The sequence below is a fragment of the Nelumbo nucifera genome, chromosome 7, assembly GCF_055504915.1.
Source record: "Nelumbo nucifera cultivar China Antique chromosome 7, China Antique-T2T, whole genome shotgun sequence".
NCBI lineage: Eukaryota > Viridiplantae > Streptophyta > Magnoliopsida > Proteales > Nelumbonaceae > Nelumbo > Nelumbo nucifera.
The window spans coordinates 17,375,406-17,446,734 of record NC_142655.1 but is presented as its reverse complement, the minus strand read 5'-3'; the positions used below and the strand labels follow the sequence as shown (position 1 = coordinate 17,446,734).

Genomic DNA, 71,329 nt, shown 5'->3' with positions numbered 1-71,329 from the left:
AACTAACTTGACCCAAGTTGTAACTCTAATTGAGTGGCTGACTTAGACAATCAAGAAGGAAGGTATAATAATACAGGGGAGGACGTAGTCCGCATTGCCCCAAAACCCAATAACATGCATAACCTACTTCCTTGGCCCCTCAAGTCTCAATCCAGCCCTTAAGCAATAAGGAAATAGAAAAAAGCTAAACATAATCAAGAAGAAAATACATCTGTCAATATGTAAAATAGAAATGGTGATACGATCTTCCCTCAACAAATTCTTAAGGTATTGAGGAATATCTTGAGTTGACCTAACAACCTAGAATCTCTTTCCAGTAATGTCCATGTTCACCACTCTGTACATTTGCTAGTATGAGAGGATTTAGTCCCCATAGAACTACACATATGTTTGACATTTCTTAAAAAATAAGTAATATTCCAATGATAAGAGGCCTTTTGAAGCAAAATCTCTACTAAAGTTTCTTTTTTGTTTTTATTTATTTATTTATTTTTTGGGTAGTCCATCCCCAACCTTGGTGGCAGCCAAGTCTCTACTACTATTAGCCAGAGAACTTACCAACTATTCAACTAAAGTCTTAATTATCAATCCCCACTTCAATCTCAATGATACCATTTTTATAGCGTACTTTATAACCTATCATAGAGAGCCAAGAATTCAACCATCATAATAGTTTCATTTCCATAAAAATTATAAAATCCAAAGACAAAAAATACCATTGATATCCCTTGCAATGCCTCCACTTGCACTCTCACCTAATTTTCCATGGCAAGCACCATCAACATTAAATTTTAAGTGGAACCCTATATAAAATTCTCAGTATATATACTGAATTTTTTCTTTTATAATAGGTTTAATGGGAATATTCAAAACGTGAGTCAAGGAAGTTTACCTTGGGAGCTGACACATTACCTTGAACCAAGTTAATTTTCAAAATCCATGGAAAATTTATGATATATTCCTCCTCTTGATTTTCTTAATGTATTGTCCTAAACCCTTACCTATTCTACATTACCCCTTGAATTGTAATGAATTAATTTTGGGGATTTTAGTGTTCAGTCCACCCTCAAAAATCCTAGCTCCACCATACAGTTGGGTGTAGGTGCCAGCTTGGAATTGATGCCAATTCATGGGTGGGTATGGGTGTTATAGGTGGAGGTGTTTGTAATTTTGAATTGTTGTAGGTCTGCAGTTTAATTCAAAATTCTGAGATGGAGTGTAGTTTACTTATCCCATGAATTTTTCGTAAGGCCCAGTTTGGAAGGAGTACAAATACAAATTTGTAGAGTGCAAAACCTTATATTTTGTATTATTTTATATGTATTTGTATTCCTTCCAAATTGAGCCTAAGGTTGTGTTTGGTTGCAGTGCAAATTTATTTGCACAAGTACGAATGCATGAGAGTGCAAATGTAAATGATGTATATTCTTGCTTACTTTTGTTTTGAATTTTACTTTATTTTGTTTCATCTTTCAATTTAATTCATTTATATTGTAATAAAGCAAAATAAGCTAAAATTTGAAACAAAAACATATCAGAATTTACACTCAAATTATTTGCACTGCTATGATTTTGCATCACTGTAAATTTATTTGCATTGCAACATAACCAAATACAACCTAATCGTACAAACTCGAATTGTAATGAATTTTTCCTAAGGCTGAATTTGAAAGGAGTATAAATAGTGCAAAACCTTGTATTTTATATTATTTTTTGTATGTATTTACGTTGTACATATTTTTACATTTAAGTCTTTCCAAACTGAGCCTAACTGTACAAACTCGTAAAAATTAATTAGATAAAATACCGACCTACTTTGGATTCTTAAAACCAATTAAACATGTTACAATGTCTTTTATTGATATGACAGTTTTCAATTTCTTTTATTCGTGCCGTGGAGCACACTGCACAGTGCACACCTCCTTGTGGGGCAAAAGTTAGGCCCACTTGATTACCAATTTGAACTAGGACAGAATGAGCCGTTGGTTTTGTCTAAATTTGAATTTGGCAAAACCGGCCGATAGAACTTTGACACACCACTTTTCCTTTGTCCTGGAACTCTCCTGGTGACTGGTGAGGAAGCCGCATCTCTGCTGCAGATCTTGAAGCACCAATTATTTATGATTGATAGATTAATTATGGAAATCCAATGGCTCGTTTGGTGGCTTTTAGAAGCTAGTGAACAAATATACACTGTAATGTCAACCTAAGTGAACAAATATACATATGGTAGCAGCAGTGCAGAAAATAATAGATGCCAGAAATTTGTGCATGCATCCCTATTATATACTGGATGGGTCCCCCTCTCTAAGCAAAACTGTTCATCTGGTGAGCATAGCTCTCGTTGTCTCTGGGAATATACATGGAAGACTAGTGGGGAATTAATTACATTTATGTCTTGAAGATTATTGATAATTACTACATGTTTTTAAAAAGTAATTTTAATGGTTATATTTTTTTTTTAAGTTTCAGTAGTTTAGCATATTTATTGGAAATCATGTTAATCCAGTTTTAGTAATTTCTTGGATAATTTTTGGTAATTAAGACAAAATTATCGATACTTAATTTTTTGTTATTTTCTTGGTTAATTTCTGTTCATTAAATGTAAATTTTTGCTATTTATAGCTTAAATTATATTTAAATAAATATTTTAAATATATTTACTTTTAATTACAGTTTAAAATTTAGTTTACTTATAGTTTCAAATAAAATTTAAATTATAACATACATTAATTAACAATTTAAAAACTATTACTTAATGAATTAATAAAAAATATTATTATTTTTTAATAAATACATCATTTTAATAAACACCGTTAATTAATAAATACCGTAATTAATAATACTGCATTTATTGACGATACTGTAAAATACGGCTAATTATTAATATTGTTAATAAAAATACATTATTTTTAATAAATAATGCTAATTAATTCAAATACTGTAATTATTAAATGTAATACATTAATTAAAAATACTATTAATTAATGAATTCAGTATTTTAACAAATACTTTTAATTAATTAATAATACTGTAATTATTTAATTACTGTTTTTTAATAAATTATAACTTACATTATATTAATTAATAAATACGATTAATGCTGTTAATTATTTAGAATATTATAATTATTATTACTACTCCCTCCCTCCTCCTCCACCTCTCTCTCTCTCTCTCTTAAATGTCTTTCTAAAATGTAATAATAAAATGCATTAAAATAAGAGGGCCTTGAAAAACCCAAAGGTCCCTTCCTAATAGTGTGCAACTTTATTAATCTAATCAATATAAGCAATGATTATTTTTTATATTTTAAAACAAAAGAGAATAGAAAAAATGCAAAATTTTGAGAAAATAGGTAAGTAGCTTCTCTCAAAAAGTAATTTTAATGGTTATATATTTAAATTTTTGACAATTTATCATATTTATTGGAAACCATGTTAACCCATTTTTGGTAATTTCTTAGATAATTTCCTTGGTTAGTTTATGTTCATTAAATGTAATTTTCTGCTACTTATATCTTAAATTATATTTCAATAAATATTTTAAATATAATTGCTTTTAATATTTAGTTTACTTTCAGTTTCAAATATAATTTAAATAATATTTAAAATACATTTTAAATTATAATTTACATTAATTAACAATTTAAAACTAATAATTAATGAATTAATAAAAAATATTAATATTTTTAATAAATACATTATTTGAACAAACACAATTAATTAATAAATATTGTAATTAATAATACTGCAATTATTGAAATTACTGTAAAATATGGCTAATTATTAATACTATAATTATTAAAAATACTACTAGTTAATGAATTTAGTATTTTAATAATTAATTTTAATTAATTAATAATACAGTAAATATTAAAAATACTGTATAAATTAAAAGTATATTTAATACTGTTAATTAATATAATGCTGTAATTATTTAATTACTATTTATTAATAAAGACTGTAATTGTTAATACTATTTTTTTAATAAATTATAGCTTACATTCTATTAATTAATAAATACATTGTTTAGTACTGTCTTTGAATAAAAATTGATAATTATATAAAAAAATAATATAATTATTAAAAATATTGCTAATTTATAAATTCATTATTTTTAATAAATATGGTTAATACTGTTAATTAATAAAAGGACTATTAATTAGCAATTTAAAAAACTATTAATTAATTATACAAAATAATTACTGTTAATTATAATTAAATACTGTAATTATTAAAAGTACTATATTAATTAAAAATACTATTAAATAATCAATTCAGTATTTTAATAATTAATAATACTGTCATTATGAACAATATTTTTTTAATTAAAAAGTATAGTTAATACTGTTAACTCAGTAATTATTAAAGATACTGTTAATTATAAAAAAAGTACTGTAATAATTAAATACAGTTAATTAAAAATATTGGTAATTACAAATTCTGTATTTATTGAAATACTGTAAAATAGTCTATTTACTATAATTATTAAAAATACTTAATTATAGATTTTATATATAGAAAATAAATATTTATTAAGACTTTAATTATATTAATAAATATTTATTTTATTTTATTGAAAACCGTGTGGTGCACGGTTTGGGTTGAACCGTGGCTACACGGTACACGTAACCCGTGTGTTGAAATTAGGTCATGAAGGACCCGTTTCAACCATCTTCTTCGCCAGGATGCTATTTTTTTGTTTTTTTCAATTTTTTTCTTTTTAATATACTTTTTTTACCTATTAGATAATTGTTTTGTTATCCTTTCCAACATATTTCAATGAAAAATCTAGAAATAAAAGAGATAAATGTGAAAAATCAATCTGTTATAAGTGGCAGGTGTAGAAGTTTTTTCACCATTTTTTTCATGGTTTCTTCACCAACCATCTACAGCAATCACCAATATGTTTTAAATGCAAAAAAATAAAAAAATCTAATGCATAACTTGAATGAGCAAGCAAACGGGAAGGAGTAAATTGACGCTGAGATGTTTCTTGAATGTTGGATACACTCTTAATGACGTCGGGGCAAGTAGAGGGCTGATTGAAATACATTGCACAACAATGGACGAATCCAAAAGTTTGGCACGTATGTAAGAAGGTAGTTAAAAGTAGGATAACTCAGTCTTTCAGAGAAAAAAAAATGAAACAAACCTGATGAGCAGGAGAGTCCAGAATACAAACTTGATAGAATGTCTGTAAGAATAGTTTGTTTTCTTGTAAAGAAGAGCTTTTTTGAAGTCTGTTGTAAAGATGTGGGCATGAGACACATTGGAAGTGTTTGGTTTGAAATGAAAGGAGAGGGCTACTGACATAGACCGTCTAATTTTATTATATATATATATATATATATAAATGTAAAATTTGGAAAAATCTATGATATGAGAAAGTTATGATATAAAAAGAGTTTTGACTAATCAAAGCCCACCCATGAATTTTAATAAATGACACTTGATTCGCTATCACGTTTTTGATTCCAATTTATTGGTCTATTGTTTTTTTGATACATATCTTTTCCATATCATAATCGAACCCGTAAAATTTTAAGCTGTATTTGCTTTGAAATAAAAGGTTGGGAAAGGAATATGCCTTTTATGCACTTTAGGATAAAGGAATGTAGGAAGAATCAAAGCCCTTCCAGTATCATGTCTTTCGGAAACCATAGATTTTCCCTTATAATAACATTCATAAAGTTAAATTTTGGTTGCATGCAAATGAAAATGGGATTTTACTTTGAACGTCCATTATGTCTCTTTATAGTTTAATAATAGTTACAGGTGGTTTTCTATAGAAAGAAATTTAAACCATAAATTGCAGTATTTTTTTGTCCATAAAACTTGGTTTGGAAGGAGTATAAATACAAATATATATAATACAAATACATACAAAATAACACAAAATACAAGGAGCTAAGTGAGAAGTCTGATGGAAGTGGGTAACTAACAAGGAAAAGTGTAAAACAGAATTCCTACAGGAGCTGGTGTTTAGTAAGGTGTCATATTCAAAGTATGGTAATCTATTGGATGGTGTAATTGTATGAAACTTAGGCCCGTTTGGTTCGGGGGAATTGGGGTCTGAAATCGGAATCGGAATGAGCTATTTCAATTCCAACTGTTTAATTGAACGAAATCGGAATCCCATTTCTATTTTTGCTAGAATGACATTCCCCCATTTGAGAGAATGGTCATTCCCTGCCCCTCCCTTGGGAATGAAATCTCATTCCATTCCTGTCTGAATCAAACAGACTATGAGAATTGAATATTCTGATTCCGGTTACAAACCAAATGGACCCTTAAAACCCTGTATATCCTTTTTTTTTCTTTGCGGACCATGTTCCTCAAAAGCCCCTTCTCTTAGGTACAATGATAAGCAGGCTTTGGCTCTTTGTTGCTTCTTCTCGGCAAACTTTGGCAATGCAGCCAAAGTCATCAATCTTTTCTTATGGACTGTTTGAAATGGTAGCACATGTCTACAAAAGAGTAGGACAAGCTTGTTTGATTTTGATGTGTCAGCTACTTTAAAATATGATTGTCACTATAAGGATATGCTAAACTAAATTTGAGACTCCAACAATTGGTCTAACATCTTTTCATCATATTGCTTAATGTTTTTAGGGTTCTCTTAATGGTTAAATTGGCAAAACTGAATTATTTATCAGTTTCTCTTTTGCTCAGTTTATTTGCAGTGCATATTTCATTTCATTTGCATTGGTGCAAAGGCATGAGAATGCAAATAAGTTGGGTGTAAATGTTCTGGTTTACTTTTGTTACAAATGGATGTGAAAATGAATTCGATTCAAAATTTGTATCAGGTTCAGATTTGCACTTTAAACAAACACAACTTTAGTGAATATGCAATTAAGTAGGAATTAGTTATTCAAATGCTTAATGACAAGAGTGAATGCCTACTTTACCCCTAAATATTCCATTTTATGGCTATTTTATTCATTTAACTACAACTAAATTAACAATTGAGTAAGTTATCAAGTGACCTCCTCTCTACCTTGCTCGGAAGTTTTCCCAGCAAAAAGAGATAGGAATAATGGGAAAAAAAATAACACATAAACCCAAAACTATCTTTCAACCCAAGATTTCTTAACCCTAATCGGCTAATCCAATGGTTGCATAGGCTATGTTTGGTTTGAAGGAAAAGGTAGGGAAAGGAAGGAAAAGGTAGGGAAACCCATACAAGGTTTGTAAAGGTTTCCCTACCTTTCACTACTTTTTCCTTCAAACCAAATACAGCCTAAAAATTTAGCTTCCAAGTTTAATACAGACATCCAATACGCATTATCATATTCAATCAACCTCATATATAGGATATAAATTAATAGGGAAAATTCCCGATAAGTACCCTGTACTTTAGGTCGAGTGCCAATTTAGTACCTGAACTTTAAAATGTGACAATCTAGTACTTGGCGTTAAATTACCGTTAAGTGTTATGGAAAAAGACATAAATGCCCCTTAAGTTTCATCTAATTTTTTACTGTTCATCGTTTCCTTCCTTAAACACCGCCATTGTTTCCAGCCATAGGAGAAAACCAAAGAAAGAAAACCAGTGTTCATAGAGTCAGAACTAAACAAAAGTTCACCGCCACTATTCCGATCTATGAACACTGTTCATCGCCATTGTTCACCATCATTGTTCGTAGACCTTGGCTTTCCACTCTCCAATGGTCTCTGTTCTCTCTTGCCTTCTCCAGTTCGTTTTCCCTACCAGCTCAACCTTGGTAAAGTCCATGCTAGAGCGGCAAACACTCGTCTACGAACATAATCTGCCAACATCGGCCTCTGACATTGGAGTACCAACATTTTCAAAGGCGTAGAATATCTTCCACTTATCGCGATTGAGTACTAGTAAAGAGCCAGAGGGGACACCAAAATCTCGGTCGCCATCTCCAAGGAACAAAAAGCTCTGATCAACCCGTTGTATCTTCAAACCATCGAATCCGATGAGAGAAGTGTCGGTACAAAGATTGCCATCACGCTTCCAAATCTTATAAGTGTTCAAAGGAGTGATCTTGCCGACGAAGGGGACAATGGGGCTCTTGAAGTGAAATGAGATCTCCATGTAAAAGTCTCGCATTTCTCAAGGAACGACAACGAGGTGAGGCGGTGAAGGCAGAACGGTGGTGGAGGCGGAGCAAAGTGAGAGCGATCTGGGAGCTACGGCTAAGGGTGGCAACAAGCCGAGCTTTTCACGAGTTGCTCGAGCTCAGCTCGTGAAAAGCTTAGCTCAGCTCGGTTTTAATCGAGCTTCGAGCCGAGCTTGAGCCCAATTCACTGGCTTGATTATGAAACGAGCCAAGCTCGAGCCTATTAGAGCTCAGCTTGTAAAGCTCGCGAGCTGGCTTGAATATATATAATAAAATTATAGAAAATAATATATATATGCAATAAAATATTCTAATTATTAATCACTATAATTGTTAATTTTAAATACCAAATAAAAAATATTTTATATATAATTTTTTATTTTTGTAAAACATTTTTTCTCAAAATCGAGCTCGAGCCGGGCTGAGCTTGAGCTTATGAATTTTTGACTCAAGCCAAGCTCGAGCTCAAGGTTCTGGCTCGAACCAAGCTCGAGATCAAGCTTGAGCCTAATAGAACAGTCTCAAGCCGCTTGAGCCTCGTACTATTTGGCTTGGCTCGGCACGAATCCACCCCTAGCTATAGAGACACACCGCTTCCTGTAAGGGGTTCCATCTAGAGGCATTCTAAAAGGAGAAATTGGCACTAACAACAACAAGTGTACGAGCGGTAAAAGAGTCATTAAGACGGATAGTGAGGTGGAGAGGGGTTTCACGATGAGGAACATCGTGGCGGTCGAGGATGGAAGAGATTTGGTCGGCTACTCTTTCATGGGCAAGCGAGTCTAACTCGGTGTGAATTTGGGAGGGATCATCCAGTGATGGAAGGGAAGAGAGGAGTCAGGAGAGGGTGGTATGGTCTCCAAGTGCAACGACATAGTGGACGGGACTGTGCTTGTAGTCTTCTATTCTAATAGCTGACGACGAAGGCGACAACATCGACAACTTCACCATTTGGGAGACGCAGGGATTGCAAAAGGGTGTGTGTGTGTGTGTGTGTGTGTGTGTGTGTGTGTGTGTGTGTGTGTATGGATAGGTGGGTGGAGTTGAGTGAGTGTTGTTAGCGGTAGATTTTGTCTTGAATGTGTGTGTGTATGAACAATGTATTCTGTAAGGGTAATTTTGACGTTTTCAAAATTCTTAAATCGCACATGATATACATAACTGACAATCCATTAACGGTAGGTGCTAGATTGTCGCAAAATGAAAGTTCGAGTATTAGATTGTCGCATTTTAAAGTTTGGATACTAAATTGGCACTCGACCTAAAGTAGAGGGTAACTATTGGGAATTTTCACAAATTAATATGATACATAAAACCATGTTATAGTATTTTATTATAATAAACCACATTTTATCATCATTCTAACGTACTTACATACAAGATTAGCACATAATGAACAAGCATATATGGTTACAAGTATAATTACATTGTGTTGGGGGGTTGGGTCAATTAAATTGCCCAATTTATGACAGGTTGTTTTTTGTTTAGAAACCCTAACCTTGATCCAATTGTTAACCCAACTCACCTATTTATTATTTTTATTGGGTTAAATTTGGGTTGGCCCAACCCTAACCCAGTTGTATCCAAATTTGGACCGATTACCTAAGACATCTACATCCCATTCATGCTTGGGTAGAACCTTTTTTGGTCTTTGGTTACTATCTTCTTTTTGGTTAAAAACTTGTTGTCAAATAGTCATGGTTCAATGACAAACAATTTGGATGTAGTTAAAGAGGCAACTAGCTTAAAACTTTTTAGGCTCCCAAATTAATAGGCCCCGTTTGGTTTGCAGGAATAGGGTCTGGAATCGGAATGAGAATGGGTTATTCCAATTCCAACTGTTTGGTTGAGCACAATCGAAATCCCATGGGAATGGGTTATTTCAATTCCAACTATTTGGTTGAGCAAAATCGAAATCTCATTCCCATTCTTGCTGAAATGGCATTCTCCCATTTGAGGGAATGGCAATTCCCTGCCCCTCTCTTGGGATGAAATCCCATTCTTGCTGATTCCAATTTCCATTCCCTTTCCTGTTTGAACCAAACAGATTATGGGAATAGATCATCTCGATTTTGATTGTGAAGGATTTTGATTTCGATTTCAATTCCGACTACAAACTAAATGACCCAATTTGTTTTTGTTTTTCCTAAAATTTCTATATAATAAAAGGATTGTCATTTTTTAGCCATAATGGAAGGGCACATGCCATGCATTAGTGTGAGTAAAAATAAAAAGGTAAAAGAATGAAATGGCATTTAGGTTTTGAAAGATTTTTAATTACTGTACTTTTTTAAATTTTAAAGTATTTTGATATAAATACTGTTTGCAAACATTGACATGCTATTAAAATACTTTAGTTTAGCTTGTATGTCTTGGACATGAAGTCAATAAGTATACACTAAAGATGGTTGGGTTAGTTGGCTATCTTCAGACTTTAAGTAGGAGCAAAATTATAAAAAACTAACACATATTGTATTATGTTATATTTTATATAAATGAAAAACAGTTATTGTATGTGAAATATACGTACCTTCAAAGCCTTGAACAAGACGAGATGGGTGAAAGAGTCCCACATAGTCCTATGATCAATTAAGTTATGTTTGGGAAGAGTGTAAATACAAATATATATATATATATCTACTTGTATTTGCACTAAACTAAACAAAACATTGGACTCAGCTTTTTTTTTTTTCCCCTCAAAGGCTCAGCTTGGGAAGAGTACAAATACACAAATGTTTTGCACTTACATATTTATATTTATATTCTTCCACAACTGAGCCTTAGGTTGTATTTGTTGGTGGTGCAAATGGCAGTTCAATACATACATAGGAGAGGCCTTCCGGAAATGGTGGGCTTTCTCCCACTTCTATCTTCCACTCTCCACCGCCCCTTTCCCCTCAACATGAATTCTTGCGATTCAGACTTGTTCGTGAATGAGTTGGGAAATATGATAGAAAAAAAATCTTGCTTTTCCAGCTCAGATACAACTTCTAGGAGGAGGACAAGACCAAGCTTTGTCTATTCGATAAACTCATAGCCAACAAAGGTTTGAACCTAGTGGGGGTCAAAAAAGCTATTCATGCATCCTGGACTACCCTAAAGAGCTTCACAATCCACAACCATTCTGAAGAAGTCATGTTGATCAAATCCCCTTATTCTGAAGGAATGGAACCCTGATATCCCGGTAACCCAACTCCAATTCAATAAGTTCCATTTCTGGATCCATATACTTGATTTGCTTGTCAACTGTATGAATTTCAAAACAAGAAGACAAATCGCTCAAGTAATGGGTACCCCCCTCGAAGAAATGGAAAACAAAAACCATTGGGGCCCATTCCCTACATATCCAAGTGGATGTTGATATATCCAAGCCTATTTCAATGGGAGTTACCGGAGTGATGAAAAATGTAACAAAACATTGGTTTAACTTTCAATAGGGTATCCCATTTCTTTTTGAGCCAACGTCACAACCGGGTCCAGGATCTTATGGGCCATGGATACTTGCACCATCCTCATTGATCTCACCGAAGGAGTATGACTTCTATATGTCCAGAGACTGGAAGACTAAGGCTGCATTTGGCACATTTTTTCGTGTGGTATTTCGGTTGTTTATAAGCCGAGAAGACCAATTTTTGGTCTATTTCTTGGTCTATTTCCTTTTGGTGCATAGAAGATCAAGCCGCCAAAAGACGAAATACCGAAAAGACGCGAAAAATCCATTTTGGGCTGATTTTGGGAAGCTCCAAATGAAACTTTTTGCGTCTTTCATAGTTTATTCTCGCATAGAAAGATGCATGAAAAGACGTGCGTCTGCCAAACGTGCTTCAGGCTGCTTAGATTTTCATGCAAAAGCTCAATGTGTGTTTTGACTATCAAAGCTACCAGAGGATCTTCCCAAAAAGACACGCCAAATGGGCCCTAATAGGGGAAGGAACAACCTAATCAACTCCACTAATGATTTTCAGAATCTCATTAAGGGGAGGAGAATTAGTTGGCCATCGCTAATGGAAATCTTGCTGGTCAGAAGTTCTTAAGACGTTGGTTGCGGTTTGACCACTAAAGCCAATACAGAGGTGGGCCCAGCTAAAGCTACCCAAGTTATAGGCAATTGTTGCCAAATAGACTGCCCATAAAAGGTGAGCCTTACCATTCCCAATGTTTGTGTCCAGAAGGCAGACAAGGAAGTCAGGCCTCTTTCAAGTTTAGAGAAACATCGAGTAGCGTAGTTGATTTTCCTCAAGAATTCTGAGAAGGAGATTGGGCCATCTACTCTAGGAAACCCTTATCCCTCTTCTAAAAAAGCAAACAATGACACTGAACAAGCCAATCCTCTCCTAGCTACAAAAGAGCCCACTCCTTGTATTGAGATTAACAGTTCTTTGGGGCAACAAGAAATCCTAAAATCTATCTTTGATGACAGTTTGAGTCCGATTAAAATAGATGGCCAAACACATAGAATGGAATGATCATGCAAGAGTGGTGCAAATCCGAAGGATGCTACTCGCACTAAACGCTCTCTTTCTTTCTCTACTAGTGATTCAAAGGTGCAGTAGCAGGATCCAAAAAAAATCAAGCAAGTCAGCTTTGTCATTGCAGAGTGCTCATCTGAAAAGCTCTCCATATCAGATTACTTGTTAACAATCTTATAGGTATCTAGTCCTTCCCACCCCTCCGCCTTTTTTATTTTTAGCTTTGATCACCATAGTAACCATTTTTTATGCATCGCAAAAAAAAAGAAAAGAAAAAAGAGGTTGGCTACACACTCAGTGAAGGAAATAGAAGGAATCACCTTTGTAAAGACTTTCTCAAAACAAGGTGGGATTTCAAAGAAGAAAAATAAAAACAATATGGCTAAGTGCCACTGGTTGAAGCATTCTATGAACCCTAAATGTATCGGCTTTTAGAATGATGGCACCGGTCCAGATCTCTGTATTTTTTCTACAACTTTGGCTACGGTCCAACACATCAAGCACCTAATGGTTCATGGGTTAGGGAGGTTGTCCCTCAACAGCCCCATTGAGATCAATGAGGCTTTTAAGCTAGAACTGCAGAGGAATGAGAGATCCTTGTGCAGCTTGTCTATTGAAAAATCTCTCCCAGAAACACAATCCTGGCATTATTTTCCATTCTGAAACTCTTTTAGATCTTGCCTCAACAATAAAAAAACTATGGTTTTCTTAGAAAAAGGATGTTCGATGGGGTTGATGTCTGTGGTAGATCTGGAGGTCTTCTACTAGCCTGGAATCCCCAAATCGATCTAACTGTTTTCAGATTCTCAAACCATTGTATCAATGTCTTGATTAAAAACTAGGATGGATTTGAGTGGTTTGGATCATTTATGTATGAGGGTCAAGATCAGATACAAAGGACTTCTTTCTTTGATCAAATGCGGAGTTGGGCAGGTACAATCCAAAGTCCGTGGGTTTGTATAAGGGACTAGAACTTCATTGCTAGCAAAGATGATAAAGGAGGGAGAGCTCCCACTGAAAGGTCTATTAGGGAAGCCCACACTTTTTTGGACTCGTTGTCTTCATGACCTGGGTTTCCAAGGCTATCCGTTTATGTGGAAAAGAGTATGGAATGGTGTCCTAGTTAGAGAAAGATTATGCTAACCCAAATTGGACTAAAATTTGAAAATGCAGTAGTTACCCATTTCCCTAATTCAAAATCTAATCATAATCCAATTATGCTTAACACTAACTTCAAAAGAAATTGGTCTCCTAAACCTTTTAGGTTCAATGCAAACTAGTGTTCACACCTTGACTGTGAAGAGATGGTTACGTCAATATGGATTAACCCCCAAGAAGGTTCTAGAACATTTGGCCTTGCAAAAAGAGTCAAAATCCTAGGCCCTGAAATGAAGAAGTGGAACCACACTGTCTTTGGGGATATATCTTTTATCATTCAAAAAGCCAAGGATTCACTACGAAAAGCCAAAGAGAAGAGACTCACTAGTAGTAGAAATCCATAATTAGCTGGTTAAATTAGGGTGACAAAAATACTAATTTTTTCCATAACTCCACTATCATTAGAAAGATAAACTTCATTCATGTTAAGGATGAGAGGGGAAATTGGTATAGAGAGCAAGAAGACATTGTTAATCACTTCCATGACTTTTTTCAAAAACCTGTTTACCACTAGTGGCTCAAAAGACATTGATGAGATCATCTCCAACATCTTTGTCCAACCTCCGAGGAAGAGAGGCACCTCCTTGAGTAGCCTATCACTAATGATGAAATCCTGACAGCTTCAAACCAAAAGGCTCCCTCCAAAGCCCCCAACCCAGATGGTCTTCCTAACTTTTTCTATCAAAGGTATTGGGGAATTGTTGGTAAAGATGTTATGGGGACAGTGCATGAGTTCTTTAAGATAGGTAAAATGCTGAAGGAGCTCAATAATATTCTCATCGCCCTCATCCCAAAGACAAATAACCTTGAAACTGCTTCCCAGTATCAACCAATCAGTCTCTATAATATTCCCTACAAAATCATTGCAAAGGTCCCTGGCAAATAGACTAAAGACGGTTCTTGATAACTTTATTAGCCTAAACCAAAGTGCCTTTATGTCTACTAGACAGATCTCAGACAACATTCTCCTGGCCCATGAAGGTTTTGAAGCTCTTTCAGCTACTCTAACCAAGAAAGCAACTAGCAAGAAAATCTTCAGAATTAAGGTTAACAAATATTCCCCCTCCATCACACACTTCCTCTTTGTTGATGATAGCTTTCTCTTCTCAAGAGCAAGCCTTTAATAGATAAAAGAAATCCTTCACTCACTTGAGCTCTATGAAAGGGCCTCGGGGCAAAAAATTAACCTCCAAAAGTTTGAAGTTTATTTCAGTAAGAACACTCATGAGAGTTGCAAAGACTCATGTTTAGGTGCCTAAATTTGGGGTTGCCTTTAGAAATACAAAGATCAAAACAAAGCACATTTGGTTTTATCTCTGACAGGGTGGATAATAGAGTTAGAGGTTGGAAAAACCAAACCCTCTCCCCTACTGGTAGAGAAGTGCTAATTAAATCTATATCCTCCTCTCTACCTGTATTTGCCATGTCTTGCTTCCAGATCTCCAAGAGCCTTTGTGACAATATCTCAAAGCTCTAGAGAGGCTTCTATTGGGGTGATACCAATCAGAAGAAAAAAATTCCACTAGTTAAAGTGGGACACACTCTGTAAAAACAAGTCTATTGGAGGTTTAGGCTTAAGAGACCCATATGCTTTCAATATGGCTTTACTGACCAAGCAAGCTTAGAGAATCCTGTATAACTCAGATTCCCTCCTAGCTCAAATGCTTGAGGCAAAATACTACTACAGAGATACCTTTATTTTTGCCAAAATCCCAAACTGGTCTTCTTGGGTTTTTTTTAGAAGGCCCCTTAGGGCAAATTCATTCATCAACAAACTCAGTTTACATCTCTTGTACAATAGTATTGAAGAGGAAATCAGGTACTTGAGACCAAGTTTTAACTCTTGTACAAGTAATAGCAAATTTAGCCAATTTATGTGTAGCCATGTTAGCTCTTCTAGGAATGTTATAAACTGAGTAACTTGAGAAGCAACACAATAGTTGTTTGCTGTTAGTGACTAAGACGTTAATAGACCACGGTGGATGCAACGAATCCACCAACAGACATTTGATTAAAGTGAGGGCATCACTCCCAACCAGAATGCGAGAAATACCCACATCTAAAGCCAGGGAAATAATTAAGAAAGGAAGCTTATGGAGAATATGAAATGGGAAATCAGTGAATGTGTGGAGTGACCCTTGGATCCCTACATTAAGAGGTTTTAGAATCCCTATCCCTATGCTGGTGGGATGCGCAGTTTCCAAAGTTAGTGATCTAATAGATGAAAACTCTCTCTCTTGAAAATCCCAAGTAATTAGGGACTTGTTCACTTATGTAGCCTCAGAAATCCTTAAGATCTATACTCCCTCAATAGATTGCAATGACAAAACCTAGTGACCTTTGCAAAAAATGGAGAATTCACTATTGGGTAGGTAAGTCTCTTTGTGATAATTCAGCTAATAGATCCATAAGCATCAACCCTCGGGAAATCAAGTTGTGGAAATTTATTTGGAAACTACCCTTGATCCCAAAAAGTAGTATTCCTCTAGAAAGGTCTAAATGATGGAATTCCAGTGAGAAGCCGCCTAGCTTGTAGGTTGCAAATTGAGGATCCTAACTGCTCCCTTTGCCATCTGAGGCTGAATTAGTTATGCATGCCTTACTTTATTGCCCCCAAGTAAAACCCATTTGGCTATTATCAAATTTTGGTCTCCGAATTGATCCCTATCCTGGACTACACCTTAAGGAATGGCTTCTCTCCCAAATCCAAAGTTTACTGAGATTCAATTGTTCTTATCTTCCTTTGATGTGTTCTTTTGTATATTTGGCTTAGGAGAAACAATTCGATATTTAAGAACCAACTGGAGGACCCTCTTCTAACTCAAGCTCATGTTAACATGATCTGCCAAGAATCTCTACTAATCCGGGATTAGGGTCAAGCCTTGGCCCCCTCAAAGATCATTAGTAGAAGCTTGGATTTGCATCTCCAGCTTCCCCACACAAGTTTTGCCTATTTATGGACCGACGACAATTTCCCTCAAAATTCCTATGCAAGTTATGGTGTTTTGATGTGGAGTGATGAAGGTCAAATCCTAGCTGTATGGTGACCTCAGATATCCCTCACTCTACTTGAAGTGGCTGCTATCCTTTAGGGTGTAAAACTCGCAAAATCTCTTGGTTTCTCAAATATATTTCTCCACAACGACTATAGAATGGCTATAAACCTCTTGAAGCTGCGATCTCATCTCCTAGTGAATGACTGCTTCCCCCCATTCATTAAGATCTTTTGTGAGCTAAATGGTTTAAATTATTTTGGGTGTACGTTTATTTCACGAACTAGAAACTCTACAGTGCATTTTTTGGCTAGTCGGGACTGTCAAAAGGGGTACTGGTTACATCCTCTCCCTAGCATCCTCAATACTCGACTTAGGACCTTTGTTAATGATCTTTGTACTCCCCTTTCTAGGGGTTCTATTAATGAATGATTTCACTTTTTACCAAAATAAATCACAACTTAGGCATGCTTGTACTCAAAATGAGAACAAAGTTTGTATTAAAAAAATTGATACAAACTTTACATTGGTTGTTGGTCAATGTAAAAATGGTAGATTTCAATATTTGAATCCATGTTTATACTCATTATAACAAAAATCGTTTGGTTGGAATATAAAATTAAAGCAATATATATTCATAAACTTGTCAAACGGGTATACAACTATACATGTATTTACACCCAAAACAAATGCAAGGAAATTAAGAAAACAAGGTTGAGTAGGGTGGGGGAAAGAGGTTCCTACACTTTCTACTTTAGCATGTGTAAGATAATGTAGCATATAAAGTTTCCTAAATAGGTCAATTGGTCTATCTCCTTAGATGATCTAATCAATTTCTTTGACATCTAAGGACCTTGTGCCTAATCTTGAATCTAGACTGTCCAAATATATGACTCTCTAGGCCTGTCATGTAGGACTTCAAATAGATTGTATTTTTCTACCAAAAAAATGAATTGTATTTACTCCAATTGGGATTTTAATTCAATTTATTTAAATCAAATCTAGAAATCCATTTATCCACAGTTGAATCTGAATGAATGATTAATCTATTAATCATATAGCATTTGAACATTGCTGGATTTTATTTGATTATACATATATTAGCGGTGACCTGTGCGATGCATAGGATGCTGTTTAAAAATATATTTTTCTAGGGAGAAAAATGAAATAACAGTGATTTATATTTCTATATTTTTATATGTAGAATAGTGGAAAAAAATAATTTCCTTTTCTTTTCTAGTTATTGATCTTTAGATTTTCCTTAATACATTAAATTAATAAAAAGAAAGGTAGAAAACTTGATAACCCAAGGAAAGGAGCAATGATTTGTTTAGATTGGGTTATGCCATGTACTTGTGGGAAAATTTGAGTCTTTTTACGTTGGGTCGAAGCTAAGGTTCACATTTAGGTTGACCCTTAACCTAACCCAAGTAGGGGTGTCAATGGTATTTGAAAATTTGATTTTGAATTCAAGATTCGACATAATTGAATTGAATTGCGATGATTTGAATATCTAATCGATCGAATTTGGATATCCTATTCATACCAATTAGCTAATTGGATTCGAATTCAAATATGACCTGATTCAATTCGATAATATCCGAATTCGATCGATTATTTAATTCTTATATATAATATATAAAATATTTAAATGTTTTATATAATTTATGTATATAATAATTAAAGTATATAAATAATTTATATATTTGTATACTTTATATAAATAAACTATTTATTTTATATATTTAGTAATTACCTAAAATAATTAATTGGTCGAGCTTTAATGGAATCAAATCAAATATTTGAACATTTAATTGAATTTTAATTCGAATATTAATTTTCAATATCTGTTGGATATCGAATTTTCTAATCGAATTCAAATTCAAGTGTTGCTTGATTTGATTCGAATTCGATTCGTTTACACCCCTAAACTCAAGCTATCAAATTATACCCCTACTTTATTAGAGAGAGATAAAGGGGATGAAGAGATATTTAAGAGGAAAATAAGGATTTTAATGGGGAGGGGAGATATTACAAACATTAAATATTAATGTTAGAGAGAGAGATTTAAGAATGATGTTATTAGATAATAAGTATGAATTTTATGAGAGACAATGAAAACCCATGAGATTTTTAATGATTTAATTTAAAAATAAATATGCAAATGAGAGGAGGAAGAGGAAGTACCTATAAGCTATGTGGTGAGAGGACCTTGACCTCTCCCCTCTTTCCTCTTTCTTTTATACATGTAGATTTGCCTAATTAATATGATTTTTAAAAATTTTATTTTAATTTGAATGATACTAAAAAAAGAATTTTGTACTTGTGTTGGCTAAGGCATCAATTGATGCCCAAACCAATTATGAATCTTCCCCTGGCGCTGGTCCAACCAGTTTCATAAAAGCAACCCGACTCAGTCGCAGCCGGTTTGTTCGAATTCAGCTGGTTGAGTCTGGCCCGAGCTGCAGACACTTTGCGCCAGCTGGTTCCGGCCTTCCACGTTAGGATGCAGAGGCCAGAGTTCCAGGCAACCGTCCACGGTTGCCAATTAGAACCTGCCGTTACAAGTTAAGCTTTGCCTCCGACAGGCGATAGCGATCTTTCACCTGAGGTTAACCGTTAACCTCATTGAATCGAGATTCTAATTAAAAATTTAAAAGAATAGGGTGCATTTGTCATTCGCGGACAATCCTTGGAAATCATCGTCATTTCGTCAAACGTAAAGAGATTTCTTTGTGCGGACATTCTGATCTTTCAAGTACCCAATTAAGGACATGTAAGTCAATTTACAGGAGGGTATATTTGCCATTCGACTTCAAATTTTGAAAACAAACAGCAGTTTTTCCGGCCAGGCAAAAGAACATCTACGCCGTCCCAATTTACCATCCAACGGCATCCAACGGCGATCAAGAAAAAGGAGGGAAAGAATGGGGGCCATTGGATCTCACTGAGTTGTCCTTCACTCACCTATATATACATTTCTAGGGTTCATATTCTTCCTCGTTTTTCATCCCCGATCGAGCTGTATTTCTCCCGCTCGATCGTCGGAATCTTGCCGAAAATTCACGAATTTTCTTCTTACTCCCCCGGCCTCGCCACGCTCCGGCCATCTCGCCGGAAATTTTGTTTAGTCGCTCGGTACAGGTAAATCATTGATCTGTCTCTTCATTTTTCTCAACTCCTCTGTTGTACTTCCAAATTTGAATCTTCACAATACATTTCTGATCGCGGATCTGATCTCTAGATTGATAAAACAGTTTGGCTGTTTAGCCAGTTGCAGAGAGCATTCAATCTGTAGATTCCAATCAGAGTTGGTTAGTTGCCTTTGCTAATTTTTGGAATTCTGTTAGTGATTTCAAGGAAGATGAGAGAAATCCTTCACGTTCAGGGTGGGCAATGCGGTAACCAGATCGGATCGAAGTTCTGGGAGGTAGTCTGCGATGAGCACGGCATAGATCCTACCGGTAGGTATACCGGAACGTCCGATCTGCAACTTGAGCGTGTCAATGTTTACTACAACGAGGCTTCCTGCGGGCGGTTCGTTCCCCGTGCGGTACTCATGGATCTGGAGCCCGGAACCATGGACAGTGTACGGACGGGTCCTTACGGACAGATCTTCCGCCCCGATAACTTTGTTTTTGGGCAATCTGGTGCCGGAAATAACTGGGCGAAGGGGCATTACACTGAAGGGGCGGAGCTAATTGATTCCGTTCTTGATGTTGTGAGGAAGGAGGCTGAGAACTGTGATTGCCTTCAAGGTATAACTACTTATTTGTCCAGATCTTTTGTGGTTTTATCGCATTGATTGTGTTTTATCTGGTTTGGATCTAGTTCATGCTCGCGTGGACTCGTCGTGTTTTCTTTTGAATTTATGTTTTGACTTCTCAGTTGATGGCATCTACTCCTGATGATTCTGAGATTTGAAGTTTTATATCCAATCTGCGTTGTATAATTGCTATTTTTTAATGCTTTTACCTAATTGTCAAATGACAATGATTTTTTATTTGAGTCTCTGACTCCAAAACACTAGAACTTTGTTTCCCGTTTATTTTTCTTTGCCAAAAATCAGTTTTTTTTTTTTTAAATTTTTTTATGTAATTCTATATTTTTCGCACTCAATTATGGTGGAATTTTGTTTTGATTTCCAACCATTTAACTTTGATTCTATTGATTTTCTATTTTACTTTTTAAGTTAAAAAGTTCTTATTGTTTTTTCCTGTCCTCCTTTATTCAGGTTTTCAAGTGTGTCACTCATTGGGTGGAGGAACTGGATCTGGAATGGGTACCTTGCTCATCTCGAAGATTAGGGAAGAGTACCCTGATCGGATGATGCTCACGTTTTCCGTGTTCCCCTCCCCAAAGGTTTCAGACACAGTTGTTGAACCCTACAATGCCACTCTTTCTGTTCATCAGCTCGTTGAAAATGCAGATGAGTGTATGGTGCTTGATAACGAAGCTTTGTATGATATATGCTTTAGGACTCTGAAGCTAACTACTCCTAGCTGTAAGTATGCTTTTCCCAAAATTATTTTAATTGTGCAGTTCAGACATTTTTTTACCTGCTTACATATTTAGTTACTTAAATCTAGTTTATTTTCAACTTTGTTAACATAAAACGAAACATGAGGTCTATCTTCTAATGCCATCGCGCTTTTATGCCATATTGGCTCTTCTGAATACTCCTTGTTTCAATTAATGATTTGTTGTAGTTAATATTAAATTTTGTGATTTATATCACGTTTAAGTATTTGTTTTCAGGTAGGTAATTAATTTCATGCTTAATCATTAACTGTTTATCTCGGTTGAACCACTATGAATTATTGGCTCACAGAGTGGAGACTGCTAGCAATCTTTTTGACTGGATCTTTAGGTTTGGTAGGTTGTCACCATCTAGCCCGCTTGTTCTTATTTTTGTCCTTATCTATGGATGCCCATGGAGATTGGGGTAAAGAGAAGATATATGGTTTTCTGTGTGCAATACCTTGAGCACATCTGACCTGTTTATGGTGGATGTTATTCCATCCTCCCAACTGTTATGAGACATGTATGTGGAGATGGAGTAGTGCGTTTTTCTATATTATGTGCCTATTTGCCGCCAGATAATTGGCATTGGACATGCAAGCTGTGAGAATGGATCCGCCCTTTCCAGATCCATGTTGATGTTTGCAATATTAGTAGTGGGTCACATAAGATCTGTTCACAATACATAATGCATCTACAGGGAAATGGAGCGGTGTGGACCCTTCTAATAATTGTGCCCCATGTGCTTATGTGAAATGATGTGTTACCCCTGTTGTGTTCACTAGACAGCTTGTTTTTTTGAGGTTTTTGTTGTGTTCAATGGATTCCATTGGCTATTTGACTTCTGGTGTCTACAAACTCTCTGTCCCGTTGTGCTGTGCAAGGCCATTACTGTTTATTAGAGTATATATTTACTTGTTCCATTTTTTGGTTCCTTTCTTGCAATAATTGACACCCGTTTATTTGTTTGTTTTTCCACAGTTGGCGATCTGAATCATTTGATCTCTGCGACAATGAGTGGTGTCACCTGCTGTCTCAGGTTCCCAGGTCAGCTGAACTCTGACCTGAGGAAGCTTGCAGTGAATTTGATCCCATTCCCCCGTCTCCACTTCTTCATGGTTGGATTTGCTCCTCTAACCTCCCGTGGTTCCCAGCAATACCGAGCCTTGACAGTACCAGAGCTGACACAGCAGATGTGGGATGCCAAGAACATGATGTGTGCAGCTGACCCACGTCATGGCCGCTACCTTACAGCCTCAGCTATGTTCAGGGGTAAAATGAGCACCAAGGAAGTGGATGAACAAATGATCAACGTGCAAAACAAGAACTCTTCCTACTTTGTGGAGTGGATCCCAAACAATGTCAAGTCCAGTGTGTGTGACATTCCACCAAAGGGACTGTCAATGGCGTCCACCTTCATTGGAAACTCCACTTCCATCCAGGAGATGTTCAGAAGGGTGAGTGAGCAGTTCACTGCTATGTTCAGGAGAAAGGCTTTCTTGCACTGGTATACTGGTGAAGGAATGGATGAAATGGAGTTCACAGAAGCAGAAAGCAACATGAATGACCTTGTCTCAGAGTACCAGCAATACCAGGATGCCACTGCTGATGAGGAAGGTGATTATGAGGAGGATGAGGAAGGCATCCAGGAGATGTGAAGAAGGAACAACTAATGTAGACCTACTTGATTTATGTTGAATGATGCTAGTTATGTCTACTACTTTTTTCAAGTGCTTGAAAATTTTTGGTTTCCATCTGATTGGGCTGGTGATGATGGGGATAGTAGTACAAGTCCCAGAGTTGGGAAAGTTGTGCACTTTTCTTTCTCTTGGGATGAGTAGATGTAGCAGAAATGATTCTGGTGTAGTGAAAAATTGATGGGATGTTGAAAGATGCTAGGTTTTGTTACTTTCGTTCCTTTATATTGCATATTCTATTCAGTGTATGTAGTATAAGCACCTTTTCCGTTGTCCCGAAGTCTCTTGTCCTCCATGTTTTATCAATCACTGTTGGTTTCTGTTACAATTTAGTAAGAATTGGTTTATGCGCCTATTTTTGTTCCTTCGTTCTTCTATTTGATTTGCTATGCCTAACCCAAACCAAATAGTTACTTGTTTGAATGATGAGGTTAGGTTGGTTAAGGTGTCGCAATTACATTTGGAAATCTGAGGCCCCAAATTTTGGGCTTAGGTTAGGTGATTCGCCAATATGTTAGTGGGCCAACCTGAGCCATATTCATTACTGCCGCTCAATTAAGATCTCCAGTCATGTGGATATTGAATATTCTTAGGGATTTCTTGGCCAACGACACAGTTTGCTGCCACGTAATTAGGGTTTTGGTGTTGTATGTTGCCTGCAGGAACAAAATATGCTTGTAGTGAGAGAGTGCTGACTACTCGAACCATAGCCATACAGCATCCATGGTGATTGGTGCGATCTGGCCAACCTTAACCAGTCACCTTCTCCCTATTTGTATTGCGTATCAGACGTTTCATTAACGGGCTCGGCCCCTAATATTACGCATGAAGCTGGCCCACGAACCGAAATATATAAGTCAAACCCCATCTCTTTGATGGATCACAAGTCCCGATGCTGGTCTCTTGCACATGAAATTGATATAAGGGCCTGGGTTTATTTTGTTAAAGACTTTCTAAATGGCAAAATATCAATGGTAGATAAAAGATTTCCTGATTGGGTCAACTGGCTGTTTGGTTTGAAAAAAAGCGAGAAACAGATAGTTGAGAGAAATCTCCGGATTTTTGCATTTTTGAAATGCATTGTTTATAAAGGAAGTTTCTTAAGGACCTCAACTTTCAGTTTCTATCTTATTCTCTATCAAACCAAATATAGGTTAGGGAATCGCCGTAGACAATAACTCCAGATATTTATGTCAATATGGAAGAATCCTGTGACTGATATGTTCTGTTTATGGACTCTCCGGATCAAGGTACAAAGTATTATTACGTATCGGCCCGTATTGACTGATATGTATTGTTCCGAGACCTTTTTGATACACCCCTACAATGGGTGTATCGGGGGTCTGACCAGTTCAGGGGATAAAGGGGTCCTAGACCGGCTCTCCTGAACCAATTAAAAAAAAAAAAGTAAAAAAACAAGTATCGAAACACCCGATACACCCCTACCGGCGTATCGAACTTATCTATATTTTAACCTTGTTCTGGATTATCAATGTAATGCACTTCTGGGTCCACATTTTGATATTAATCGTACTCTTATACCTTCTATTGCCTTCAGGCTTTCAATTATTTTTAATATGAAAAAAGTAATTGCAAAGAAGATTTTATCCTGAAACATGTGGAAAGCTTTCTTGGTGATATTTACCATTTATAACTGAAGCACATTGGGAAGAGCTCTTGGGGTCTCTTCTGCCCCATAATTGGTTGCCACATGGACGGTTATTAAGTCATTTAGGGAAGCTAACTGAATGACCTTAATAGTAGACCCATCTCTATATTAGTTACATTACAAGTGGGCAATGGAGGTCACCAAAGTACCTTGGGTCTCTGAAGTTCTGGCCTAGCTTCTTTGCTATGCAATTTCATTTCCGCTGTCCCAAAAAGTATGGGAGTGCAAATGAGTTAAATGCAAGTACTGATCTGGGCTGCATTTGGCATTCCCTATTTTGAGGACTTACCTCCTTTTTGCTGTTAAAATGCCCCTATGAATATTAAGTTTTTAACTGTAGAAAGGAGATAAGTCCGTAAAAATTATAAGGAATACCAAATGCAGCCTCATTCTTGGTCTTAGGTTTTACTTTGGTTTTATTGCAATGTAAATTAAAACAAAGCTTAAAAGCAGAAAATTAAAAATCAGTAGTTAAAAATGAATCAAAATTTACACTTCTGATTTGCGTTTCTTTGCATTTGTACTAGTGCCAAAAAAATTCCATTGCAAACAAAGGGAGTCTTAGGATTAGAATAAGTTTAATGATAACCAGCATGTACATTATTATCATGTTTTATTAATAAGGCAACTAAAAGCAAAATTTGCATTCTCTAGTATTACAAGCAGTAAAATTTGTACTCTTGATTACATTACCAATTTATTTAATACAAACACTTGCACTAATTATTCAAGGGTTCGCACATAAAGGAACTTAAGATTTTTGCAAGACATTGGGCTAAATTCTTAGCGTGCAATATCAATTGCCAATATGAAGTCGTCTCCCAAGCTTTCTTGACCTGTTGCATTTCCATTACTAATTGTATAGTTTGAAGGTTCACCCAGAAAGTGTTCAGTTTCCTCTTGATTTCCTTCTATCCATGGATGCTGTTGGGACTTTCTCACCCCTTCAAGCTCTGCTGCCACTTCTTTCATTGTGGGCCTTTCTTCACCTTTTACCGTTAGGCATCTCTTTGCAAGCATAGCAACAGCCAATAATTGCTCTTTGTTTCCTTCATTCAGAACTCTATTCTCGAGTATTTCGAAGAGACGGTTCTCTTTGATTGAAGAAAGGAAATACATGGCTAAACTTTTATGTTCTGGAGGCCTCTCTGGTGACAGTGGTTTTTCCCCAGTTAATAGCTCCACAAGGACTACACCAAAACTATAAACATCACTTTTGTCTGTTATTTGACCTGTATGAAAACATTCTGGGTCCAAATAACCTAATGTCCCTTGAACCAGTGTAGTCATTTGAGTTTGATCCGTAGGAACCAACCTTGAAGCTCCAAAATCAGATACTTTTGCAATATAATTACTATCCAACAATATGTTGGCAGTCTTCATATCCCTATGAAGAACTGGTATGGAATGTGCAGAGTGCAAATAGGCTAATGCTCCTGCAGTTTCAGAAGCAATTCTCAGGCGACTTTCCCATGGAATAGATGATGTGTGATCTTCATTATGGAGGTGCTCGTAAAGGGTTCCGTTGGAGATGAATTCATAAACCAACAAGGGTACTTCTGTCTCAAAACAACAACCCAACAGCTTCACCACATTCCTATGGTTGATTTGAGACAGGATGCCAACTTCATTTATAAATTGTAAAATTTGGCTTTTATCCATTATTTTAGACTTCTTAATGGCAACTACTCTTTTATCTGGTAGAATTCCTTTGTAAACCATGCCATAACCTCCTTGACCAATGACTTGACTTTCACCAAAGTTGTTTGTTGCCTTCTTAAGGTCTTCTTCACTAAAGATCTTGGCAATGTCGGAAACACCTCTACGGGAAGAGATCTGCTGTTGTAATAATAAACCACCATTTTGTTGAAAGAACTTCTGTCTAAGTTTGATAAGCTTTCTTTTCTTCATTGTGTAATATAACAAAGAAACACAAGCAAGTAGAAAGAGAATGCTGAGACCAGTACCTGGAAAGAAAATTACTAGTATGTGAAGCAGTAGTTTGAAGTCCTTAAAATCATCATTAATAAATTGACAAAAAGTTTAATGGTGCAAGTCTTGCCAAGTTATTGGATTGAGTTTAACCCCGACCGACCCCCAATTGATCAGATTGGGTTCAGGTTGGCGTAATTTCTTCACTTCATTTTTATTTTAAGAAATATTCTCACTTCTCTGATTTAGGATTTCTTAGTCATGTTACACTGAGAAGTCTTAAACTTCAAACTTGAAATTGTTCACATACATATATACATGTCGGGTTTGGATTATGTTGAGTTGCCTGAAGCTCAATCCTAACTCAAGCCAAAATTAAGTTGGGTTTATATTTTCAACCATAATCCTTACCTGACCTTCAACCTAACTCAACTCTTTTTTAAGTTGGGCTGAACCTAATGGCTAAGGTCTGCTTATTGGTGTCTGAATGGATCATTGCACTTACAAACATGTATCACCTTTGAGTCCAGCGCTACCAAATACAGGGTATGACTGATTGACCCTTGAAAAGGTATCACTTTCTGCAGATCCTATTCCAGATAATTAAACATGAATAGCAGGGGAGCATTTGGGCATTTGGTAAATTTTTGAAGGAGCCTGGCCTGAGAGATTGAGCTTGATGCAGTGTAAATTCTTCAAATCGTGTATTCCATTTGCACCGTTGATGAAAATAGTTTCTCTGATATCCCATTTTATACCAGCATTTCGCACTCACTTTTATTGGAGTTTTTCCAAGTCATTTTGTTCTCGCTCAATTTGGAAGGAGTACAAATACAAATATGTAAGTGCAAAACTTTATATTGTGTATGTAATTGTACCGTATATGTTTGTATTTGTATTCTTTCCAAACTGAGCCTACATGAGGCAGGACTGGACAAAATTCAATACCGAAATGCAATGTTCCGATTTCAGAGTCGTGTATGTCAATGCCTAAAGCAATTTTGGTATATTAGAAATCCGCCTCAGACCTTTAACGCTTTATTGATTTGAGCTGGTTAAAGCTTTTGAGGTGTTGTTGGAAAAGTACTTGAAAGACAACCGAAAAGTTTGGTGGGCAAAAAGGGGAAGCAATTTTTTTATTTTTTTTTTTAAACTATGGTTTCATAACTTCATAATAGAGACGTATGTTGTGATATCATGCCAGTCACCAGCTGGGAACCAGAGCTGCAACTTAGGTTTGGTTCAATGTGAACCTCAGCCAATCCAACCTGAGCTTTTGCACAGATGGTGCTTGAGTTTTTGGATTTTGGGATGGGCTTGGGTTAAATTCGTGGGCTTTACTTAATTCAAACTGGGTTTTCATTGTTCAATTCAAATTTCACCTTGTGCTCCCAGGAATGTTTGTTTTCCTCGGTAAGTGATTTTCTCGCCTAGGTTGAAGTTGCCAACACTTGAGTAGAACAAAAATGTCCTTTTAATAATGGAATTTTATAGCTAAAATGATAATTGCCTTATTTGTATGAAAAATAACAAAACATTGGTAAATGTACTTACTGGGGTAAGTCTTTTTTGGGAAACAATTACCGGGTAAGTGCATTTACCTGGATAAATAACTTACCGAAAAACGAACGGGGCCTCAAGGGTAAATTACAAATACCTCCCTTTTACTATGGATTCAGTGACAAATACCCTTCTATTTGCAGCAAAGACCACCTGAAGTTTCAATTTGTGACAATACCCATGAGTGCAAGTCAGATTTTGAACGTGTTAAATTACCAAAATGCCCACCTAAACTTTCCTTATTTTATTTCCCTCAAATTTTCTCTTAAACCCTAATTGACGAAATACCTCCATTTTCTCTAAACGAAGCTAGCTAAAATAACATGAACTGTTTCATTGGCATATTTTCTTTTTTTTTTAATTCTTGATTCATTTCACTAATATGAATGTCCCTCTTCATCTTAAAATATAAAAATTATCCACTCTCAATTTTTCTCTTAAACCCTAATTGACGAAATACTTCCATTGTCTCTAAATGAAACTAGCTAAAATAACATGAATCAATTCATTGACATATATTTTTTTTTTAATTCTCAATTCATTTCACTGTATGAATGTCCCTCTTCATCTTAAAATATAAAAATTATCCACTCCCTCTATTGGAGCAATCAAGAGGGTTTTAATGTTATAATAGAAAACTAATCAAATCATAAATCGTTTAAATAAATAAGAAAAGGGTAATTTGGGGATTTAAAGAAGCTCTAATGGAAGGGGGTATTTGTCACAAAAGTGAAATTTCAGGGAGTATTAACCATTTGTCTTAAATGAAAGTTCAAGGGGTATTTGTCATTGATAGGAGTGGCCACGAGCCGAGCTTTTTACGAGCTGTTCGAGCTCGGCTCAACTTGGCCAACTTGGTCTAAACTGAGCTTTGAGCGGAAACTGAGCCTAATACATAGGCTAATTTTCTAATCGAGTCGAGTTCGAGCCTAATAAAGCTTGACTCATGAGGCTTGTGAGCCTAATCGAGCTTTTTACATATGTATATATTTACATATAGGGTGTCACCTCAACTGCTAAGCGAGACTTTGGATTGTTGATAGCTGAGGGAGACCTTGGCTTGACACCTCGACAGCTAAGAGATACTTGCAATTAGAGGCAATCGAGGTCTCCCTTAGCAACCAAGGTGACAAGCTACTCCAGCAACACGCTTAATGCCGAGCTTGTACTTATGAGTTTTTGACTCGAGTTGAGTTTGAGCTCAAGTCTCTAGCTCAAGTAGAGCTTGAACCTAATAGTTGATTAGCGTGCCAAACTCAAATATCCAGATATTCGGCTCGGTTAGAATCCACCCCTAGTCACTTGACCCATATTTGGGGGTCTTAATTTGATTAAGAGATATTGAAATGAGAAAATTACCTCCAACAACCGATATAACTGGAAATGCTTTGGTACCACGGATACAGCCTTTTCCTTTTACTTTACCATCACCACGATAGCCATGTCGACAAGAGCAGCTGTAGCTACCGTTTGTATTTACGCACCGGGCTTCTTCCACGCAGGGATTGTTGTGGATGTCTCTACACTCATCAATATCTTCATCATCCATTACCAACACATAAACACAGCTTAGTGAAGACCAAGAGACAGCTTTGAGAGAGAGAGAGAGAATTTTATTACCTTGGCATCCTTGGGGAAGGTATGGATTCCCTTGGTAACCTTCTTTACAGTGGCAAAGATACCCAGAACCATTTGTGGAGGTGGAGCAATTGCTGTTGGGGCCACATGCATTTCCTGCTTCTTCACACGTCGTCTTCTCGATAACAAACTCAAGCACCGCCGGAGCGGTTCTGGGTCTATCCCCACTGAACGACAGGTCTGACCTTGAGAAATTGAACCAATCTTGGTCAGCCACGAAGGCATAGCTGCACGGATTGAAACTAAAGCATCTTGTGTGGTTATAGATGCTATAGAGACTTATGGTAATATTGTTGAGTTCCGTCGGAATTGGGGACTGGCAGCACCCAATACCAGAGCAAACTCCATCAGTTACGTTGCCGAGGCTGTTGCAAACAGAAACGCACCCAGTCGCTAAGTTTTCGTCGGAGGAATCTGTCACGAAAGCGATGGTGTCACAGCCTATGGCTGTGAATATATTGCGCTTCTGTGAGAGCGTGAACAGCTCGCCCTTTGAGAACCACGAAGATAATGGAGGATATCTAAAACCGACCTCAGTGTAACAATCTTGGGCTTGCGGGAGACTGATCTTCACTAGACCTTCTTCCAGTGAAATATTCAGAATCGGGATGTCACTAATGGTAAGAACTGGAGGGTGTAATATGTCGTTGCAGACCAACTCGAAGGATGGATTTTTGAAACAGGTAGGATCTCCGATACCGAATGGGTAGGGGATGCTGATACTTCCACAATTTTCACGGCAGCCGGGCATTGCGAAGGGGACGACTTCCGCTGCAGCCGGTGCTATAAGACATAGTAATAAGATCGTTAGGCCCCAAGACATCATCTGATTTTGTCTGTTTTTCTCTCCCTTCAGACACGACTGAAAACCTGAAAACCTAGCGAATGTAGAAAGGAGACAAGGGTAGAGCACAGCAACTGAGCAAGTTTCTATCCTAGAACTAGCTGGGTCGTAATGGCGTCCTCACTTATTGCACTCGGGAGGAAACTGTTGATGGCCGTTGATGCTTGTCGTTTATTATGTATGTGTGTTTTCATAGTTTTGTTTGACCCATTCCTCTCCTCCGCTTACTTTCAACGTGAACAACAAGGCGAGGTCCCCACACGGGATTTGCTGTAGAGTGTAGACTGGGGTGCAGATCAGAAAAATCAGATCAAATTTGAACCATTACTATCCAATATGAAAAAAATCCGATCCTTGTATTTTTTATTATTTATTTTTTTATAAAATGACATGTATATGTATATGATGAAAATACTTAAAAAATACTTCATATTTTTTTGTTTTTCTTTATTTTTCCCTTTTAATAATTTATAAATTTTCAAAAATTAAATCAGATTCACATATCCAACATCTTTAATGAATTCTGATTCGAATTAACATTTGTAAGATCTAATCGGAATATATCCTAATTCAAATCCAATCCAATACGTTCGCACCTCTAATAGGCTAGTGGTGCAATTTTAGATGTCCTAATTCCTCCTTTTGAATCAATATGAATTTTTGCATGGATTGGAATCGATTTTTGGACTCTGTGCTTAAGCCTAGATAGAAACCTTTTGCTTGACCTAAACCAAGGCTGGGCTTGGGTAGCCCTAGCTTGAATCCATCGAAATAAATACATACATACATACATATATGTATCATAGTTAAGAAAAAATATTTTTTTAATTATTTTTACATACATATCAAAATTAGACCTGTTCATGGGCCGGGCTTTTGGCCTGACTTATACAGTATCGGATTGGGCCTCATTCAAATTTTGACAAAAGCGAAGCCCGAGACCGACCTATGAACAGGTCTAATCAAAACTGATTAAATCCAACCTAACCAACCCAGAGTTGTATTGGGTTATGCTTGGATTGAACCAAAGATTTTCAAGTTTCCTTGGATTAATCTTCAAGCCGTCCTAATCCGTCCGAGTTGTACTCCTACCATTATACGACGGGGTATGGAACACAGAGGAAGGATATGCTACACATGATGATTGTTGAATGGGCTGTGAAACTAATTATTCCTAATAAAATACATGTAACCTGCATTTATGACAGTGGGGCCTATGAATTTATTTCTGACATAAATTCTTTATCATTGGTTCTACAACCCACTGAACAGTAAAGGGATCATAGGGGTGTCCCACAATGTCCCATACGAGATGTTCCCAACATAAGGTCGGGATGTGCTGTGGGGCATTGTGGGACGCCCATTGTGAGGCGCTGATGTGAATTCCATTAAAGTCATTTTTCCAAAAATTTAACACAATTATAAGCTCAATTGAGACCAGATGCTCCTGGCACCGACTTTACTGACACATCTCATCATGCATAAAGAACATCTCCCGTAATTTGTGCATTATTATTGAGATATTCCAAATGCACAGTGGGATGTGCCTTTAAGGTTGGTGTATGATGCACTCGTGAAGAACATATCTCAATTACATTCAATCGCTACTTGCCCTTTATTGTGGTACATCTACATGTACTAACAACGTGAAACTACTTTTTGCTACAAGACTTGCCCGTTGTACACGGCTTGTTTGTATGTAAAAAATTCTCAATGACAAGTAAATGGGTGACAATTGTGGTTGGCTGCATTTGTAGAAAATGGAGGTTATGTGTGACTTGGGAAAGTTGACTATTATTGACTTATTATCTAAAACTTATTATTACTTTTTTACATTTTTTTTTTAAATTTATCATGACTTCTCAAAACATTCTCAAAGCCGCTAGAGTTTCATTGTTAGTGACCATTAATAAAAGTCGTCCATGTAAACAAACATCTATGTATTTTATATGATTAAACTGCTCCTAACCGGTAAATCAATCTTATTTAATATTCTTATGACAAAATTATCTCTAAAATAGCAATCAATGTTAAGCTTAGACTAGACTTCTAAAATTTACGGATTTAGTATGAGCCCGGGTATAAATTTGGGGTAATTTTGTCATAAAAATGTTTAATAAACTTGATTAATCATTTAGGGATAGTTTGGTTATATAAAATAATTAAATACTTATATGAACAATTTTTATTTATGGTCATTAATGGTCTTCTAATGGAAATCTTAAGGTAAGATGAGTTTTAGATAATAAAACTCAATGACTGATGTTTTGAAGAGTCATGACGAATTTAAGAGAAATATAAGAAAATATGATGCATTTCATTTAATATCCCTTTTATGGGAGCGTTTATTTAAACAGTTATCTATCCAAAAACATGAGTCATCAATGGGTCAGATCTGGGCTGGGACATGATAGAACCGGACCCTAACCAAGAAAAAATTGTACTGTCCCAGTTTCAAACCACACCCTATAAGGAGTTCACATCGCAAAAAACGCCCCACAGCACATCTCAGTATGCATTGAGAACATCTTCCGGACTGACCCGATTGACCCAATTATATAACCTTCCGCTTAATATGTGGTTAACAGCAAATTGAGAAAGGGGACAAGGTGGTCGAAGATCGAAGCTTCGTTAGGGAATGAACTCGAAATATGAAACATATAACCCTGTAAAATGAAACATTAATCACAGTGCCACAGTGTCGTAGCGCTGCTACCTTGAACGGGTTAAGTCTGAAAGCCTGAAAATTAAAGAACTCAATAATGCCTTTCATTAGCAAAAAGAAAATGAATGAACATTTAAACGTTCAGATAACAACATAAAGAAAGAGAGAGAAAGATAATTCTACAAATCTGCAGTGAAGAAATAAAGAAGAATATCCCAAACACCATCAACTGGTACTCAGATCCCCCTTCACCTATGTCAAAGAAAGTAAATGGCATTTGCAATCAACCAAGAAGAATTGGCTAGCACACTCAATGCATTTACCTTCTTTGACATAGAAGAAAGTGTGTACTACATTCTCTCTCTGCAGGCTACCATCCATCGGCCATCACTCGGTAGGTTTGTTGAAACGTGACAAAGGATTGCCGAAGATATATCTTGTTCTTGCCTGTACTTTAATATCGACGTTTCTTTGTATCTGTTGGACACAAAACGTGTTAATATCGACGTTTCTTTGTATCTGCTGGACAGTCCAACTATTAATCTGTTAATTGAGAATTGTTTAGGGAAAATTTCTGATAGGTACCCTGTACTTTAGGTCGAGTGTCAATTTAGTATCCGAACTTTAAAACACGATAATCTAGTACCCGAACTTTCATTTTGTGACAATTTAGTACCTACTGTTAATAGACCGTCAGTTATGTATATCACGTGACGTCATGTGCGATTTAAGACTTTTAAAAATGTTAAAATTACCCTTGAACACTGTTCATCATCTTCTTTCAAAAGAAAATGAAACATAGCCTCATGTGCGATTTTTGACTGATTTACCTCCGACTAGGGGAAGGTTGCAGCAGCGACTACAACTGGAAAGTAACAAGAAAAATAATATAGTTTAATAAACCTGTTTAACTGATTAAACTAAGGATAAACCTATGGTCCAGCTGACATGGACCGGCTGCCAGCTCGTCTTCCATGCAACTTCCCTGCATGTACGGCCACCAATCACCAGCTCACCACCGTGCCCTTTCAGGCTTTAACAGGTGGCGTTCCCCTGAATTCAACCTCAACCGTGTACAGAAAATCTCGGTCCAGACCAGCTGGACCACAACCGAACTTGAAAAAGAAACGGAAGAAGAAGGCAACCGAGATGAATGAGAAAACTGAAACCCACCTTTAGCTGAGCCAAAGCGAGCGGTGTCTCGGTAAGGAATTTGATAGCAAGAGTCATGATGGTGGAAGTGGTCTCATAACCGGCGACCAGTAGGGCGAACAAGAAATCGACGATCTCCTTGTCTGAGAACCCGCCCTCTCCCCCTCCAACAATGCTGCTAGCATGTCTTTCTTTTTACTCTCTCCTTCTCTACTCTCCTCTCTCCTCTCCATCACGATCAACCGAAGTGCCTCTTCTATCTTCGTTCGAGCCTGCATATCTATATTCATTCAACAAACCCAGTAGAATTTCAGGAGGATGGGTCCAAACTAGTGTCGAATCAATGGATATAAGATATAACAAGTCTATTACTTTGATCACTCGGCCATAAGTAGTGAAGAAGAAAGGTAGGGGAACCGAGAAGAAGCCCTCAATGAGGAGAAGGTATTCCTTTCTCAAGCTCTTAGTCCATTCCCCAGGAGTGAAACTCATCAACTGCTTCACCGTCAATTTGGTGCTTGAGCAAATCCAGCTGTTTGTTCCTTTAGTCATGGTGAGCTGCAGATCGGAGCGTTGTCAATCCTCTTGCTTGGGTGGATGGAGGGGTGGGCTGGGTGCTGAATTTCAGATATGTGCTTTTTAGTCAGATTTTCTGAGAATTGTTCGTGCTCTCTTCGTTATGGATAACTGTGTACGGATTTGCTGTAGCTATGTAGCAGAAGTGAAACCGGGAATCAATATCACCACCATAGCCAGATGCAAAGAAGCCACATTCCATGCCCAATGGAATTGAATTGCCTCTGATAAATGGTTCAAGGAAATACAAGCAAAGCTTGGTTAGTCAATCTTTATTTTCTTCTTCTCCTGGGCAATCTCTTTTTCTTTCTCGCATGTGGGTTATGAGTGGTTTAAGTCGTTTCTGCAGAAGCAAGTTAGGGACTTGGAGCAATCCCCAAGTTAGTCTTCCATGCAGCGTTCTCGATCCTCCCGCTTGGGTCGACGGAGGGGTGGGTTGGGTGTTGAACTGGAGGGTGGATGGAGGTGGTGGCGGTTGTCAAGGGGAAGATCGGAGTGGGGGTGCAATGACCGTTTTGTTTCGTGGAAGAGGTGAGATCTGTTGCTACTGGTGTAAGTTGAGGAGGGGACAACGACGATGACGAGAGCGGTGGAGGATGAGGAGACGGTGGTGCTGGCCATTGCTTTTTGATCCTCATCGTCGACGGTGTGGATGGAGAGAGAAAGTGAGGGAGAAGATGATATGCCTAAGATCGAAACTTACCGTCACCGACAGTCTTCCAAGTGATCTTGGGATCTCGCCGGAGAAATGATTGAAGGAGAGGTTTAGAGTCCCAGAGAAAACAAGCCTCTGCAGTTGAAGGCGGGGGAGATGACAAATCGAAGGGCATTTTTGTCTTTTTGCATGACACTTAACAGCTGATTAACGCTGGGTACTAGATTGTCGCAAGATGAAAGTTCGGATACTAAATTGTCTAATTTTAAATTTTGGATACTAAATTGGCACTCGGCCTAAAGTACAGGGTACCTATCAAGAATTTTCCATTTTTTTAGTCTGAAGATGTGTGGGGCGATGATTGCTAAGGCCTAGCTGTATCTCTATTCTCTAACCTAGGCCACCAAACTCAAGCTAACCATTACTAGAAGTTGGATCATTTAAAGTTGGATTAAGGGTTGTGGGTTTATGGTCTACAAGTTTTGTCATGTGAAGTACGATTAGAAGTTTCTGAAGTTATGGTTCATTTTGGAGGTTTCCTTTGTTTGCATTTTTGCTCCAGAGGTTTTGTTTCACAAAGATTAATATGGTTGGTTGTTCTCCATTTCTGCAAACCAAATTAGCCTACTTTGCATATTTCAACTTCTTCGCGATCAAGTCACAAACTGTTCATAGGATTTAGTTTATGTTTGTTCACTTTATGCAAGAGATTTAAGGGTCCATTTGGTTCATAGTTGGAATCCGAATTGGAATTGGAGTGGTTTATTCCCATAGTCTGTTTGGTTCAGACGGGAATGAGAATGAAAATTAAAATAAACAGGAATGCTAGGAACAAGGTTCAAAAAATCGATACGTATCGGCCCGTATTGGCCGATACGTATAGTATCGGGAGCACCCCAATACGCCCCTACAGTGGGTGTATCGGAGTTTTGATCGGTTCAGGAGTAGATAAACCTTAAACCGGCCCCTTGAATCAGATTTGTAAAAAAATTAAAAAAAGTAAAGAAGTTACTGATACTGCCCGATACACCCCTATCGACGTATCGGGCGTATCGATATTTAGAACCTTGGTCAGGAAGGAAAGAAAGGAATTGCTATTCCATCAAATGGGAGAATGCCATTCCACAATGAATAGGAATGTAATTTTGGTTTTGCCCAACTAAACAGTATTCCTATTCCGATTCCAGACCCCTATTCCCATGTGGCTATGCATTGTAATTTTCAATTTCTGTTGCCATCATCTAGGGGTGTTTTCATGCATTGTTAGTGGTGGTGACATGTAAGCAAAAACAATACATTTTTGTTGATGTGGCACTTATTTTATTCTAGAAAACAAAATCATTGACATTGATGAACACCCCTGTGGTCAACTAAAAGGTCAGGTCATACTTTAAGCTAGTTAGGTAAAGGATGTACATATATAGCACCCAGGAGGACTAATGTGATTTGTTTGATCAATGCCTAGGGTCAAAATAAACTAAGCAATATTAGGGAAAACTATGGCTGTTGGGGGCCATCCTGCAACACGATGGATGTTGGGTAAAAGAGTGATTACCCAAACTTTGGTCCCCAGGGGTGCAATTCGGATCAGCCTGAGTTAATTGTTTACACTGCTTCAGGCTTGGTCTTCGGGCCAGGCCCATTCAAATTTTGGCAAAAGCTCAACCCTGAGCCCGCCCAAATTGCATTTTCTAACTAGCCTTCGACCTGTTTATGGGTTGGGTTGGGATTGCATTTTGTCAAAATTTGAGTCCAAAGCCCAGATCCGAATCAAGGAAAATGTTCATGGACCGGGCTTCCCATGAGTTGGCGCCCTCAACAGTCAAAGTTTTATTTGAGCTACAAACGGATAAATCTGGAGGAAACCTTTTAATTTGCTGATCCTACTTCCAATGGATATTATCAGTTTTGATAGATTTCATTATTTGAGGTGGATTAATTTCCTAGCATATGATATAATACAGTATGTATATAGATTCTTTCTTTGCATAATCAAGCTATTGACTGGTTATTCAATGAAACTCTTTCGTGTAGGATAGGTTTTTACAATCTCAACATTTAGAATCTGTTTTGATGGTTGGCTTTTATTTGTGTTAGCGATTTTTTGGGGATGTGCTACCCCCATCATGTATAGTCCCTCCTATTTTATTTTATTAAAAAAAGACCCCCATACTCCCCACTATACGGGCTTCAAAACATTGGCATGGACAGATATATTTGAGAAGAGTGCAAATACAAATACGTAGTAGACCTACCTACTTGTATTCGCACTCTTCCGAAACTGAGCGTCACACAAAACTCCAATACATGTTGGGTTGTAGCATGTATGACTATATTCTTCTCCCAGAATAAACAAACAGCTGGCAAGGATTTTTCCTGCCTGCCAAGAGTACCGGTGCAATTTTACACAGCATTGGGCCTTGCCCCTCAGACCAAGCCCATCCAACTTTTAGTAAATTCTCAGACTCCAGCCCACCCAAGTTGCATCCCTAACCAAGAAGGGGACTATTAAGAAAAATAAAATAAAATTCTGTTATGGTATAAAACTTTTAAGGGGCTATTCCTTAATTTAATGAGATCGGATTAGCTGAACTTAATAGCAGTTTTAGGAAGCTATGGGACCAACCATGTTGCTCCACGACAATCATAAATGCAAGGGAGAAATTGGGTGGTTCTGAGCATAATGCATTCTAGATTGAGAAAAATGATTGATCCCACGGCCTGTAACACAGCTAACAAGCTCAGCTAATCGGCAGTTGCTTTTGTTTAGAAAACAAAATCATTTACATTAGCAAATACCCCTAAATAATCTATTTAATTATGTAAACACTTTTTTAATAGAAAAAATGCCTTAATTTTACTATTTTTTTTTCAAGAAAAAAGGAGGAAAATTATAATTTATTAAGCTATACTTGGCCTAACATTTGGAGCACGTTTTAGCCAAACTCAATCCAATGGTCCTCTAGGGGGCCAAGCTAAGGTCATTGCAAGAATGCCAAGAAATACTCATTAATATTTTTATTTTTAACCCGAACCTTGGGCTAAGCCGAAGCCCAGCCCATGAACAAATTTACACGAGACTGACATTGAAAGAATAGGACCTAGCATTTGATGGGCCTGAAAATACCCTGGGCCTAAATCAACATTTGTTTAGTTTGGGGTCCTAACTCCTAACCAAGTTTGTATATATAAATCCGAATCATATCTTTGATGCCAAGTTATTGGTTAAGGTGTCGTCAATCTTAGGTGGGACCTAGGTCCCATCTTTATTAACCAGTATTGCGCATATTTATGAAAAATGGGATGAAGGAATTCTGAAATTCAGCCCAGAAGGATTTAAAGAGATTGGATTCTTTAATTCTTTTATTCCTTTGAGAGAATATGAGCCCCAGTCCCCAGATTAGATTCTTTCATTCCTTTGAGAGAAGAAGACCACCCCGAATTTATTCTTGAGACAGGAGGGATGTTGGAGAATTTAGCTGCGGACGAACCTCTGAAAAGCAGGACTCCAAGAATCTATCTAGTTTGAATTCTAAAGGCGATCTCGATTTGACTGAAGAATTTTGAATCCAACTTTTTCTTATTCCATTTCTCTTTTGGCCTACAAAACATGGATTTCAAAGAACTTGTCATCATCAAGTTTGATTTTATAAGAACCAACTTGAAGCAAGAAACCCAGAAAAGAGAAGCTGAAGAGGCCATGTTGATGTGGCAAGTTTCAGGCCAACAGCGTGGCCAAAAGACAGCCTCTATTTCTGTATGCGCAAAAGTCTGGAATTTCAGCAGTTTGGCGTTTCTGGGGAATGCCGCATGATGCATAATAATCGGAAGGGTTGAGGTCGACACGGGAACTAAGAATGTTGTACACATCCCATCACAAGAATCCTTTACCAAGTAGAAAGCTTCCTCAGAAGACTAGAATTGATAGGTAAGAGTAGAAGATAAACCAGCTTGAACAGAGAGGATTCTATTTCTATCAAAGTAGGTCCGGATCAGTTATAACATAAACCAGCTTGAACAAGAAAGAAAAGGCTTTGAATTCTTTCAATGAAGCTCTTTGCTAATTATGTAATTAGGCGTTGTCTCATCAAACAGCATTCCATCCAACATCTGATGAAAGTGTTAGGCATGAATAAATTTAAACAAGTCGGCATCCATCGTCAATTCCAGCTTTGGAATCAAACGGGGTGTGATACACAAGATTCAATATCAGAATTTCAAAGATAATTTGGTCATTCTAATTTGAATTTCAGTTCATGTCTAAATTACCCAGCTTTTAATGATAAAAACAAAGAATATTATTTCATATGAAGCACAACAGTTGTATTTTCTTTTGAATCACTTAATTCAATTGGACCATACCCTTTTCCTATAAAAGGATTTTTTTTAATTCTTTGGTAATAATAAATGCATATTAATTGAGGTATTAAATTTAGAAAAGCAGCTTGTAGAGAGAGAAGCAAACCCATAAAAAGATAGTTTTGTTGAGAGTGGGATTTGAACCCACGCCCTTTCGGACCAGAACCTTAATCTGGCGCCTTAGACCAACTCGGCCATCTCAACTTTGGCGACAGACAATTTCAAAATTCCTATTTGTTTATTATTCACGAGTCACAATGTGATTCTATCGGTTGACATTGACTTTTCGGCTGGCAGCCCAAATGGGGTACTGATAAATAATCATAATTTCCCAATCTTCTATTCGGTCCTCACCGGCTCACCCGCCGCCCCCCCCCCCAGGTCAGAGTCAGAGTCAGAGGTTAGATCACTGCCAAAAGGCCCAAGATCCAAACCCATCTCTTCCTCTTTATATTTTATTACTCTTTTAGTCCAGATTTTTTTTTGAGTATAATTCGTCATCCACCACAAACAAATCCAAACAAATTAACTTCCCAACATGGCCTAGTTCACGTGCACTTCAGAAGTGGTTCTCTTTTGAGACAAATTCACACTCCATAATTGCATGCTCTTTTGCACAAGGATAATAATGCTTCATTGCCTTGGTGCATTGACCTCATTGGGACGAGTAAAGCAAAGCCCCAAAAGACAGAGTGAGAGACTCCTTATGGGACCCCTCTACCCTCCAGGGTCCAGAGATTAGTTGGGAAGAAGAGCATTCAGTATTGGAAATTTGGAAGGGCAGATGTATTGCATTTTAGTGGTGGACGATAAACACCCAACCAAAGCTTGTGAGGTCCATCCCAATTCCCAATTATAGTGCACGTTGTGATGTTCCCATGTCGATCTGGACCAGAAAAAGACATGTTTCATCAACATCAGCCATGGTCCCTAGTAGAAGGAAATTCTGCTTTGGTCCTTTTCTAGGGCTAGTAGCTGGATAAGTGGTGGGCGTGGAAACAATCAAAACCACTAAGCATGGAAGTGGGGGGACTACCATTTCTGATGATTGCTTTTGCCTGCAATAAATGTCTAATGTCTTCATGAATGAATGATGAATGATGAATGATGAATGATGGTGTGTTGCAGAGCTTCATCACCATGTGGTCATGTGATGAATGTGTCCTCATAAGTGATAACATGTTTTCCAATTTGTGGGCCCTTCTGAAATATAGACAACACAAGTTTTCTATATGATGAATATGGGCCTCAACCCCATGACTCGTGTAGTAAAGGATTGTCATACTTTTCAAAGGGACACACGTGTTTCACCAAACTCTCTTCACATATCCCATTTGAACTGCCTTAATTTAAAGTTTCTATAGGAAAATAAGTTTTCTTCTGTGAAGCTTGGAATGTGTTTGGACCATTTCTCCGGAAGAGATTTTAGTTTTTGAAAGTTTTCAACTGTTAGGTGGATACTAATTAAGAAGTGGTGGAAATCTAGAGTCTAGAGGCAGTAGTATTTTCTTATTGACTGCAGAGTTCTCCATACAAAGTGCACTCCACCAATTACAAAGAAAGCAGAGTACTTGTCTCATATCTAAGCCATTTTCTGGAATTTGGATCATCATATATAGTCAGGGCGAAATCATGACTCCCTTTCAGACAGTAGGGCTTGTTCGTTTGCTTTAAAGTCTGACATCTAAAAGTGTAATAATTACATTAATAGTTATATTTGTATTAGAGAGTTTTTCTTTCTTTTAAACTCTGAATGCAAAGAATGTTGTTTTGAATTCTAAACTCTGAAATTTGAAAATGATCAAATATTCATTATGACCCTATATATGAGAGTTTTTGTTTGTCATTTTTGGGGTATCATTGAAAAACAAAATGTTGTAATATTGCATTTTAAGAGATAAGAAATAAGAGGAAACGAACAATAAATTTTGGACATCTTGACCGTCGCTTCGGGTTTTACTTTATTTTACTTAAATTTTATTTTATTTTATTTACACTGTAAAATTTGAAACAAAAATAGGGCTGTAAATAAGTTGATCAGACCCGATTTGAATCAGAATTTGATCCGATAAGAGTTGATTCATATACCTCCCTTGATCTTAATAAATCTGATTGAACTGAAAATTCAATCCATTTAATTAATAGATGGAATTTGAATATACCTTTATCCAATCCTTTAAGATATTTAAAATTGAACCATAATTTTAGAAATCTGACGGATACTTATTAACTTCACATCAATCAGATTTCTTACCAAATCCTTTACTGAATACGATCTGATCTGTTTGCTGCCTTAAACAACGGTGGATCAGAAATTCAGAATTTGCATATTACTCATTTGCACTACAGGCATTTTGCATCAGTGCAAATGAAATTGCAATGCAAACAAATTGCTTTCCAAGTACTACACTATGAAAGGAAGAATCCTAAGTTAAGTTTGCATGCTCTCTGCAAGGTCCAAAATCATTTTAGACTCTATTATTTATTTAGGCTATGTTTGGTTCGAAGGAAAATGTAGGAAAAAGAAAGGAAACACAGGAAAATCTTTACAACCCTTCTCCTTCCTTCTTTTCCCTACCTTTTTCTTCAAATCAAGCACAGCCTTAATCAATTATTTAATTTATATTATATATTTATGGAGTGTTTTGATTTCTTGGGAGTGGATCATATTGTCCTTTGGAGTGTATATGAGTGCAATGAGCCAAGTGTAAAATTCTGGTTCGTTTTTGTTTCGGGTATTACTTTTGTTTGACTGGGATGAGTAAAGTTTGAAACGAAATTAAATAATGTGGAAAATTGGAGGAAGGTTGTTTTTTTAGGGTGTAAAGCAGGAATTGAAATTATGTGATCCCCATTTTATGAGAGAGAGAGAGAGAGATGTAGATGGTGCTAATTTTGCATACGTTTTTTGATGTAATATTTACATTTCTAATGAATATAAATGAGACAAAAAAAACCCTAAATTTTACATCAGGTAGGATTGTAAATCTTAATTACAAACAAATAATACACATCTGAATCAGGGTTTGCCAAGTCCCTAGTGTTATAAATCTTACTTGGGTGATTGGAAAGGAGTTTTGTTTTCGTTGCTTCTTTTATTAGCCCAGGTTTTATTTCATACTTTCATTGTTCAAGAATAAAAAAGGAAAAATCGATGATGCCGAAAAGATATAGTATGGGAAGAGTTTATTAATCAAAATTCACCCATAAATTTTGATAAATAACACGTAATTAATACGATCAATAGTCAAAATCATTTAAATTTTTTAAACAGCCAGTCAAATGCAGCTGCCATAAGTCCATTTTGGGCTAATTGCTTGTAGATGACGACGAAGTCGAGTTTAGAGTTCATCAAAAGGGGTTTCTACTTTCTTCCACCATGCGCTGATGTGCAGGTGAGGCCAGAGAGAGAGAGAGATGAATAGTTGTGATTCAATACTGCTACTCCTCTTCTATTTCACCATTGTATCAAGTGTTCAGATCTTCAACTGCGATCCTGCTGAAACGTGTGATACTCCGGCCGGCTTCAACTGCAGTTCTAATTCAACGTGTCAAGCTCTGGTAGGCTACGCTCCTCCGGTAGAAACTACACTCTCCAGCATCCAAAGCCTCTTTGGAGTATCTCAGTTTGAGTCGTTATTGGGAGCAAACTCGCTCCCACTCTCCACCCCTTTTAACCAACGCGTTACTGCAAAGCAGACAATCAAAATCCCCTTTCCCTGTGCTTGCATCAACGGCTCTGGTATCTCCAACAGGGTCCCCATCTATCCCATAAAAATTGCGGATACCTTCTTTCTCCTCGGCACGAAAATCTATGGTGGGTTAGTGACGTACCAGCAGATCATGGCCTTCAACAGAGGTATCATACCGACCAATATCTCATTAGGGACCACTGTGTGGATTCCACTTCCCTGCAGCTGCGATGACGTGGATGGGATGCAAGTCGTTCATTATGGAAACGTGGTAACTTCGAATAGTTCGATATGGCAGATAGCCCAGGAGTTTGGAACCACACCAGCTACTTTGACGAGACTCAATGGGATCTCCGATCCCGATCATATTTTGGCGGGCCAAGTTCTTGACGTTCCTCTTAGAGGTTGGTTTTGTTTCTTTACCCGTCTCGTCACTCGCGGTTGCTTTTGCTTTGTTTCTTTATCTTTACCAGGATTCCAGAACTTTTGATTCAATGATCACAATACCCTCCTGTTCACACCGTCTTCACACTCACCGCTGTATTAATATATTTCCAATACACTTGGTAAGTGAGTGAATGTGAATACCGTATAAAATACAGTCTTGTGAGATGGCTCCCCACCAAGCGCATCCCCACTGTCCATCCCCTTTGGTGAATAAGGAACATCTTCCCACTACGGAAATGGGAGATATTCCGAATGCATGGGAGAGATGGGCTGTGGTGGGGAGCCCATCGCATCTCATCTCATCTCCGCATGACAGGAATTAATAGGAGATGATGTTACCAATGCATGGGTTGGGGACATGTAGCCGTGAGTCAACACAATATATTTTGTTTTTGACCAAAAGGATAACAGCACAGGGGGACGGGATGGGTTAACTTGTCATGCCCAAAAATACTACCCTAGCTATTTGGCATGATATCATTGACCGGATGGGTTGCTGATGAGCCAATAGTCAAGATGCATGGTCACTTGCTACTCCCTCTAATAATTTTGGAATGACAGGATCAAAATAACCCACGGAGCTGCAAGCTGTCCATGATATGGCCAATGGGCCTAATGTACACCCTAGCTACTCTTCCCCACCCCGATCACCCTTTAAGTGTACAGTGTACTACTACTACTATCTAATTCGAAACATTGTCAAAAAAGTATCAATGCATCCTCAAAAGGAGTGAAATATTGTATATAGAGAAGAGTGTTGGATAGTAACTAGGGTGGCCACGAGCCGAGTTTAGCATGAGTTATTTGAGTTTGGCTTGTAAAAAGCTTAGTTTGAATTAGTCTAAGTCGAGCTTGAACCTAATACATAGGCTCGTTTGCTAATTGAGTCGAGCTCAAGTTCAGTCAAATTCAGCTCATGAGATTTGCGATCCTAATATAATAAATAAATATTTTTTTATTATATATACACATAAACACACACATATATATATATATATATACATATACATATAAATATATATAAAATAAATAATTTTTATTATATATATATATAAAATAATGGTGAGTGAAAGAGTAGCTTTATATTATTTACATTGAAATTATGTATAGCTGTATATGGTTACAACAGTAATTCAAATTTGGAAACTTACAAGGAGATGAGATAAGAAAGGATTGAGAGTCCAAGATAGAGTAGACTTGAGAGAAGATAAGTCTAACAGTACCCAGTGTATGAGATGTCTAACATACATGACCAAGTCTCTGACAAATTATATGTATTGGAATGGAGATTGTATATAGTTCACATGAGAGAAAGTACGTCCCTAAAAGACCACCTTGATGAGTTCAGTAAAGTGTTTTTTTTTTTTTTTAAGAATATAGATGTATAGATTGATGATGAGGATCAAGCTCTTATATTTCTGTACTCCTTACCCCAAATCATTTGAGCACTTCATTGATACAATATTATATGGAAGAAAAGAAACAACACATCTGATGAGGGCAGATTTGGCCCTCCAGTGAAGTTGCGACATGTGGCACCTCGTGACAACTAGGCAAGCCCCCAGGCAACAACTTACCAAGTTGGCCCCCTCGGGCACCGGTCTGGCTGGCCTGGCGCGGCCTGCGCGCGACCTGGCGCGGCCTGCGTGCGAACTGCGCGCGACCTGCGCGAACTGCGCGCGGCCTGCGCGAACTGCGCACGGCCTGCGCGCGACCTGGCGCGACCTGCGCGACCTGGCCGGATCAGCCTGCCACATGCGCCGACCTGGCAATCTGGCCCGGACGCAGGCGCCGACCTGACAACATGACCCCGGACACAGGCACTGACCTGATGACCTGACCCGGACACAGGCGCCGACCTGGCAACCTGGCCCGGACACCGACCCGCCGACTGACACAGGCGCTGACCTGGCAACCTGGCCCGGACACCGACCCGCCGACAGACACAGGCGCCGGCCTGGCAACCTGGCCTGGACACCGACCCGTCGACTGACAGGCGCCGACCTGACAACCTCGAGGAGTTCATCACCGTACCCCGGTTCTGACGGGATATGACGTCTTACCATTTGAAGGCTTTTTACCCACCTAACCCGCGAGGGCACCACTATATAAGGACTCCGACCCCCAAAGCCAAAGGAGGAGAAAAAAGAGTATGGTAACCCCCGCTCTCTAGCTCTCTCATTTCTCTCCAAGCCCTCTGTAATCAGAATGCTAACTTAGGCATCGGAGAGTCCCCGCCGGGAAAATACCCCCAGGTCCTCTGATTCAGTTCCCGCAGGTCCCTCAGCTCCCGCCGTCTACAAAGGAGAGAAAATCACCTCACCCAGGGGGTAGTCGGGTAGCGCTGCACCAGGGAGCTCCACCATCCTCTGAGTTCGCCACCAGGCAGTTCTCCCCCGGGAAGTTCACCACCAAGTAGCTCATCACCAAGGCACGTCACCACCAGGTCAAACACGAGGTACTTAGCCAAAAAATTTTACACATCCCAAAAAATGGTATGTGACAAAAAACGGTTACATCAATTGGCGCCGTCTGTGGGAATACGCTACGAAAAGCTAAGTTCTCATCCTACAAAAGCTAAGTTCTCATCCTACCAAAGCTAAGTCCTCACTTTTTTGAAGATATCACTTTATAGTTTACATTTTTTATGAACTCAAAAACTATGCAGGGGGCTAACAGACTAAGTAGCTCTACCAACCTTACTTTCGATTCAGATGATGCCTCATCAGTCCTCTCCGCAAGGTCCCCCTACAAATATGAGCTCTTCGTGACTTCCGCGGGAGTTGACGGCCAACAGACTACATAGGCGCCCTTACCGGTCGAGCCTTCCAAGGCTCCCGTGTGAGCTGGCAACCTAAAGTTAGTAGTGCTGCCCCCGAAGGTCGAGCCCCTAGCAGCTTCTTGTAGGAGTGGGTGACCGGCATTACGAAGCTGATGAAGCACAATCATAGCTCGACACCTCACAGGCAAAGCCTACGGGCCACATTACTGCTTAAGACCCGGTCGCCTCTCCGGCATGGGCAAAGTAAAAAAAGAGTAGACCACGAGTCACTCCCAAAAGCCTACGGGCCACATTACTGCTTAAGACCCGGTCGCCCCTCCGGCACGGGCAAAAGTCAAAAAAGAGTAGACTACGAGTCACTCCCAAAAGGCTACGGGCCACATTACTGCTTAAGACCCGGTCGCCCCTCCGGCACGGGCAAAAGTCAAAAAAGAGTAGACTACGAGTCACTCCCAAAAGCCTACGGGCCACATTACTTCTTAAGACCCGGTCGCCTCTCCGGCACGGGCGAAAATCAAAAAGAGTAGACTATGAGTCACTCCCAAAGCCTGCGGGCCACACTGTTGCTAAATATCCAATCGCTTTCTCAACAGGAACAAAATCAGCAAAAGTGAACTATAAGTTGCCCCAGAGCCTAAGGGCTACACTACTGAAACCGGCGGAGATCCCCTCGTCTTACTGGCAGTTCGCCACATACAGGCAGCTCCCAAAGCCTAATGAATTTGATCAAAACTTACTAACTCGTCGACTTACGGGCCAAAAGAAATCTACTCCCTTCGCTGAGTTACTCTCAGCTCGGGAGTGGGGGGCAGTTGATGAGGGCAGATTTGGCCCTCCAGTGAAGTTGCGACACGTGGCACCTCGTGACAACTAGGCAAGCCCCCAGGCAACAACTTACCAAGTTGGCCCCCCCCGGGCACCGGTCTGGCTGGCCTGGCGCGACCTGGCGCGGCCTGCGCACGACCTGCGCGACCTGCGCGACCTGCGCGACCTGGCAACCTGGCCGGACACCGACCCGCCGACTGACACAGGCGCCGACCTGGCAACCTGGCCCGGACACCGACCCGCCGACTGACACAGGCGCCGACCTGGCAACCTGGCCCGGACACCGACCCGCCGACAGACACAGGCGTCGGCCTGGCAACCTGGCCCGGACACCGACCCGTCGACTGACAAGCGCCGACCTGACAACCTCGAGGAGTTCATCACCGTACCCCGGTTTTGACGGGATATGACGTCTTACCATTTGAAGGCTTTTTACCCACCTAACCGGCGAGGGCACCACTATATAAGGACTCCGACCCCCAAAGCCAAAGGAGGAGAAAAAAGAGTATGGTAACCCCCGCTCTCTAGCTCTCTCATTTCTCTCCAAGCCCTCTGTAATCAGAATCCTAACTTAGGCATCGGAGAGTCCCCGCCAGGAAAATACCCCCGGGTCCTCTGATTCAGTTCCCGCAGGTCCCTTAGCTCCCGCCGTCTACAAAGTAGAGAAAATCACCTCATGCAGGGGGTAGTCGGGTAGCGCTGCACCAGGGAGCTCCACCATCCTCAGAGTTGCAGACCGCCTAGGAGCAAGTCAAGTGAAGAGTTCGCCATCAGGGAACACTACCAGGTAGTTCGCCACCAGGCAGTTCGCCATCAGGCAGTTCGCCACTAGGTAGCACTGCCGGGCAGTTCGCCACCAGGCAGTTCGCCATCAAGCAGTTCGTCACCAGGCAGTTCGCCATCAGGCAGTTCGCCACTAGGGAGCACTGTCGGGCAGTTCGCCACCAGGCAGTTCGCCATCAGGCAGTTCGTCACCAGGTAGTTCGCCATCAGGCAGCGCCACCAGGCAGTTCGCCACCAGGCAGTTCGCCATCAGGCAGTTCGCCACCGGGCAGTTCGCCACCGGACAGTTCGCCACCGGGCAGTTCGCCACCAGGCAGTTCGCCACTAGGCAGTTCGCCACCAGGAAGCATCACCAGACAGTTCGCCACCAGGCAGTTCTCCCCCGGGAAGTTCGCCACCAGGTAGCTCATCACCAAGGCACGTCACCACCAGGTCAAACACGAGGTACTTAGCCAAAAAATTTTACACATCCCAAAAAATGGTACGTGACCAAAAACGGTTACATCAACATCCTTTGAGAATGTAAGGGCTGATTTAAATTCCAAGAAACTCGAGAAAAAAGTGTAAGCGAATGACGGTGGTGATCAGGTAAATGGTCTAGTTGTGACTTGTGAGAGGAATGACAAAAGAAAAGGGTTTTGGTAGCAAAGGCAAGTAAGTCAAGATCCAAATCCAAATCCCTACGAAGAGTGAAATGCTATGAGTAAGGCGAGACCATGCACATTAGAAAGCATTATCCAAAGCACAAAAAATAAGGGAAAGAATAAACCAAAAAAGACTGAGAAGAATAGCAAGGCTATAAATGTTGCCAGCAAGGATGAAACCTCTAATGGTTCCAATAGTGTTTTGGCAATTTTGACAAAGAGCTCTAGTGAAGAGTAGATTATTGACTCTTGCACTTTCACATGCCCTAAATCTTCTCAATGGATCATAACCATGGGAGAGAAGATTAAGTCTCTCTATAAAAGCCATACTTGGAAGATTGGTAAACCACCTAAAGGAAAGGACAAAGGATTCTCCATTGTAAGTGGGTATCTAAAAGGAGAGAAGGAATCTTTGGACTGGGGGATGGAAGGTTCAAGGCACAGTTAGTAGGTAAGGCTTTACACAAAGGGAAAGTGTGAACTTCAATGAAGCGTTTTCTCCAATTGTCAAGCATAGTTCTATTCATTTGTTGCTTGCAGAATGATCATGCTTTGACTTGGACCTTGAACATTTGGATGTCAAGGCAACATTTTTATATAAAAAAATCTATATGCATTAAGCAAAGGGGTTTGAACTTCTTGATAAGGAGAACCATGTGGATTTATTGAAGAAATTGATTATTATATGGTTTGAAACAGTAACCCAAGTAGTGATATATGTGGTCTAATAACTTTATGGCAGCACATGGGTACACTATATAGAAGTAATTATGATGGTTGTGTTTATCGTAAGAAGCTTTTAGATGGATCTTGTGTGTATCTATTACCCTATATTTGATGACATATTGATTATTGCCAAAGACATGTCCAAAGTCAACTCAATTAAATGGTGAATTTGAGATGAAAATTTTGGGTGCAGCAAAGAGTATTTCTTTGTCTATTATAGAGGCAGAATACATGGTAGTAGTGAACGGAGTTTTATGGCTAAAAGGTTTGGTTGGTGATTTGGGTTTACAACAAAATCCTACTGTTGTGTATTATGATAGCCATAGTACGATATATTTGACTAAGAATGAAATGTCCCATGAGAGGATCAAGCACATTGATGTAAGATACCTTTATGTTAAAGAGGTTATCACAAGGAGTTGTAATAGTGGAAAAAATTGTTACAGTTGAAAACCATGCAAAATTTGTTGTGTAGGTGCTTTGAATTCTAAGGATAGGCAAACCTCATGACTTAATAGATCTCATTGGAGCAATTAGTTAGTTAGAACTTACGGGGACCACTCCAATTAGGGTTTCTTCCCTATAAATAGCCTTGTATTCTTGCATGAAAAGTCATCTTGTGTCTTGGAGTCCAAGAAAGAAAACAAGTGAGAAACAAGGGAACTTGGTGGCAGGCATACTATTACAAGTTTGGCTCCGTTTGTTTGCGGTATAAACGCCAAACCGGGGCATTTATGTACCCCAGTTCGTGTTTGCATGCGTTTGTTTGATAAATAAAAAGTTAATGATTATCAGAGTAAAAATTATTTTCTGACACTTTTGCACTCTGAGAAGAGAGCATTACTGTACCTATTTTTTTGTGTTCTTTAGATAATTGACTTTTTGACCAAAGTTAAGGCATTGGAGCATAAGATAGTTGGAGCATTTAATGATGGGCCCACACCTTTGCACCAATTTCAAACAAACAAGATGAATGCAAAAACAATTTAAAATGTAAACCGTATTTGCATTCATGAACCGAAAAATGGGTAAATATGTAATTTACATATTTGCATTTACATTACAACCAAACGCAACCTTTGGGATTGTGGTGAGATATACTCTATAAGTACTGTAATCTCCATTTACCAGTAGTGGGCTTAATCTCCTCTAACGCCCATGGACATAGGCTATAAGAAAACCATATAAATCTCTGTGTGCTCTGTTGTACGGTTTTCTTTTTGTTTCTCTACTTGCCAATCTTCTTATTCCTAGTTTCATTAACATATCTCTGCAACATACACACTAACAATAATCGAACTAGAAAGTATTGTGACTGTAGATGCGATCAGCTCTACAAAGAACTTTGTGTGATTGTTTTCTTGTTGTTTCCTTAGAAGACTATGTATCTCTGTTCAACCGTTCATTTTTTCTTTTCACTAATCAAATGATCTGGGATGTTTGTCCACAGTTTGTAGGAGCAATGTAAGAAACGATTCGTCAGACTATCCTTTAGTCGTTGCAAATGGCACCTACACCTTCACAGCCAACAATTGTGTTCGGTGCAGATGTGATTCTTCATACAATTTTACGTCAGTCTTCATATCCTACACTTAAAATTGAAATGCATGCATGCTTTCAGAATAACGAATAAAAATCTAATTTTGGTTCCTTCATCTTCGATTTGTATATATGACTACCAGATTGCAATGTGAGCCTTCTGACGTAGTAGTGCAAGGCTCGTATCGATGCCCTCCTTTGCAATGTAAGGATGCAAATGCAAGCAACTTGTACCTTGGGAATTTCACAACTACTTACCACAACAAAGGGAACGTCACTACTCATACCAATTCCATTTGTGAACGCACTCTGTGTGCCTACGCTGGATACGACAATAACAGTAACACAATCTTCACAACTCTCGTTAAGGATGATTTCTGTAATGGTAAGTAGACATTAGCAAGGTAGGTTTCTTAATTGGGTCAATACAAACTAATTTAAGATATAAGTTGCTCTGAACCTATTCATCCGTTCAATTAGAGCTGTAAATTGGGTCGTGCCGTTTTTTAATTAAGTCATATTGGATTTAAACTTTTAAGTCCATAGGCCAGTATGGCACAGTACCGTAATGCAGGCTGTGCTGGCACGGGGCCCATGGCATGGGCCATAATAATAATTATATAATATGTAATATATTAATATATAAAAAAATTATTTTCAATTTTATTATACTATTTTATTCTAATTGTATTGAAATTTTTTAATTTCATTTTATTATTTCATATATAAATATTTGTGTACATCAAAATTTATATAAAATAAAATTTTGAGATTTTTTTTTATATTTTGCATTTTTCATTATATTTTCAATTTAAAAAAAATGTCTCTCATGGCCTGGCCCACCCAAGCCCACAATACGGCACGGCTCAGATCATCCCCGCCTAGGCCCGTGCCATGGGCCGTGCCAGGCTTGACCTCTAAAGCATCCCAAAAGTAGCAGACACGGCCCAATTTACACCTCTATGATCAATCCCTTTACCATGTTATGCCTACTACCAACCCATTGCATAGCTTTTGGTTAAAAAGCCTGAGGCCAAAAAGTTTCCCTTGTTGCTTTTAACCTTTTACAGCGCCAAATGGCCTTTTAAAAAAAAAAAAAGAAACCCATTTATCTAAATAAGCATCTATTGAAAAAGTGTTTCTTAAAAAGCCCATTTAAAAACAAAAAGCACTCTCAAATACGAACCTTTGTTTACAGCAGTAAGTGGCTGAACTGAAAAACTTATTGCTCTGTCTTTTAGTCAATAAGTTGTTAAGGAGGTTGTGGCTCTTTATCGGATTAAGCTTTTAAGTTGGGTAGATTAGCATATCCTCGAATGCATTATTATTTAATTATTTTATCTATTAAATGATAAATCGTTAAGTTCAACAGCTTTTGCCATTATCAAAGAGCCCCTTAATGTAGGGATTAATTATAAAACCAAAAATAAATCAAAAAGGATCCCTACATCTAAAGGCCATAATAGTATATACACTAATAAATCAAAAAGAGTTTCCAACTGATGTTTGCTTGGTAAATTGCCTTAGCTAGTTGTAGTAAAGACCACCAAGGTGCACTTATTGGTTTGGGTTCACAGTATAGACAACAAGCCAGGGAATGCTATTCAAAACAATGCTATTCTCAACAGTAACATTCTTTTTACCACCAGCTAGTACCGAAAGATGATTTTTTACAGCCAAATTCTTAGTACTCGAAATGCAAAGTCTGTATACTTGTGTAGAATCCCCACTCCAAAACCAAAACCAGAGAATACCATGTGGAGAACCCAAAGTCTATTACATCATAGAAAGCCCTAAAGAACTAACATTTCTTGTCAAAAACAATTACAGATACAAGTGTAAGGACCAATTCCTAATATTACAAGAGAATCCCAAGAATTTCTTTTTCTGCTGGGAAGAGAGAACTAAATGGTTTCCATCAAGAATCCTTTAAAAGACTATCCATGTATCTAACAGGATCCAAATCACAATCCCATAAGAACATAACATGGCCCTCCTACCATTATGAAGCTTTTTGGGTTGTTCAAAATTCTTAGCTATCTTGCTTCCTCATAATTATATACATTTAATTAATTACAAATGCATAATGTTAACTTTTTATATTTTGATTGAATGCTTGGTTCGAACTGTTGATAAGCAGTAGAGGCACCTGCATCACGACCTAATATGCCAGGTAATTATTCTCTAAACATCTCTCTGCAGTGTCATGTTTTATAATATTTATGGGGGTGGACTGAACAGTAAAAACCCCTTAATTTTATTATTTATTTATTTATTTATTGGTAAATTTGCTGGGTCAAGTTGAAGCTCTTGTAAGTTTCTTCAGATCTATAATAATATGAATTTAAGGGTGCTCATTAGTCCACTAATAGATTTTACCAAATGAATTTGTTTAGTGTTGCCTAGTTCCAAGGAAGAATTATCACAAGCTGCCTGGAGCCAAAATCTTTTTCTTAGGCTCTATTTGTTTGCGTTTGTATTTCATTTGTACTAGTACAAGTGCAGGAGAGTGCAAATGGGCTGAGGTAAATTGGGATTTACTTTTGCCTCAGAGTTGATGCTGCCTTGTTTCTAAGAAGTAAAACATGAATTAAAATAATGGGGTCCCTAGTTTATGAAAAAGGAAAGGAGGCATCATTGGGGAGGAATAAGGTTAGAAGCAAAATAATATGGTCCCCACTTCATATGTGAGAGAATCATGACAAGAGGCACCTCAAAAAAAAAAAAAAAAAAGAATCAAGATAAGAGAAAGGAGGTGCAAATTTCACATCAGTTTTTCAGATGCAAAACTTGGACTGCTAACGAGTGCAAATGAGACAAAAAAAAAAAATGCAAATTTTGCATCAGGTCTAAGTACAAACCATAGTAACAAACAAACTGAATCAGGTGCAAAAAATTGTGTCTGGTTCAGATTTGTTCAGAAAAGAAATAGAGCCTTATGAATTGCTCTCATGTTGTGAAACGACAGCAAGCTGCCTTATTTGTTGCCTATAATTAAAAAAAAGTTACTTCTACTACCTAAATGATGACACAGGGTTTATGATCTGGGGCAATATATTGAAATAATAGACCACTGCTATTGTTGGGTTAGGGTTTTGATGATTTATAATTTCCATGGCCAAGGATTTTCTTTACATTAGACTATCAAATTGTAATCTTCACCATCTATTTTAATGGTCCAAAGAATTTGACATCTATTTGAGTGGGTCGAATTATTAAATGGGATAGTTAGATAATCTGGAGCAAGGAGAGAGATAATTGGGAAATGGGATCCTAATTAGTGATTGGATTTTGAAGGTATTGATTGGGTGAATCAGTGGTTTGATATTTTTTTCTTCCTTTTAACTGAAATGTGGTTTTCTTCATTGATTGATAGAAACTGGATGCATTTTCTTTTCTGTTGTGCGTCTAATTTAACTGTTCCTTTTTTATCCCCAAATTGGAAAGATGAGAACCACAGCAAGAAGAAACGAGTTATTCTCATAAGCATTGGTGTGCTGCTGCCTATACTGATACTTCTCTCGGGCATGACATTTTATAAACGGAAGACAAAGAAGAAGTCAGGAAAATATGGTACTGCACCTTTCATCCCATTGTAAATCCTCCATTCTGATGTTATAAGTAATGAAATGTATGTTTGGTCCACCTATAAATCAACAAAAGCATAATAGGGACTCCTAAGTTTCCTATTGTAAATTCTCCATTCTATGACTTAAACAAGGTTTAGCCTTTGAGGTATCAGTATGATTGTATGTATGTATGTATGTATATATGTATGTATAGCTTGACAAATATTGTCTTTGATCAACCTTTCATAGTTTGATCATATCAAATCAATTTTCTTCCCAACAGGTAATACTAAAAATAACGTTGAAAGCTCAAATGAAGACCTAGAATTACCCTCGTTTGATTTGACTATTATAGCAGATGCCACAAATAACTTCTCTTCTGCCAATAAGATTGGAGAGGGTGGCTTTGGTCCTGTTTACAAGGTAACATAATCTTGCACTACAGATAAGAAGCAAGTTCTCTTTATATGTATATATCTTAATTACTAATACAGTTTTATGGATAATAATTTATAGGGTGAATTAGTAGAAGGGCAAGAAATAGCAGTGAAGAGGCTTTCAAAGAACTCTGGACAAGGACTGATCGAGTTCAAAAATGAGGTCATATTGATTGTCAAACTCCAGCATCGGAATCTTGTGAGGCTTCTTGGTTGTTGCATTCAAGGCGAAGAAAAGATGTTGATCTATGAGTTCATGCCCAATAAAAGCTTGGACTATTTTATTTTTGGTTTGTCTCTCTTTTATGAAAAGAAAGAAAAAAAAAAAAGAAAAAACTTCTCTTATTAATTATGTGCAATCCTAAAACTAAAAACAAGTTAGCACTTATGAGTGACTTCATGAAAAAAATTGACCAGATGACAAAAGAAGCAAATCACTAAATTGGGAAATGCGATTCAATATTATTGGTGGAATTGCAAGGGGGATTCTTTATCTTCATCAAGATTCTAGGTTAAGAATAGTCCACAGAGATATCAAAGCCAGCAATGTTTTGCTAGATAATGAGATGAACCCAAAAATATCAGACTTTGGCATGGCAAGAACATTCAGAGGAAATCAGACCCAAGATAACACAAATAGAGTGGTTGGGACATAGTAAGTACATCATTAAATTGCTTTGGAGGAGAGTATTTTAAAATCATTCTGTTTGTTTGTTTAATATGAATACATGCTTTTCTAACTGATATGATGCAGTGGCTATATGCCCCCAGAATATGTAATTGATGGACTCTTCTCAATGAAGTCTGATGTCTTCAGTTATGGTGTATTGGTACTGGAGATAGTGAGTGGCATGAAAAATAGAGGGTTTTATCATCCAGAGCACCACCTTAATTTTATTGGTCATGTAAGTATATGAATACATTTGATCATCAGTCCTTGTTTTCTTGTGCTAATCTTGTCATGACCTTATTTCGTGAACAATTTCAGGCATGGAGGCTTTGGAACGAAGGGGATCCCTTAGAATTGATCGATGCATCACTGAGGGATTCATGTACTTTGTCTGAAGTGCTACGGTGCATCCATGTGGGTCTCTTGTGTGTGCAACAAAACCCAGAAGATAGGCCAACCATGTCTTCTGTGATATTGATGTTGGGCAGCGAAACTGCAAGTTTACCACAACCCAAACAACCAGGTTTCTTTACAGAAAGAAATCCAGTTAAGGATGAGTGTTTATCGAGTAAACAAGAATGCTCCACAACCAATGAAATTACTGTAACGTTGTTGGATGGTCGATAGGCCATGCAATATTAACGCTAAAATGTGTATAAGATTCTATCATTCTCCTTTTGATTTGTATATTTGAAGTTAACATTCTCTAAAAGTAAGAATTAATGTGTTTTGTTGAGATCATTTCCACCCATCTGTTAGGCAGCTGTCCTAGAAGCCTCATATTTGCCAACACTTTTTCCATATATTATTTCCTCATCAAAAGTAAAGAAAGATTGGCGTATTTGTATACTTGTATTTGGATATGCTCTTCAGGATTTGTGCTTCCAAAAGAGATCAGATTGGCTCCCCACTTGCATATCCCACCATGCACGATTGAAATGTGCTATGGGCATGCATGGGGTGCGCTGTGGAGCGTCAATGTAAAAGTGTTTGTATACTTGTATTTGGATATGCTCTTAAAAGTGTTTGGGCTTTATGCTTTTAAAAGACACTGTTATGAAAGGCCCACAATACTTTTTGACTCGTTTTTTCTTCCACAGCTCAAAAGCTCAGAGCTCAGAAGCAAAAGCTTATTTAAATAGAGCCTAAATTATTAATATACTGCTGAACTCTGTTGTGTGCATGCATATACATATTTAAGATATTGTATTGGATCCCATTGTTGTTTCTTACCCGGGTAAACGGGTAAGTGTATTTTACACATGTTCTTTTATTTCCTAGGTAAATAAGGCAATGACCATTTTAGCCATAATAATTCATTATTAAAATGGGCATTTTTGTTCCATTCAAGTGTTAGTGATTTTCCCTTTAAGTGGAAAAATTATATACCCACCTATGAGACAGGTATCACTTATCTAGAGTTCCAGACAAATAGCCCAGGAAAATAAACTTTCCTTGATCTCCATATAAATCTGAAAAAAGAACATGGATTTCTTGGTCAATGGGAATCAAAATCCCATTAACCAACTTTTCCTCTCTCAAAATCTAATAAAAGAACGTTCCCTTAATAAAAAAAGCATGGACACTTCTTATTGGGTTACAACCTTTGGCTACTTAATTCCTCTTCGATCTAGACTCTAGAACTCAAGTTGGAGTCTGCCTAACATTAGCTCACTACCAAAAAGAAAATAAAAGGCTGGTGGTTATCATCTAAAATTGTTAATCCAAGTAACAGAACTCATTACTTTGTTGAATTGTGAAGCTTGAAGCTGAACAATCTTTTCTCTTCTGTAATACTAATTTATCATTCGATGGCTATTTATAAATTAGCTGGTCAACTACAAAAAAAGGTTGGTTGCAAATCGAAATCCCTACAATCATGATCCAGGTGTGTAGCATGTTCTGCCCTTACTTCTTGTATTAGTATAAACGGTGTATATCACCCCTTCTTCCTTCCAACCTTTTTTTTATTATCCACTGTAGCAAAAGGGAATCAGAGCCCCTTTGTCTAGTTATTCCATCAAACAAGTGGATTGGAAAGTGACTTTTCTTTTCTAATACATTAGAGAGAGAGAGAGAGGAACTCAATTGTGATAAACATTAGGCTAAGGATTAGGTTTTCCTCATGGGACCCATCATACAGTTTGTAGCCCATTAACTACCTTCTATTCTAATGCCCACATTAGGCTGATGGAAACCCATATTTTAATTATGTGTTTTTGTTTTAAATATTTACATGGTGAAGAGACTCTTTGAAAACTCTTAAAAGAGCTCTTATATCAGATGGTTCACTCTCATCTGATTATGTTGTAATTGAAATATATTGGATAAGCCCCAGTGTTAGATAATTTACACGTAGTAAATTCATCTAATCTTCACTGATTTATTTGGGACTTTCCTTGGTTACATTTGAGTGCGGTGGAAAAATCCATCATATAAAAGTTAATCGATGAAAAAGTCTATCGTGTAAAAGTCTATTGGTTTAAAACCGACTGAATCATTGGAAATTTTCAAGTGAGAATGGATGTAAAAGTAATTTTACATTAATTTTATCGATTAACAATGTAAAAATTAGCTAAAAAACAGAATTACATCAATATTTTCAATGTTACTTTTACATGAAAAACAAATGACTGCAAAAATGGATTAGGTGTAGAATTTTACACCAGTCCGTTTTTACACCGGAAATAAACGGGTGTAAATGCAACCTTACATTTGAATTTTACATTGATTTACATTTACACTTCAATCAAACAAACTCCTCGTTTTGAAGCCAAATTCGTTCATTAAACACACCAAAACCCAATAATAGTCTTCAAGATAAGAGAGTTCAAAGCATCTATGTTCTTGTAGCTGACCAAAGTTCTTGGTCATCTGCCCATGTGTTTTTAATTGTCTAATGCCCAAAATTTTGATATTAAATATGTTATTTTCAATTTCTTTCGGTGTTACGTTGCACCACAGATCTTTGGAAAAGTATATTCCTATTACCTAACCACATATGCGTAGACGAGAAAATTGATCACGGTATTAGCTATACATGTTTTTTCTTTTCTGGATTGCGATCTCTTTGTTAATTACTTCTCTTTCTCCCATGAGAGAAAGAGAGAATTGGTAGGATGTTACATCGGATTTAGGATATTTGTTAGTTGAATTATATTGAAGAGAACCCATGTGCCATTGCCAAGGGAAAATTAGTTTTGGCAGTGATGTTTTTATTTGCTTCTGTATCTTTTTGACATTTTGGCTTTCTCTCAATCCATTTGGAGTTGGGACAGACCCCAGCAAACCAACAGAATGCTCACCTTTCTAACCAAGCAATTAATGAAGGAAATGGAAAGCGGGGTGGCACAGTCGGCGGCCCAAAGAAGCCCCAATAAGTGCTATTCACTGGCCATTTTTCTATTCACGTAGCAGAGTTGAATTCAATAAGATTATCCACCATTTAGGGCAGTCAGTTGGACATAGAATCGGATTATTTTAGATTTGGATGTTACAACTTGTATCTGATTAATAATTAGATCAGATGTGGATTTAATCCCATTTGATCTTATTACATAAATAACTAGAAATTTTTCATAACTAAGATTACTTGAAACATGTTGCATGTGACTGACCTGGATGGTCCCTTATTTGATAAATTCGGATTAGCTGAACGCTAGGGCTGTTCACGAGTCGGGTTAGGTCGGTTTATTGTAATTTTTTCAACCGATTCAACCTGGTCGGGTTACCTGATATAGAAACCGAAACCGACCCAGTATTAAGCAAAACCGACCTGGTTGGTTTGAATCGGGTTGGGTCGGTTTCGGTTCTAAGTTCATCCCTGTGATAAAATCTTGCTAATTTTAAAAACAGTCATAAATTGAATATCATTTCGGCCATCTCCTATGATAAAATTTAAATGAAAAATTAATCACAAAAGTTGTTCATTAATCACTATATTCACTAATCTAAAGTTTCTTGCAACCATTCAAAAACTAGGTGGCCTAATGGGCTTTGGAACTTCATGTTTGAACTAGAAACTAAGTCGGTTCAGTTCGGATCGGTTACGATTTTTTTGTGTGAAAACCGAAACCGACCCGAATCATCGGTTTAAGAATCTGCACAACTCGAAGCCGACCCATACTGATGAAAACCTAGCCAATTCGGATTGAGTCGGTTCAGGTTGGTCGAACTGGGCCTTCTTATACTGAACGCTTTAGCTGTTTAATGGGCTGTGGAATCCATGATGAGGTCCCATATCAGTAATAAATTAATAGGCCCCACTGTAAAAGATACAGGCCCCATATATTTAATACTGGGATGGACATTTATTATTAGTTCTACAGCCCGTTGAACGGCTAAAGCATTCAGCTAAATCTTACTCCTATTTGATAGCGATTACCACATCATCTCTCTATATCGAGTGGCTTTAGCGAGATAACAAGCTGATTGACCCATTTAGAGGTCCTTTTTTCACAAACATACACGCAAAGTACCTTAGAATATTTTGGTAAGAACCCTTTACGTGTGGTGAGAACTGAGAGGGTGAGGGGCTCCACAAGCTTTCAATATGTATGGCAGTGTTTGGTATTGTGGTGCTTATTTTTGTTGCATTGAAACACAACCATGACGCATGTCTATTGTCCGTTTCTTTAATATTATTTTTTCCTTTAAATGTGTTTGATAAAAATATTGCGTTATGGCAACTTTTGTGACACCGAAAAGTATGATGCTTGAAAACTTTTAACTAAATATCAATTGATCATACCCGTTGATTGTTTATTAATTTTTTAGGTATTATACCTCCTAAGGGGCTGTTTAGTACAATAGTGTTGTGTTGTTATTGCCTTTTAGATTGGTCAATACAAATTTGTAAAATTTTACCAAAAAAATACATAATTTTGTGAGTTTTTCTTCACGAAACGTTTTAAAAAGGTATTGAGTAGTTGGTCAAAGAAAATTGTTATTTCTTCCTAAAATGTCAAATTTAATGTTTCTCGCACATGCACTTTTTTCTAGTTGAAATGGCATTCATCATAATACATATTTTTCATAAATTTGTATTGGTCAACCCAAAATGCAATGGCAATGCAAGGCCACCATACCAAACACCCCCTAAACTTAGAAATAGTTAGACAGTTAACTATAAATTGAATCCTCCCTAATTGAATTTGAGAGAAACCCCCACCAATGACAACTAGAAATGTACCCCTTGACAATGTTATTTACCAGTTTAAATGTGTCCAATCTCTAAATAATCCTAGTTAGTTTTTTTTGATAAATGAAACAACCCTAATTAGTTAATGAGAGAGAATGGGATAATTAGTATACCTTAAATATATGGAATTAAATGAGTTATAAGATAGTAGTTTAAATTATATTTTCAATCCTTATAATTAACGGAGAGATAGCTCAATTGGTATGCTGGATGATTTGTCCAAGAGGAGATGGGGCTTTGAGTCCCATTATCATTGTGTTTGAAAGAAAATGAGTTATGTGTAAATATTGGTTAATGATGTGATGTTATACTGTTCATGAAAAAAGTAGCGGCCCCAATGGGGATTCAGGCCTTGATTAATACCAAAAAAAGAAATCCCTCACAATTAGAGTTGGTGTAATTAAATTAGAAAATAAGAATCATTTTGGCCAAGAAGAAAAGTTGCATACCCTCATTCACACTAGTAGTAGTATAATATTTGCAATCGAATTTAGGGGTGTTCATGGTTCGGTTAATCGAACCGATATTATTGATTTTTTTGGAAAATCGGTAACTAAAACTGAACCAAATCCGATTGGTCAATTGGTTGACCGGTTTAGTTTGTCAGTTTTTTATATTTACAATATATATTGTAAAAAATATATATAATAAAAAACTAGAAATATATATAAAATATTATATTTTAAATAATAAATAATATATTATATATTATAAATATATATTTATATTTATATATAATGCATATTTATTAATTTATAATATATATAATATATATGATATACATAAATATAATATAATATATATATATATATATATATATATATATATCGGTCGGTTCGGTTAACCACCGATTTTTCATATTGGTTAATCGAAACCGAACAAATATCTTTGGTTTTTCAAAAATACCGAACTGACCAATTCAATTAACTGGATTTTCAGTTCAGTTTTCTTGCTCTCCCCTAATCGATTTGCTCCCTCAATTTTTGTTTTTCTTTATACATGTTTAATTTTTGTTTAGCTAAATTCATAAGATAATAAAAGAAGATGATCGTAACTATGATGATTGACAACGATGATGATGATGACAACTCAAATATGAATTAATGGGTAGGTTAGGTGCTCTTTAGATCACAGCATATATAATTGCATAACTCCCCTAACCATTTTCTTAATTGTTGGGTTTGAACAGCCAAAGTGAGTATGGATCACAATCAAAGAAAGGTCTGGTTAAGAGAATCAGAGTGGTTAAAATGATCCATGATCAGACAGCTGACAATGAAATGCTCATAAGCAATTGTGTTCCTGAAGGGCCCACATACAAAATCTTTCTTTTCTAGGTCGGCAGCCTGATTATCGAAAACATTACAACAACAACGGCAACAGCAACCCCAACCATAAAGCCACTTTAAAGAAGGAAAGGTGAAGAAAATGGAGGAGAAGATTTATCTAAAGAAGTAAAGGGGTCCGACCCAAGGTTAGGCTTGATGTAGCAAAAGAGAAACTCTAGTGGAATCAGTGTAGGATGCTCAATGGAGTCAATGGAGGAAGAGGAAAAGTGGATTTGTTCTATTTTTTATCATTGCAAAGTCAAGAGACAGGAATTGGCCTCAGAATGCATCTATAGGGCCATGGGTCCAGAGGCTGGAATAAATCACGTTGATAAAGATAGTAACAAACACTGACATCAAAACTATCCGGCCGTGTTGGAAATCGATCGGATAGAGCATACTATTCAAAACGTTTTGGGTTAATCAATACAATAGGCCTCAGAATGTATCTTTATGTATAGAAAGATGCCAAATTGACGTTTCAAATAGAAACAGCAATGATGTGACCAATTAAATAACATCATGTGAAATGTGACAATACATATCTCTCACCAATGTGTATTAATCAATCCAAAAGTTTGAGGTAGAAATAAAATGACACCAAACACAACCCATGTGAAAATTGAAAAAGATGGTTAAGGTCCGGTTGGTTTGCCCATTTATAAGCATTTTTTACCAATGGAGGGCTGGCTCGTTGGTGACTTGGTGTGTTAGCTGGTTTGTTCCAACGTTGGTGCAGAATCAAATCCCGCAACCAGCACTTTAGGGAAAAAAGGACCAAGGGGAAGCTATTAATGGTGCATAGCACCGGATACCAAAAGAAAATTGTAAGCATTTTGGGTCATCAGAGGTGGATCTTCACTGTTATTTACTGTTATAATGTTCAATTCACAGATGATTGGATCTGTGATTTTCAGTGGTCGGAATTTGAGATATGTATAGGAGGTAGACTTTGCTGCATGTGTTTGAAACTACGGGCATTTATTGAATAGACGCTGTCACATAGGCGCCACTTCAGCATTTTTCCCATTATGTGAATCCATACACATAGGGACTTACAAAAGTAGAATTCAGTTTATGTGTGTGCCTATCATTGGGAGAAATTTCATTTTAACGCTTTCCCTAATGGATAGGCATTTATTCACTGTTCTGCTGATGTGACACCTAAGTGTCAATAAACGGGTTCGTCATTGTTTTTTTCGGTTTTTCAAACAAATCAAGTACAAAACGTTTAGTCAATAAACATTAACGGTTAAAAACACAGTTGATCTTGACCGTCAACCCAAAACATTTAAAGTTCAGAAGCTGGCGGTGTTTAAAGGGGAGAAGAGAAACTGAACCAGTCTGAGCAGATTTCAAATCCTTAACTTAGGGAGGGTAACCATTTGGGAACATTCTCTTGTATGGAATCAGAAATCCTTAGGGATATAAAATATATTTTTGAATTTCTCTATTGAACAGAGTTCAGAAATGTAGGAATTTCCGTTTAACATCCCAAGTCTACTGTAATTTAGTATTATTTCTAATAATTTTATAGTCAAGGTAGGTTGGTATGTCTCGTCAAGAATTGTAACCTCTATTTAAAAGCTCATTCATTTATTTGGCAACTGGAATTTCTATCGGAATAGGAATTTTAGGGTCCAAAGTCAATGTTCCATGAACTTATGCAGTTGGGTTAACAGTCAAAGCTATTTATTTCTGCTTGTATTTATTCCGTATAGGTATACCTAAGCCAACTAATTTGGTTTTGCAACAATTCTTCTCAAAAAATAAAAATAAAAATAGGCCAATAATCCCCTACATTAATCTTTTTTAAGATTTTGAGAGAAAACTAAAATTTTAAATTTTTACGAAATTTTTTATTTATTATTATTTTTTCTGCAAAAATGGTATGTAGAGGAAGGAAGGTTAGCCATGCTTGCCTTCCAAGTTCCGACCTTTCTCATTCCAAACTTGCCTTCTAACACCTCCTCTTACCAACCCTTTTCTTATTCCTCCTCTCTCTCTCTCTTTTTCTCTCCTTTTACCTAATAAATCTCTCAAAAAGAAAAGAAGTCAAGAATGATAAATTTAATAAATAACAGTAAATAAACACTACAAGAAAGGTTTGAATAAAGGTTGGGGGATAGTCAAAAGAGGCTGGCCGCTTGGAATAAGACGAGGAAAGGAAGGAGAACAATCAGGGGCACGTGTGTCCTTCTCAGTCCATGCCGCACACTACAGCAGTACAGCAATATAAAGGCCTGGTCAGGTCAAAACATTGCGTTTGGAGGAAGCTGCCTCCATCCATCACCATTTCCTTGATCCTCCATCTACCCATTCACCACCCCTGATGATGATGATGATGATGATGGGACCCACATTTATTTAGGTGGCAAAATTCAAGCATAAATCTTTGCCACTTGGCAAAAGAAAACCCAATATCTGAAAATTTAAACTGCTATTGGATGTTGTGGAAAATATAGATGAGATGGCACTTGGGCAATCCAAAGGTTTGCCTTTCCTTATCTAAACGATATCTCATATTGAACATATTATCCTCCACATGGCAGAAATAGGATAAATTATCTAGCAAAGAGATCAAGGATGAGGGACTGGGGGATAGGTTCCGTGGCAACGTTGCAAGTCTAGATGTTGGGATGAGATTGGTATACCGTATACATGACCCCAGTTCCACTTCCACCAGCCCATTCTCTTCAGATTTCACCTACCAAGCTTCAGTTCTAGAGATCTCCATGCCAAACAAACATACAACAAATCCCCTCTTGTCCCTTTCCTACCTAGAAAGTCTAAAATAAATAGATGAAAACAAAAACAAAGAAAAAATTAACGGCTCAGGCTCAGTAACGGGTAAGGACAAATCTGGTAACATGACAAAGATGCTTGTTGAAATGGACGGACTAGATTGGCTATAACAACCTTTCCATCTGTCTACAAAAGAGTATTCATTCAGAGAAGAATGAATCTTCAGATTTTCGATATGCATTTTGGGTTACTAGTACTAGTAGTAGAATAATAAAGAGAAGAGTTGTTGTAAACAATACTATAATGCCTTACTTTTAACACAAGGGTTTATTCCAATCAGATGGTGGAGGATTAAGGGCATATATGGACAGTCATGCTTAGTCCATCGTACTGCCACTTGAGCTTCCTCTATCCAGGTCTAGATAATTTCTGCACCTCACATTTGGTAGCTGAGGCCATCACCTAATAAGGGGCTGCGCGTGTATATGCCATTTCACTCTTTGTTGAGGCATACAGGCCAGCAAGTAAGAAGAGGAATTCTAATCATTCTCTGGCTGTGGTCAGTAGCAAAAACAAACAGGAAAAATCAATTCAACAGCACATGGGTGAGATAGCTAGACTGAAACTACCAAGAGACCCATACAGTCTGTTTCTGATGCCAGTGGCTCAGACAATCAGACTGGTTTTCAATCCAGCACTGACCTGCTAATGGTTGCTCTATCACGGCCTGGACTATTAGGTCATATTGGTAGAGCGTTAGGGCCCCAACCATTGCGACCAGTTGGTGTGAATGTGCATATAACAATGGACAATTCTTAAGTTCTTCAGGTCCCCACATCCCTTTCAATGTTATCATCTGTTGTTTCTGTTCAAGTCAATAGAAGAAGCAACCTGGACATTGAGCATTGTAGACCAAATCGATATGTGATCCTTGCCATGAAACTATATTTCATTCTCTTCAAGACATTATATGATTACAATAAGTGACTCCAAGGATTTCTATGATGATCAGTCACCTTAACTTCTCAGCCATCTCAAACATAATGAGATGCCAACGCTGAGTGCTGAGTTTATACAAATTCCGTCTGGTAATACCCGGGTAAGTATTGGATACATCGGAGCCTGAAATACATGAAACCTACAAACAACCTAGGAAGAATTCCCAACTGATTGTTCAAGCTAGGATTAAGAGAATGATTACATATGGGTAACTCTATAAAAATGCACTTCACAGTGCGACTATATTTATATTATCCAGTAATGCATGTAAAGCGTTCCAACTCAAGGGAAGAAAAAACAAGGACTGTTCAAAGGTAATTGTCAAATGGGCAGATGCACATTAAGGTTCTATGTCAACTGCAATCCACTTAACTATCACTATACCTCTGACATTCTTGGAACCATATGCTATCTCCAGGTTCTAATAGGAGTCTCAGAGATCTGCTCTCTTGGATAAGTTCTCTGATCGTCTTTTCTGTCTGTAGCAAATTGTTCAGTAGGTATTGGTAGTTCAATGTACACACTGTACTGAGGTTCACAGTTTCCAGAGGGGGTCTGCTGCTCTTCCATTACTGGTTTTTGAAAATGGAGGAAACAACATGGTAATGAAATCCAGTTCATGAAATAGGAGCAATTAACGCCGTCCATTTGCCCAATACCGGTTATGGTTCCCAGGTCTCATATGGGGATTCCTTTGAGCCATACCCTGCTTAGGGAGATCATGCAACTCCATGACCTGTATTGTCCGTTGCCTCTTTGCTGCATAAGAAACAAAAGTGCCCAATCACATTTGATTCTAGACTCATTACCCAAAACTTAAACATAACAGAGAAACCAATATAAGGCCAGGTGAACATTGTACAAACTACAAACCATTTTCAGCTTGCTGGTACCCCTCCTGAAGCTTCCTCTTGGTGGCTTCCAATTTTACCCGGACTGAAAATTCATCCGAGCATTTTGACTTCTGTTGGACAAAATCCCAATATTAGATCTAGACCAAAGATTTAAATTTAAACAAGGCTATTGTCAATTATCACTTCTAATACTTACATCTTGCTGACTAGCTATAGGCCGCCTTTGAATTCCCATGCTCTCTGGTTTTTGCTGTGATTTTGTTTCATTATTGGCTCTATGCTCTAAGCTTAATTTTGGAGGTCTCCCTGGCCCTGTGTCAGTGGCGAAGGGCTTTGTTTGTTTGATGACAGGTTCCAGTTTATGTACTTGTTGGCCTTTATTCTCCTTGGTAAGCATGTTTGCTCCATGGGGAGGTTGTTGCTTCCTCCTGGGGATGTTGTGGTTGTCCAGTGACATTTTCCTTCCATTCTCACGATTATTGTCCAGTTCCCCACTGTTCCGAGGGTCTGCATAAACATTGCAAGACCAGGAATAATGAGTTCCTGGAGATGGGAATTCAACAGAAGAAAAGGAAGAAATTTCAAAAATTCCAAATTTGACTCACTTCCATCATCATCCATCCCATCAAAAAACTTCACATTGGTCCAGATAAAAAGCATGAAAAACAGATTTCAGTCAGTTCAAAGTTAATAATTCTTCAAAAATAAATTTTGACCACAGAAGTAAGAAAAATGATTTGTAATTTAGAAAACACAATATGTACCTGAGAAAGCTCTATTCCAGTAGTCTGAGTAGCCAAAAAAAAACCTTCATCTAGTGGAGGAGAAGGGAGCCCTTCCTCTTCATCAAGAGTAGAAGGGTTAACAGAGTCAGGTGAACCTTCTGCACCCACAGATTCACGAGTAAAATTAATGTTATAAGTATCAGTACACATTTTAAAGAAAGCAATTCGTTAACAATTTTAAATGCATCTCTAACAATTCACAACACGAGGAACAGAACCTTACCTGTAATAGCATTTGCAGACCTTACCCATTCATCTACCATAACTTTCCACCCACTGCAATTGACAACAGACAGTTAAATTATAAGTAGAATTCTAATCAAGAAATAAAACCTAGGAAAGCCATGAGTCTGATCATCCATAATTTGAGGAACATGCAAAAAGATATAAAATTAGGGTTGTCACCGAATTAGTATATGAAGTTATGAACAAATGATTGAAGGAGGAAGCCTTCAGCTTCAAGGTATTAAATTTTGGTTTCAAAAAGATTATGACTTTCAACCTGCTCTGGAATAAAAACTGTTACAGAATTTCAGTCAAGCTCCATGAAAAATAAGTCACATTAAGCTCATGCTCCTAGTTTTTCTCTTGTTTTTCTCTTTCAACCTGCTCTGAAATATATTACCACTATTTCATTTAAGTGACCCTCAAAACCGAAATGGCATTTCAAGGATTTCACTTATCTTAAAATCTCATTCACCATCACCAGTAATGGTAGTTAAAGATTTAATCCCTGTAAGTTTGTTAGTTAAGATAATAAAGGCCTCTTAAGTTGAACTGGATTATATAATGAACATATGGAAATTGAATAATTGGGTGTTTTAGCCTATTGACTGCAAATTAGCAAAAATTGCTGGAAGAAACCAAAGCAAGCTAGGCTAGCTAGCAGTGTTCTAAGTTTATAAAGAGCAGCAAATTAGTTAACAAATGCAGGACAGAAACATAGGAAATTATCAGCCTCACTAAATAGAGAAGCTGAAATGTATAGTATTAAAATCATCAGACATCACTATTTTTTTTTATAGGTAGACAACACCACTAATTTCGTACCTGATGAGAGTCCTTGCAAGGTGACGGATCTCCTTTGATCCATGCTTCCGGACATTATTTACAGCCCTTCCAATCTCCGTTGCCTGAGAAAATGGAACTTGATGAGAGAGAAGGATTATGAAAAGGCATTCCAACTTCTTCAAAAAATCAAGAATAATAAAAGGACATTTTTGTCCTCTCAAAACAAAAATAGGTAGTTAGGTTAATAAAAACTAAATTAGTTTAATATTCAAAGTTCTCTAAGCATAAATAGAAGGATAATGCTGGATTCTATTTGAACCTTCAGGGTGTCCACGGACAGTGCCATAAGCTGAAGCCTCCTTAATGACTCAAATATTACTCCTTCAGACTGCAAACAGTGATCAAATCAATCAGAACCAAAAACCAGAAAATTTAAAAACAACTTAATTAGACATTCCAATTGTACTTGGGATGCCAAATTCCAACCACACAATCCACTCAATAAAAAGCAATTAAAGCAACCCAATCGGAACCAAAAAAAGCACAGAATAGCTAAAGTTAATTAGATCTTCTAACTGCACTACAGCATCCAAGTAGTAATCCAAACCATCAACACAATGAACAACAACCAACTAAAGCAACCCAAACACTGTGAAATAAAGAGCTAGGAATAAATTATTTATATTTTCCAACTGCATCAGAGCATCCAAGCTGTAACTAAACAATCTTCACAACAAACAGTAATCAGATAAATCTGATCAGAACCAGGTATCACAACCAAAAATTAAGTCAATTAGATCATTCTTCTGGACCAGAACTACAAAATTTTACCCAAATGATTTAGCAACAAAAGCTGCTATAATGGGGAAAAATCTTCAAACCTAAGTTAAGTTTCGATAAGAAAATTCTGGTCAACAACAATGAGGACTAGAACAATATCCAAACAGATATTCTCTAATCTCTATGCACCCTCTGTAACCAAAACCAAGTTGCAGTAACAAATACTAGCGTTGAACAGATTAACAAAGTAACAACAGCAATAATGATGATAGTGGTGGTGGTGGTAGTGGTAAGAAACAGACCTCTTCTTCACTATTGGCAAGAACATCTTTGATCCTCAGAACCTCCTTAACAATTTGACTCTCCTCTTCAATCTCCTCTGTCAGTGCCTCCGCTTCATCATAGCTGTAATTGCTAACCCGGATCATGTTCATTTCATTGTTATCATTGGAACTGCTATTGACCTTACTCTCTTTACCACCATGACCCTCAAAATCACCACCATTCTTGCAATCTCCATCACCCTCCTCCGCCGGTACTTGCAACTCCACACGATCACATCCGAAACACCTGGTCATTCGACAACAAAAAAGCATCTCTGCAATTCGATCCCTTCTCATCTTGAACTCTTCCGGACAATCAGAAGAAGCGACCATGATAGCATGCTCGATAACTTCAAAGATATCCAAATTAGCACTCCGGAAGTACTTCCTCCAGTAATCAAGGTTGCCCGATTTTGCATCCATGACGAAAATCGGCGCCGGAGGTCAGATTCCAACGATGCCGATGAAGCAAGAAATGTCTTCTTACGACCGGCAGGAAAAGACCCAGAAACAGGCGGTCGATCTTCGCATGTTTTGATCAAAAGAACTAGATACGAGTTACGTTTGTGAGCCGTAATCAAACGCGGTTTCAGTCTGAAAAATGAAAACCGCAACAAAAATCAACTGTCCAATCGGATTTCAGCGTAAAAAGCTACTCAACCAAAGACGCATAAACTAAAAAGAATCGCAAGCTTTCGCAGTTTCAATCAAATTTTCATCAATCGGAAAACGCAAATGGGTACTCCTTTCCAACCAAGCCAATCCTAATCTCAATCAAGAAACCACCTTTCAGACCGTCTCTCGGATCAGATTACAGCGTGAAAAAAAAAGTCGCGTAATCGGACCCAGAACGGGGACAATCAAGCTCCTCAGCACTCCAATCCAGACAAACTCCAAATGGGTACCGGTAACACCGCCCGAACCAAACTTCGGTTACTAGATTTCGATCGGAAAAACCAAAAGGAAAAAGCCACTAAGAAATTTGGGCTTCTTCTGAAGAAGAAAATATTGTAATCTGAGGGAAAAAGGGGGGAAGAGAAAATGGAGGAAAAACTCTTTATTCCACTCTAATTCAAGAAAAGTTAATGGAATACCGGGGACTTGAAAACGACGCGAATTTCTGCAGAATCAAAGAGATAATAAAACCGAGCTCGTGAGGAGATGTCAAGCGATTTTTTCCAAAATCGCTTTATTACTGAAATGGGTT

At 37.7% G+C, this 71,329-nt stretch overlaps 4 protein-coding genes, 1 non-coding gene and 1 pseudogene across 13 annotated transcripts in view; 2 read left to right on the top strand and 4 right to left on the bottom strand.

Moving 5' to 3' along the window:
- Nucleotides 1–7,638: 7,638 nt before the first annotated feature.
- LOC148790231 (uncharacterized) lies at nt 7,639–9,046 on the bottom strand (annotated as a pseudogene).
- Nucleotides 9,047–19,709: 10,663 nt separating this feature from the next.
- Nucleotides 19,710–23,286, top strand: TUB6 (beta-6 tubulin). Of its 4 annotated transcripts, none has more exons than XM_010273604.3 (4): nt 19,710–19,859; nt 20,076–20,473; nt 20,950–21,219; nt 22,218–23,286. In XM_010273604.3, exons 2-4 carry the CDS (start codon nt 20,080–20,082, stop codon nt 22,892–22,894), a joined length of 1,341 nt encoding a protein of 446 aa, XP_010271906.1. In that variant the 5' UTR covers nt 19,710–19,859; nt 20,076–20,079; the 3' UTR covers nt 22,895–23,286. The 4 variants fall into 4 exon arrangements, with proteins under 4 accessions (XP_010271906.1, XP_010271905.1, XP_088748583.1 ...); XM_010273603.3 differs by having other exon boundaries at nt 19,714–19,859; nt 20,066–20,473; XM_088892457.1 differs by having other exon boundaries at nt 19,714–19,859; nt 19,960–20,473.
- Nucleotides 23,287–25,198: 1,912 nt separating this feature from the next.
- Nucleotides 25,199–30,745, bottom strand: LOC104607853 (putative wall-associated receptor kinase-like 16). The gene is made up of 3 exons (XM_010273602.2): nt 29,715–30,745; nt 29,454–29,630; nt 25,199–26,569 (listed from the first exon to the last, which is right to left on the bottom strand). The coding sequence occupies exons 1-3, from the start codon at nt 30,556–30,558 to the stop codon at nt 25,386–25,388; spliced, it is 2,205 nt and encodes a 734-aa protein (XP_010271904.1). The 5' UTR covers nt 30,559–30,745; the 3' UTR covers nt 25,199–25,385.
- Nucleotides 30,746–40,106: 9,361 nt separating this feature from the next.
- TRNAL-AAG (transfer RNA leucine (anticodon AAG)) lies at nt 40,107–40,187 on the bottom strand. The gene has a single exon. It is a non-coding gene; the product is annotated as a tRNA-Leu (tRNA).
- Nucleotides 40,188–43,268: 3,081 nt separating this feature from the next.
- LOC104607852 (G-type lectin S-receptor-like serine/threonine-protein kinase SD1-1) lies at nt 43,269–56,809 on the top strand. 2 transcript variants are annotated; one of them, XM_010273600.3, is made up of 10 exons: nt 43,269–44,079; nt 51,333–51,453; nt 51,565–51,806; nt 53,562–53,594; nt 54,869–54,994; nt 55,274–55,413; nt 55,507–55,717; nt 55,845–56,082; nt 56,182–56,332; nt 56,416–56,809. In XM_010273600.3, the coding sequence occupies exons 1-10, from the start codon at nt 43,401–43,403 to the stop codon at nt 56,722–56,724; spliced, it is 2,250 nt and encodes a 749-aa protein (XP_010271902.1). In that variant the 5' UTR covers nt 43,269–43,400; the 3' UTR covers nt 56,725–56,809. The 2 variants fall into 2 exon arrangements, with proteins under 2 accessions (XP_010271902.1, XP_088748482.1); XM_088892356.1 differs by lacking the exon at nt 53,562–53,594.
- A 9,484-nt stretch (nt 56,810–66,293) lies between these two features.
- Nucleotides 66,294–71,329, bottom strand: part of LOC104607851 (Transcription elongation factor (TFIIS) family protein) — a 5,689-nt gene continuing 653 nt past the window's right edge. The window contains exons 1-10 of one of the 5 annotated variants that reach the window (XM_010273599.3): nt 71,217–71,329; nt 70,102–70,716; nt 69,339–69,407; nt 69,059–69,141; nt 68,232–68,284; nt 67,988–68,106; nt 67,829–67,856; nt 67,420–67,730; nt 67,243–67,333; nt 66,294–67,128 (exon numbers count right to left, since the gene is read on the bottom strand). The exon at nt 71,217–71,329 is cut by the window's right edge and continues 197 nt beyond it. In XM_010273599.3, coding sequence (XP_010271901.1) covers nt 67,004–67,128; nt 67,243–67,333; nt 67,420–67,730; nt 67,829–67,856; nt 67,988–68,106; nt 68,232–68,284; nt 69,059–69,141; nt 69,339–69,407; nt 70,102–70,545 — 1,323 coding nt within the window. In that variant the 5' untranslated portion in view covers nt 70,546–70,716; nt 71,217–71,329 and the 3' untranslated portion in view covers nt 66,294–67,003. Of the gene's footprint in view, nt 67,129–67,242; nt 67,334–67,419; nt 67,731–67,828; nt 67,857–67,987; nt 68,107–68,231; nt 68,285–69,058; nt 69,142–69,338; nt 69,408–70,101 lie in introns of all 5 variants that reach the window. The other 4 variants (XM_088891553.1, XM_010273598.3, XM_088891555.1 and 1 more) reach the window with 4 other exon arrangements.

Excerpts from the sequence above, each read along its gene's own strand:
- LOC104607852 (XM_010273600.3), top strand. The coding sequence starts at position 43,401 with ATGAATAGTTGTGATTCAATACTGCTACTCCTCTTCTATTTCACCATT. Across the intron at positions 55,718-55,844 it reads CTTGGACTATTTTATTTTTG|ATGACAAAAGAAGCAAATCA; the intron begins GTTTGTCTCTCT and ends AAAATTGACCAG. Across the intron at positions 56,333-56,415 it reads ACCTTAATTTTATTGGTCAT|GCATGGAGGCTTTGGAACGA; the intron begins GTAAGTATATGA and ends GAACAATTTCAG.
- LOC104607853 (XM_010273602.2), bottom strand. The coding sequence starts at position 30,558 with ATGATGTCTTGGGGCCTAACGATCTTATTACTATGTCTTATAGCACCG. Across the intron at positions 29,631-29,714 it reads CCTTCCCCAAGGATGCCAAG|ATATTGATGAGTGTAGAGAC; the intron begins GTAATAAAATTC and ends TGGATGATGAAG. Across the intron at positions 26,570-29,453 it reads AGTTATATCGGTTGTTGGAG|GTACTGGTCTCAGCATTCTC; the intron begins GTAATTTTCTCA and ends TTTTCTTTCCAG.
- TUB6 (XM_010273604.3), top strand. The coding sequence starts at position 20,080 with ATGAGAGAAATCCTTCACGTTCAGGGTGGGCAATGCGGTAACCAGATC. Across the intron at positions 20,474-20,949 it reads GAACTGTGATTGCCTTCAAG|GTTTTCAAGTGTGTCACTCA; the intron begins GTATAACTACTT and ends TCCTTTATTCAG. Across the intron at positions 21,220-22,217 it reads GAAGCTAACTACTCCTAGCT|TTGGCGATCTGAATCATTTG; the intron begins GTAAGTATGCTT and ends GTTTTTCCACAG.